Raw genomic sequence first — 72,089 nt, 5'->3', positions numbered from 1 at the left:
GTTAATATCATTTTGTGATACTTCCTCTAAATAACGAGCTAATTTGCCCTACGTATTTTTAAATCCAATTAACCCTGCCAGACTGTTATGGTCTGTCCGCAAAATAAAAGGTCTGGGAAGTAGATAGTAGCAGTTGTGACGAGTAAATGCTACAACGGCTAGTAGCTCTCTCCATTTGACACAGTTCTGCCGTTGAGGAGACATCGAGGTCTTGCTGTTAAAACTAATGAGGACTTCCTTACCACCCTGAATTTGGGACAGTTCTGCATTCGTGACCAATATGAACATGCCACCATCTGAGGGATGTCCCAGAATTTTTTTGTCATAAACTGAATGACATTTCTTTCTCTTTATTTCAGATAAATGTTGTGTTTGTCCCTGTGAGGGTGAACAGAGGTGCTGCTACCTCATCAAAACTGATAATATACTATTCATGGTTGTTAACATACCCAAGGAATGCTTCTAGATCTTTCTTACACTAGGCTGTCGGCCATTCTGCCTTAAATTTCATACCTTCAGTTGTGACACTGACTCCTTTTCCCGTAATCAAGCGACCAAGGAACGAAAACTCCTTCCAAAAGAATTTACATTTTTTTTAATTTCAGTTTGAGATAAATTCCTCTTTGATTTCTTTAATGTTCCTCAAAATTCTGGCCTAAGACTATCACATCATCTAGGTAAGCAAGACAATCTTTCCAGCTGATACCTTGTAAAACTAACTGTATCACCAGTTGAAAGGTTGCAGGGCTATTGCACATTCCAAATGCAATTGGTACAAATTCAAATAGACCATAGATGAACCTAGCGATTAATGTCAACTTGTGCCTATCATCAAGGTCAACACCTGCCTGATAGTATTCATGTGTCATGTCAATTGAGCTCTTAAATGAGTTTTTTGAAAGAGTGTTTAGACATTCCTCCATATTTGGGAGTGACAAAGCATGTTTTTTTGGTTACCAAAATTGATAAATACCGCTAAAAAACATTTATAGGCTGTTATTCTATTTATTACATTGTAAACACTCTAAATGAAATTTAAACCACATAATTATTTAATATTGGTAAGGAGCCTATTCAGACATATTTATTTATTGTAGATGATAAGGAAGAATATATGAGTAAAATGCAAACAAATAATTAGCTGTGTACTTTATTAGTTGTTAATAATCACTGATATTAAATAAACAATGCTAAGATAAAGTCTGGATTTTTTGTTATTTTTTTTATTTGCAGATAAGCAAAATAAAGTAGAAAATAATTGAATGTTAAAGGAATCAATATTTAACAAATGTTTTTCTCAATAAATGTCTTAATAATGTCACATAGGAGAAATATTGATTCTAGAAATTTCAAACAGTGTGAATCTTATATCACTAAATTCTGAGAATTGAACAGAATATAATATGAATTACGAATATTATCTAGGTTTATATGACATGATATTTAATTTGGTAATGAAAAACTAGAATATATATTTTTGCAAGTATTTAAGAAATGAAAAAAATATTTATTTTCTTGAAAACAAGATGGAAGTGATAAGGTTGTTTTCATAAAAAAACAAATAATTTCAATGTTCTTCCATAGATGTAATATAATATTATATAATATTATATAATATGTAAACATCTGAGCGAATCTTCATATCTACGTATTTTGTAGAAGTACATAGCAAGATACAGAATGTCAGATATACAACCAAACTTACACGATTGTTTTAATAATGCGACTACTCTTGATTCATAAAAAATCGTGTTGCGATTTTCTTGTTGATATACTTCTCTGCAAGTACATGGCGGTATTTCGTAGCACATTTGATGTGATATACTGTAAAAAGACTGTCTCAAACGATGTAAGCCTTCTCCTAATCATATCTTTTATTTGTTTCATGTAAACCACAAATTCTTCAATACTTGTAATTGCTGCACAAAATAAAGATATTTCTGCAAATAAGTTAACATCTAACTCCGTGCTAGATACAATATTGCTCTCGTCTACATAGGCTCCACATGATTTATCTAAAATGACATGACTGAGGTAGGGTCTTAATGTTTCACTTAATAGTAGACAAGATATCCCTTTACAATACAAATCATACAACTGATTATACAATGCGTGTTGGGCAGAACCAGTGACCTTCATTCGAAACATATTATTTTGTGGAATAAAAATGTTTGGACAATCCCCAGTACGTACCTTGTATATCAATAATCTAAAGATTACCCAGAAACAAGACAATAGGTTATCAGGTGTCCACGTCAAGGCAGTGTTATTCTGTATGACCCAAAATACAATAGTTTGTACGAAGTATGAGCATAAAATGGGGGTATTGTTCTCAAAATTAATTACTTCTTTCAAAAATATCTTGAATAGAGCATAACACAAAAACTGGCAATGGTTCAGAGAATAAACGAGTCTTTGTTCTGCTCGTGAGAATGAAATTCTCCATTCTAGTTCATTTTCAGGTACTCTGCCAATAGGAACAACATGAAATCCTCCGTTTAAAATATCTGAAAGAACAGTCTGAGTTGGCCAGCCCTGTTTGCAACATCTTTGTATCCATGGTAGTGCTTTTTTAGGCCAATGATGTGACTGTAAACAGTACGCTAAGTCTGTGTCTGTATTTCCGATTAAGGAAAACGAAGAACAAGGTCCATGGGCGAAAGCAGTAGTGATGGAAACATCACTGGTCTGCAAGCATTGTAAGTGGTTATCTCTAAATAATGTACTTGAAATATATACATTATTATTTATTTTTACACAAGAGTAACTGGTTAATACAACAATTGATGGACTAATCACATTTAATCTGGTAAATCCCGGTGGTAAATCACCACACTCCATCATAATCATAGTCATATCTGAGTGTCTGGGGATACGATAGAGACTGATCTGAGAGAGATCACATATCACCTTGTGATCTGGATTCCAAATCATGTAATCGTCATCTGAAGTACTCAGTCTGAATCCCTCACGTCTACTTCCACTATTCACCTAATCATGTCCTTTCATGATGTGCACCTTCTGATTAACCTGCTCCGTTGTGTCCATCACTTCTCTTCTTATCCTGACTTTAGTAGGACTCCCTACTTTGCGACAGAGTCCAACATACACAGCCTCTGATAGCCGAGGTATGTGATGCATCTCAATATATCGAAAGAGAATCAAAAAGCATATATATGGAAAAAAATTAGGTTGTCTTCATTTCAATGCCTTCAACATATACAGTATAAGCTATGCGGTTTTGTCATTTTAACGCGAGTTTTTTTCCCGTTTCCGCGTTACATCACAACTGTTTTTTCATTGAAGTTCAAGTCACATATCTCCGTGGCGGTGTAAAAATTATTAATGAAATTAATTCTGTTGTTATGGTGTTACTGTCAATTTTTGTAATGACTAATTTATGAAATAGTATCCAGAATATTCAATTACCTTCTTTTAAAAATTAATTTTTGTCGTAATGATTTGTGAGCTAGCTTTAGTTCTTCTGTTTATATTTTCGTATATTCATACTCACTAGTCTGCCTTCACTAAGAATTTTTTGTGATCTTGTCTGTGTGTATTAAAACTCATTAATGCATAACGACCATGTGATGAAGTTGAATTATTTTTTTTTCTCCTCAATTTTTGTATTTTTTGTTTGTGTGTAAATAGAGTAATTATATCCCGAGTTTGGTTCCGTAGTTGGGAGTGTTCGAAATAAAGCTATTTTTAGTATAACCGGTTTGGTCAGGGAGAGTCGTGGCTGTTTGACAAGAGTGCGGCCACGTTTTGATTTTGTCCATTAGTCCACGTTTCATGGCGAATTCCAGAAGTTAGTCTGGTAAACGGGTAGCCAGGAAGTTGGTTAATTTCATATGGGCATTTCTTTCTCCAGCCGGTAAGCTATTCTTATTTGTAAATATTTCGTGGGTTTTGTAGTAAAGTTATGGGTGTTATGTCTGCATGTTAATACAGTTTACGGTTTGAGCTGTGTTTGGGCTTTAGATTAAGAAATTATTATTTCAGTGCGGAGGGGTTATAAGTATAAACCCGGGGCTGAAGTGGGTTGTAGGACCTCAGGAGTGCATTTGAGGCATTGGTCGAGACGGGGGCCAAAACAAGTTGACGACGGAGGTCGTGGTGTACACGGACAGCGTGTGTGTAACTAATGGAAATGGTGACGGTAATAGCCGTATAGAGGGGAGTGAAATTTAGTGGTATCCAGTGGGAGACCGGTGAGTTCAGGACTGGAACAAGAGGGATGCAGTGTTGGTAGTATGGAGGCCCAGTGGTGTTATGGTTGATGTAACTGTTTTTCTACGAAGTTGAATAGCCAAGCTTCCAACTCAGTTTTAAAGAAATAAAACCTTGAAAAATTCATATAGTTTAACGGATTTCAGTTATTATTAAACTAAAAGTTATTTTTTTTCTGCGAAAATTCTACAGTGCTGAATTTTTGTTATTTGTTTGTTTTCTCATATAATTACATCTGATTTGCTAAAACCAGCATTTGATTTATTGGCAATTATTTTGTTTTAAGTTAAATCTTTCATTTCATTGTCAATATTATCTGGTTTTTGTTTTAAAATTATATTTTGTTTTCTTTGTGAGAGAGGGTGCGTGAGAGTGTGTTTGTTTTGATAATTTCTTATTTTGTTTTTTTTTTCTTTAAATAAATCTATTTTGTTTTGTATATTCTACAGCTTATCATTTTCTTCTCTACCTGCACAAAATCTAAAAGAACTTCATGACAGACCATTTAACCTTTTTTTTTATTCTTGTCATACGCCAAAAAATGTTTAATAAATAAAAGCCAGGTATAAGGTAAATAACGTAATCCAGATAATGTAATTAAAAAAACATTCACTACAACCAGTAAGGAGTTACACCACACATGGTATTGCATGTGAAACAATTGTTAAATACAATACACGTTACGTTACATTATCGAACTTCAACCTGCTCTGTGTTAATACGATTACTTGATAACTTTGGAATGATATTAGAATTGGACACGAAAATTGGAAAGAAATCTTTTCGGCTTTGCATTAATCAGAAATTACTTTGATCATTTTTAAGAAAAAGTTTCTAATCATCCCATTTCAGATACTAAACATTTAAAAAAAATGATTGCCTCAAAAAGTTATATATAAGAAAAATTAATCAGCCATTAATTTATACATGTAACAAAGGAGTTGATATTCGCTTGAGCAAACCGATAATAATTTTGTAAATATAATTATTTCTAATGACTAAATTTATTTAATACATTTGAACTCCAAGATAAACTTTATATTTTAAACTTCTTAAGGATATACGATCCTCAGCCAGGAAGGATAACTCTTTAATTTATAATTTAATTCAAAAAGTATTAAAATAAAGCTTGAAATTGAATTTTTTTCAAGCAACAATTTTCATTTTATGCCTCTACGTATGATTCAATGTTCTTTAAAGTTTTAACAAACGGTATTTAAAAAGTTGACATTTGTACCTCATAAAACTAAGTAAAACTTGCATATTTTAAAATAATCAAATTTCTTTGAATTTAGCCTTAGTTACTTATGTTTATAAGCATGATTTGAAGTTATAAGTGATTTACAGTGTTTTCTTTGAAAGAAAACACTTCATACTCTATGCATTATGAAACGATGGAAGAAGGAGAAAGAAAAGTACCAAATAAGAGTAAAATTCATGCAATTTTCTTTAAAAGCCTGGATACCTATGATTTTTATTCCTATAATGTATTTCTTGATCAATTATCAATTAAAAAATATGCAGTAGAAAATTTAAATCACATTTCCTGAAAAATTATTTGAGATTTACTAATTTTCCCTATATAATATGATTAAATTTAATGATGAATTAAAAGAAACACCGTGGGTTAATACATTTTAATTTAAGAATTTAGAGACATCTTTATGAACATTTTCAATTACTCAATGCCTAGTTTTCAGAACCTGAGGATCGGATAACCTTAAAAGCAATTAATACTCATGCTTGAAAAAAAATGATTTAATCAAATCGCTATGCATACTTTAACGAATTCATTATACGGATAGAACGAATTACAGATAAAGCAAAATAAATTTGCAAGTCCATAGAACTCGCATTTGTTTACAATACCGTTTTTGCTAAGAAATCTAGAGTGGGCAGCGCGGATGGGACTTGCTTCCGATTGATCCAAACCCCGGAGATGTGGTTCTCCCTTTTTATCTGAAGAAACAGCGATTTAATTCACAATGCTGTAACGTTATATCTAATATATTATAAATGAAAAACCACGTTGCCAGCACTGTATATTGTTCAGCAACAGACCATTTTTTTTATAGCTCTAAGTTTTTTAAAACTATCTCTAAGGACATAAAATCATACATTATCAATCGAGAAGATCTACTTAACACGAACGTCATTTAATTTATAAACGGTTTTATATTTCATAGAATTAAGTTTAGATTGATATAAAAAAAAGTAAATATGATGTAATACCTGAACTTTGGTTTTGATAAAGATTAAAATATGGAACAACTATTTGAGTTCTAATGTCGCAAACAAATTTCAAGCTCTTGTGAACACTTTTCCAAAAGAATTCCTATTGCTTTAACACATTTGAAGGAAAAACTTACTTTCATTCTAAATCCTCAAAAAGTCAGTATGGAAATGTATCTTTATAAGAATGTATATGTACTGAAAATCCTATTTAACAGATTTTTCATCCCACATAATATCTGCATTTCTGAAAACAGGAAATTTCAACCGTAACTTCTGTTTTGTCAGCATGCACTCTGAAGCCCCTTCACATTCGCCTATTTATACACTGTGAGCTACTTAATATATTATGCAAATTTTGCTCCTAGGTATATTTCAGCGGATGTGATCGGGGATCAGGAAGAGTTTTTTTTTCTAAAGTAGAAGTTACATCTTTCTCAAATAATTAATTATGGTTTCTTCATTACCACAGTATTACAGATGATTAAGTTACCTTTTACCACATGTGTAGGTTTGAAGCAAAATATTTTGACTGTATGCCCAAATATCAAATAATTTTTATATAATACTTTTGTTAAACCATATAAAGCATTTAAAAAAAAGATATTTTGTAAAAACAAAAAAGGATCCAGAAATATCTATCGTTATTTAATGTGATAAACACAGCACTAACCTTTTTGTTAAAACAAATGGGATATTGAGGGTCAATTTTTAACTAGAAACATGTTAATGCAAACTTAAAGTCGACAACAAATTATTCAGATCTTCTATGTATAATAAATCATACGATTATTTAAAGAATATAAGGTACATGTATAATAAGAAGTAATATTTGTCTACTGTCCACAGGTTTCTATGATTTGCCTAGCATTGTCAGATTTAATTTTTCAAAACTCTGGTACAAGAATCGTATTTGATGTCAAAACTGTTATTTTTGATATTCTAGAGAAAGATCACATGGCAATTGATTTTAATGTCCTATTAGGAAAGAAATGTTTATTTCAACAATCAAGAAAAAAATGATAAAAATATTTTAATGATATTTTAAAATATTTGAAAAATTACTATAGTTGTTTGGAAAAATGTCAGAAAATACATATATGGTCCAAGTGGAAATGTCTTTTTAAGTGTCTAATAATAACTCTTTCAGGGTTTTCCATCGTTTGAAAATTAACTGTGTCACAGAGTTTACACGAAGCACTAAAATATCGCTGTATTCTCGCAATCAAATTCGCAACTGTATTATTATTCGCGGTTTATAAAGCGTAAACTGCCCCAAGTTATGTTATATCGTATAACATAAGCTGAAAATAGCTTCATTCCTTAAGTGTTCTTAATTCAACTACCAATTAGCCGTTACATGAAAGTGTGAAACATTTTATTTATCTTTGTTCCTACATGCGTATAATAGTCTAGGAGGTAATTGATTATATAAGATGAAGTTTTAATTAAGTGCTCTCCCGTTTAAGATTGAAAGACGGTAAAATTGTTTGATTGAAGTTTCATTTAAAATTAATTTAAATGCTTGGATTTTCTGATTATCATAGATCTTACTGTGTCGGCAAAATTTTTATTAATGTCACACGCATAAAATTTGAGTTGTTACTCTGTCGGATTAATACTACTGTGTCGGGACCAACACTATAAAACAACTCATGGAGAACCTTATCTTTATGTTATTACTGACTGAATATTCATTACAAATTAAATTTATGCGTATGTATATTATATGTATATTGATGCGTGTGTATTTACATGTATCCTTCTGTGTGTTTATTATATGTTTATTCATGCGTGTTTTTTGTTTTTTTTTTTTCTTTTTCCAACAGGTATGAGTGTGGGAGAAAGAAGTATATCTTTTAAAATTGCATAAATAAACAAAAAAAATGCATCTAGACTAATGCATCAGACTAAGTGCACATTGCTTTTACACATGAGTAAGAATTTATTCCTGGTCTATTTTGTAGCCATGTTTACGCATAGCAAATTCCTATGTGGGAAAGATATATTAGAATGTTTATAAAACTTAGCATCATTAATAGAAAAAACCCTTTATAATGACATTAAATAGACCTGTAACCTTCTTTTACTAAGATAATATTTACAAAATAGTTTGCCGTCAACCTTAACTACATGTTTGCACATTTTAACAATTTTTTTAATTTATCGGGTTCCTGTGCAACAGGAACAAAAAATATTTTACCGAAATTGAGCTTTGATTTGCTAAAAAATAACTTGAAAATTGGCCATATCAGACATTTGGTACAAAATTGTACATTTTGAAACACATTTTTCTAAAAATTTTCTATGTCTGGGTCTTCTCTCCATGATTTTGAAACGTTATTTGTGTGTATTTTAATTCAAAGAAACGATTACACTCTTTTAAAAAATGGAGAGAAGACCCAGAGACCACGAAAAATGAACTTTTCCCCAAAAAATTCAAATGTGTCAATGTGGTGCGTCTTTGTCCTTTTAAAGTATTTTATACATGTGTAGCGGTGATAGCTCAGAAAGTAAGGCTACCTGTTCAGTGCACTCGAAGCGAAAAGTTTTTGGTTCGAGCCTGGCATGGGGCGTTAATTTTTTTTTATTCAGGCAAGCAACCATTTATTTTGTCAGTTTCGTTTTATGTACTGATGTATTAAAATTTTGAATTAGATAAATTTTGGTTCAGTTTGGTTCTCAAGCGAAATAAATTCTAATCTTCTATTTTATAATGTACATGTACACGTATCATGCATCTATGCATTAAATATATTTTAAGTTTTATTTTTTGTGAAATATTACTATGTTATAGTACCCCTTAGAAAAAAAATGGACTTAAATGTTACAATTTCACAATGTCTTTCAAACTAAATGAAAAAAATCATGGACGTGTTTGTAAAATCTGACCAGGTATGTTCAGCTAACCAAATCATGGACATTTAAACCATAAATGTTTCGTATAAATGATTCCTGCAGATCACCCGCCAAATGCGCCCATCTTCTTTCCGACAGAAGGTTTCTATTTAGTAAACCTTCCTTATGGTTACATGTATGTATCCCAATGAAAACTACTAAATAGTACATGTAAATTTTACATTTATGTTTTTCACTAAAAATGCCATATAGTAAATATTCCCCCATTGTTATATGTAAGTGTTCCACTGATCGATTACTATATAATAAAAGACAATGTGACAAAACGGGTCAATCTGGTCCCTTAAAGCTTCTTTGATGTAAAAATCAGGATACGGTAAAACTATGGTGGTATGTAGTTTGGAATTTTAAAAAAATGCTTGTTTTAAAACCAGCACCAATTTTGATAAACGACTTATACGGAAGCCACAGGAGGATGCAGAGTGAGTCGTGTTTTCGAATTTTCTCGAAACTGGTGAAATTTTGTCATATTTTAGAAACTTTACACTTCTGGGAACATACATGTATAACACAAGCTTGCCTTATTGAGATTTTTTATACACAAGTATCATTCGAAATACATGAATTTCTTACATACAAAGGCTTGCGCTCATTTTCTTTTGAAAACAAAACGTAACGTAAAACCGATGAAAATTTGCAAAAAAAAAAAAAAAAAAAAAAAAAAAAAAAAAAAGGGAATCAATATATTTTTAACCTTTCTGTAGCCTTTGTGAGTCCCCTTACCTAGAGCCAATACATAATTTGTTGCAGGGGTGATCAAAGGTTTTTATTTTTAAATTGTTGTAATTATTCTAAAAGACACCCAAAACCAGGGGCAAAAATGGTTTTTTTATCTATCTTGTGCTTTCCCCACATTTACATGTAAGTATCCTACTGAAGATTTCTACAGAGCTAACCTTTGCTCACATTTATACTCGATTCTCCTTAGATTGCGGTTCCATTGTATCGCGGTAAATATATATATATAAAAAAATGGATATATAGCACATATCTTTTTTGGTGATGGACTATCAGTCTGTCGTCTGAATGTTGACTCTTGTGATGTTTAAAATTTGTGGAACATCCTTTGGAATTTTTTTTATTCCAATAAAAACAAAATTTTACCGATTCCCAATGCCTTTTCAAATATATTTAGACCAGTTATTTTATAATTTAGTAAAATTCATAATAAAGTTCCTGTTGAAAGTCTTTAATTTGTATAATTGTTTAATTTTTTATGAAGAATTACATCGTAAAATTAAAAATAAGAATAGAAGTCCATGTTAACCAAAAGTTTCCATGTTTTCCCATACCGCGAGACTATGAGACTCTCCAATTTAGGAGGTGAGTAAGACTTCCTGTATTAAAAAAAGCTTTGGAAATATTTTTATACTAAAAAGTTAGGCCATTGTTCGGTTTATAAATATCAATTGAGGAAAGGTAAATTTGAAAAAAAATCGAATTACAACTTTTATGCAAAAGTTCAAAGTACCGCGATATAATGAGACACCAGTATACATTTAAGTACCCCACTAAAGATTATTATATAGTAAATCTATTGTATAAAGATTACAATAAATATAAACTTTCCCCACATTTACATGTAACTATCCCGCTGAAGTTCACTATACAGTACCCCCTCCTATTGTTTAATGTTAGTATCCTACTGAAGATTACTGTATAGTAAACCTTAACCCACATTTACATTTAAGTATTACACTACATATTATTATAAATTAAACCTTCCGCCACATGTACATGCAAAGGTGCAACTGAAGATTACAATATAAATATTTCTCCATATTTACACGAAAGTATCCCACTGAAGATTACTATATAGTAAACCTTCCCCATTGCTACATGAAAATATCCCTCTGAAGATTACTGCAAAGTAAAACTTCCATGTAGTTGTCCCATAAATTATAACTATATAGTTAACCTTCACCAGTTCGTGGATATTATCACAGATTGACAACATAATAATTCCTTGCTTTTTTTAGTACATTTGGGGAAAAAAAAACTTTTATGTGTGTTTAAAGAGAAAGGACTAGACCTTATAATCCCTAATGATATCATATAACACTTTTTGTTCATTGTGTTCTTTAAGTTTATTATTCAGGATATAGAAAATAAATGAAAATAATTTGTTAGTTGAGAAAACTGACTTTCCCCTGCAAGATAAATCTGCCTGTTTTGTGACTTTCACTCGCTAATATTTCTCGTTGCGAACTATTCATTGAATATGTATTTATGTAGAATATATTCCCTGCCGCAATCATTAACTATTTCTGGATAGGTAAATTGTGAAAAAACCCATTATCATCACTTATGTAAAGTTGATTTTTTTTATCTGATCTTTAAAGATCTTATATATGTAATCTGTATTTACTATAATATACTTTATGTTGTACAAGATTTGAAAGATAAAGCACATTTGAATGAAAAATGTGATCAAAAGACTATCTAAACATTGTGTTTTAGTTGCTGGAAGAAAATAAGCAAAATAAAAATTGAAATTGAATTGGGTAAATTTGAATTGGGTATATTTCTGACTAATATTTAATGAAAAAAAAAGTTTCATATATCTCATAAAACACTAAAATAAACGGAAGAAAATTTATCAAAAAATCTTCTTACTCATTAAAACAAAGTCCTTAAAATATATATATAATGCAAGGATATATTTAAAAAAGAACAAAAAAAAAAATACATTTCAAAGGAAGTGTGTCTATTCTTCACAGTGTCGCTTCCTGTATACAAGGAAGTTGCATTAGTTGTAAGTGTAACGAATTTAAGTACGAATATACGGATCCTAAATATTGTTCTCAAGTTTTCTTGGCAGTAACAAATATTTGCCATAAAAATATTTCTGATTTTAGTTGGTACATAAATTCCGTCCTCATTGAAAAGCAAGGTCTGTTTATCACATATACATTTAGATTGTTGTTTCTAGACAGTCTCACCAAGTCTATGATGACTTAAAACATGTATAACAACACTTGAAGTTAGAGAGATAATAAAGGTTTTATTGTCTTCTTGCTAAATTCCTGCTCTATTTCTAGCTCATCGATATCTGTTATTGTTAATGGTAGAAACTCCCTAAAATTACAACTCGCAAATAACTGCGAGTTTCAAAATAATTAAAACGCGCAATTTAAAAGACACCTCGCAATTTTAAAATGAAATCTCTTTAGAAAGAAATAGCTGTCTATCCATTTTTTTAAAAAATAAAAAATTTGTACGAGGTTTAAAAAAAAATATGTTTGTTTCCTGTTACATTCCCAAAAAATCATCGTTTGGTGGGTCAGGATTTTTTTTAAATGATTAATAAAGTCACACATACCTGGAATTAATAAATCAGGTGTTGTATTTACAGAGGATTCCTAACATGGCACGCAACATGGAATCCAGGCTGCAAAAAAATGAATCTTCAAAAAGAAGTTAAGGGGAGAAATTGTTCTTGCGATAATGAGTACTCTTTACATAGGGCTGTTCAATAAATAATTTCCCTGGTGCTCAGAAAGAAGCAAACGACGCTTTTCAATGATTTAGTCTTCATGATTTTACTTATTAATCTCTTTTAATTCAAACACATGTCCGTAACATTTTTTATCCAATTTCTGATTGTTTTTAGAACTTATTTTTGGGTATGACCCTAAGTATACTTGAAAATGGCAGATCCATTGATTTCCTGGACTTGTTTTTTTTTTCTTCTGAAAGGTGTTTTTTTTTTTCATGTTTGGAAATAGAAACATGTCAAAAGGTCAAAGATCTGGCAAATATTGTTAATGTGAAAAAATATTAACTTTCTGTTTATCCTGAAAACCCCTTTACTCTTCAGGGCGCTGTCATGAAGAAATTCAATGTAGTGGATTCCTGATTGTGGGTCCTTCCTCTAATGAACCTTTCGATTTTTTTGACAAAAAAAAATCCTTTCTAGTCTCCTCCGGATATTAATCTGTCTCCCCGAATACGAACTTGAACAACAATGCCACTAATATTTTTAAAAAAAATTGCACATAAATCTGTCTTCGTGCTCTTGCATAACTTTGCTTTTGTCTGACCTTCGCCGTTTTTATCAAGTACATCTTATGTTTAATTTTGTTTAAATGATTTAAAGCAACAGATTCATGTTCCAATATCTGTTTGTATATAAAACAAACGTGGATAAATTCAATAACTGATATTTTAAAATAATTGTTAAAACTTTCGTACACACTATCGTTTTCACACATTTTTCAAAATAAAGGTGACCTTTGGGTACTAAGCTTTTTTACTGTCAAACGTTTTTTAAAAAACTGTGTTAATTACTCCCGATATGATGTCTATCAAATTTGCTATGTGTCTATAAGTCAATCATACATCATCAAATTTTATTTGTTGAAATTTGGTAAACAGTACATAAGTTGTTGTAATATGTTTTGGCAAGGAGGGTACCAATTTTTGATGCCCGTTATATATTTCTTTATTTTTGAAATCCACCTGCTTATTTGTCTATAAAACAAGCATTTGTTGCTATAAATGACACATATTTCAGTGAATATTTCTTTGGTATTTTTAACAAGTTTTACAGCAGCTTTAATGTAGCCCTTTATTTTCACTCTAGTTTACTTTTTCTTTACATTTCGTTTATAATGCAGTGTCTCGAAAAGCCCTTGTTTTCTTGCTTCTCTTGATGAAACTATGTCATGAAAAGTGGTCACATAAACTGTTTGAAATTCAGTAAAGATTCAATAATGAGAGAAAGTCACGTTTAATGTCATCTGATATCTGTATTGTATGCCATACAGTTCAGGACATTATTTATTGAACAGTCCTCGTACATGTATTTAAGGTAAATGTTAACAAGGCTGACATATTCTAAGCCACAAGTTAAGCTACAGTTAATATTTTTATTAAATAAATAAAATCAGCTTTATGATTAAATAACGACGCAGATTTGGCAGAAAAAATCCATCCGCGAACGTAATTTGAAAGGTTTGGTCGTTTTTTTAGTCCTGATCGTCGGACTTGGGTTTAAAAAAATTGGAGATTTCAGCTACATTTTTCCTGGGTTAAATTTACAATGAAAAATATCAATTGGCAATTTTTTTTTAAACTCGCATTTTTGATATTCTAATACGCATTTAGCGAGTTTTTAAGTTATAAAAACACTGTTCTGAATTTCGAACCCTGTAGGAAACAAAAGGATGTCACCCTTGGAGCTTTCCATATCTAAGTTCCTATTTTATTCCTTTACATGCAATGAAGCACTCATTGAGTTACTATATTAACATATTTAAATCATAATAAATGTGAACGTTCTGGCGGATACACGTACTTTATTATCTTTATATCTACCTTAACACAATAGCCTTAAAACAAATATCGTAATGATGTTTTGGGATACGGTATCACCGTATACCTCTCTCGTCTGTACAAACCACAAAAAACTGAAGTTTTTAATAAAGAAAAAATAATCCCAACCCTCAACTTAAAAAAAAAAAAAAACAGGAAGGCAATGTGTTTTGAGGAAACACACCTAAACAAATAGATCTGGGTTTGGCTAGAAAAAAATGCCGATTAATTCAGATTTAGATGCATGGATGAGATGTAAAGTTGGAAAAAAAGGCAGAAACGTCCTGTAGTCGTCAAACAGATTTGATTTCATAACTTAAATAAATATACAAACACTCCGGATACTGAAGTAGTTGCGAGATTTTTTTTGGCCAAGCCCAGGTCTGTTTGTTTAGGTGGGTCTCCCCACCTATGCTATACTTTGCTTTCTATTGTTTTTTATTAAGTAAAGGGTGGGAGTTTTTTCCGGAATTTTTTTTTCTTTCTTTTCCTTTTTTTGGATTGAGGATAAAAACTTCAGAGTCCTGTGGTACAAACATTCAATTGTCTAATTCTCAATGTATATAATGGCGTCACTGAGGTAAGTCCGATTGTTTTGATTTTTTTGTTAACATAATATTGCCTTACAATTTATACAAATTCTGCAACCGACTGAACGGTGAATTTTTCAGAGAACCACTGACGTTTACTCAAAACATATTTTGTAGAGTAAGGAAAAAATGGACATTCCCGAGCATGCACCATGTTTATGATAAATTTAAGGCTTTTCGGAAAAAAAAAATAGATTGGGATATCAGGTGTCCAAGCCAAGGATATGTTATTCCGTATAAACCTCAATAAAGCAATTGTTTTTCTTAATATGAGAACCGAATTGGTGAATAACTACATCTATAAAAACGCAGGAGTAATAAGGAAGCATACAGAATATTCTACCTTAACTTAATCAGTGCTTTATTATGACGTCATAGAAGGCAAGATGAAGTGACTTTTAGAACACAGGTTTTCGTCATATTGGTATTTAGAGATGTAATTTAACTAAAGAAAATGAAAAGAGACGTGTAAACATCAACAAAATTAAAATGTTTTTATTTCATTATGATGTATCTGTCATTTTCTTTAAAATCTACCACCGATGACATCATATGTGTACATCTAGTAGTTTAAAAGGAAATATCGTGGATATTATGTGAATGTCATTAAGGAGTTCACTTAATTCAACGGGTATGCTAATTTATTTTTATCGATTATATTTTATGTCAGATATACATGTATCCCAGTCGGCCTTTTCTCTGTCATTCGTGACAAAAATAATGCAGCAGAACAACAATAAGCTGGATATTTCAAAACTTAAGATTTTTACAGATGGGAAGGTTGCTTTTTTACTTGGAAAGTGCTGCGAGAATCCCGAGGTAAGCATGGTTTTACGAAAAATCTCGGTTCGTATGTATAAAATTCAAAACATTTGGCTAGGTTTTGTGCGAATGTGTAGAATAATTATTTTACTGACAGGATATTTGAATTCAAGCAGCACTTTTAGGCAAAATAGATTTTTTTCCACTTTATTATTTACTCAAAGAAATTTTTCAACTCCGGGGTATTGTTGGTCTGCTAGCTTTTTTATTAAGGAAAATTTCGCTATTTATAGAAGTCACGTGATGCAATGGCGGCGATGCACGTCTTTGAGATAGAGACTATTGTATATGTATGCAATCGTTAACAACAGTTTAGGTTTATCAGCGGTTTTGATAATTTATCAAACTTAATTTTCTTTAAAACGTCTAAATTGCCCGAGAAATGACTTATATGCTTCCTTAACATACCTGCAAAGAGACAATGCAATAAACAAAGAAAGTAGTTCATTGAATAAACAAATAAGTTTTTGTTCTGCTTCTAGAAAATGAGATTCTCCATTCTTCTTTATTAAAGAACAAAATGGAATCCCCGACTTTATAAATTGGGTATACAATTCTGGACTGGTAATCCCTGTTTATGACACCTGTTTTTTTCTTTTTATTGTAGTCCTTTTTTAGGTCACAGATATAAAAAGAAGCAGAACTGAAGAACATTACGACCTTACCTTAGTTGAGAAGTTATTATAACTGCCTTCATTATGATAAGGTAAGTATTTTTTTATTATCGAAACATACATCATATTATTTTTGTATTGCGTGCAATATCAATTCATTAAAACTAGATACATTTAAAAATATGTTGCAAAAATGTTATTCAAGTTGAAAACGAACAATGGGCATTTATATCAAAGACTAAACGAAACTAAAGGTTGAATTTGTTTATGAATTCCGAATCACTTTTCGTCAGGGTTACAACTACACTGTACAAAAACTTTGTGGACAGATGACTTAACAAAACAATACGAGAATCTGATTAAATTAAAGAATTAACGACAGCAGAGTATTCATAAAAATTTATTGTATGAAATGTAATGAGAAATTTGTTATATTACATTAACAAAGTAGACTTTTTTCTAAATATAATTAATGGCAACGAACATTGTAATGAGATCACATTTTAAGTGTTTTTATTCAGTGTATAAACTTTGCGAGTGTATAATTTCATCCATGTCTTATAGAGACTCTAGGGAAGGCTCTGACTCTTAAGGACAAAGACAGATATGATTTTAATAATATTTCTGATGCTTAACAGCCTTTGCCTTGAATTCTTGACTTAATCTTCTTTCCTCTACTGTATCATGTACAAGATGAATTAATATTTATTGTATTATTTCTAAGGGGCGTCACCAAAATTCGTTTCATGATGAAATATTGCTGAACATTTCAAAAAACTGCTTATCAAAAGAGATGATTGTTTAATTCTGACAAAGTCACAATATATATATATATATATATATATATATATATATATATATATATATATATATATATATATATATATATATATATATATATATATATATATATATATATATATATATATATTTACACTGTAAAAAATGATGTTGAACTTGTGTTTAATTTTTAAACAGTTGTATTTTACGATTAATCATAGTGGGTTTAAATACAAAACATTAGCGTTTTATATATAAACACTGATATATAAACTAGTGTTCAATAAGTAAGGTGTTTAATCATCCGTCTTAAACATGTAATGATTATATGCATCAAATCAAAAAATATATTTGCTTTGATTTTCAGTATTTGCTGTATGAATTTGTCATTTGTACAATGTCGTAATTTATGAAGTAATTCCGCACATAATGGTCGATATTTTTCGACATAGAAAAAAATACGAATAGCATAGCAAGAAGTTGACTTTAGATCGCATCTAAAGCAATCACAATTAACATTAATTAATGGTATTTTTACGCCAAAATTTCAATTTTTTCATAAACTGTTAAAGAGGATATAGAAAAATAAATATGATATTTTCTCTAATTGTATCAATATTTTAATCACCGGTGTTTAACACAAGTGTTAATTTCTTAACCATATATATTAATAGATTAAACCCTTGTTATTTATATAGAAATTGCTACTCAAACACCAGTGTTTAATACGCTATGATAGAAAATGACGCAGATGATTATATTATTACCTGCCATGTGAACACAGAAGATGCAGAATCACGCATATGCTGACAAGAAACACACTTTTTAGCAAGGAAATAGGAGGTTTTTATATATTTACATATAAAATCTTTAATAAAAAAAGTTTTGTTTTACCACATAACTTAAAACCCATGTGTTTTACTTTCTTCTGAAATCAAGAGAAAATGAAATATTCTTCAGTTCCTTTTGAAGCTAGAGAAGTAAGAAGATTCAGAAAACAACATTTGTATCTAATTTGCACTGCTTAAGGAACATCTGTGAAAAAATCAGATTTCAGATTCGGGCGTAACCGTACTTGTGGGGCTATGATTTAAACAAATCGAAGTTTGTACTACCTAAAAGGACTTGAGTTATTGAAATTGATAATGGTTCTTTTGTTATTGAAAAGATTTAACTGTATTTATTCCAATGCAAAAAAATTATCCTATTTCGTACCAAACGCTACCAATGATGGTCGATCGATTTGAATGAACTTAATTAAATTCTACCTTTTTATATTTCATTATCATTTCTACTGTTTGAACGTAGGCACACTGTTACATTTTTTTTCTGAACAATTAAAATCACAGAAAAGTGTTTCATTTCTTAATTTCTTAACATTTTTTATTTATATGGTAGATAGTTTTTTGTGGTACTGTTACATTTAGAAATCGAAGTTTAGTCTCCATTTTTATTATTTTTTGGCAAACAACATTCAAAATTTTACCATTGTTATAAGTATGCGGTAGAGTGCTTTAATTTTGTATTTGACAATCTATGCCGAAGGAGTGTCTACTTTACGATGTTTTACAGCATATTCGATAGGCGGTTTTAAGCAGAAAAGGATACTAATAATTTCCAAGTAATTTTGAGACAATTTGAAATCACAAAATTCTACCAAAATCAATAGCATCAAAACGTATGATTTATTTTGCACTATGCACACCTGCTGATAAACTAAAGTTCAGGAATCTTCATATCTTCTTTTGTAATGAAAATAGAACTCGTACATCTTCAATGGTCATGTGCAAAATTATTTTGTTAAAAACATGCTGATTGTGCGCATACATGTCAGTACTCCAAAGTTGAAAATTAAAAGATGCCCGAGTTTTTTTTAAAAAATGTACTTATTTAAAACATTGGAGATCAAGTCTTCCATCAAACTGTCAAGTTATCACTGGTTACTTATTCGCTCCCTTCATGACTGTACCAGACCCATTTTATATTTAATGATTTTGTTCTTAAACAACTTCATAAAAAACAGGATGTGTTTGTAAAAAATTATGCCTCAATATGAAATTTTGACCAAGGTTGAAGTTTTTCAAAAGAAGGGCAAACTCCAAGGTCAAAATCGAACGTATTTAATTCCGTGATAAAGTATTATCACAATGAATATACATGTTAAGTGTAAAGTCCTACTATCAACTGTTCAAAAAGCTATGGTCAAGGTGAACGTAAATGTAAATTCTAGCAAAAATGGGTCAAACGCCAAGGTCAGAGCAAAGAGGTCAAATATTTCAGTGCCCAAAGGGAGACTTTTTCACAAGAAATATACATGTGAAATATAAAAGCCTTAGCTGTCACAAATCAAAAGTTATGGACAAACAAAAAACACATAAAAATAAAATAGACAGAGAAAATATTTGACAAATACTAACTTTCAAGAATCATATTTCATTTTAAAAGTCATAAACTTTATGAAAATTAAGAAAATTAGTCATGAATATGGGATTTTTTTTTTCCATATCACACAAACAAAATGTATCCAGATTGCCTACAGTCTTTCAGAAAACGGTAATTTGTACGTTCTTGGTCTCTTCTTTTAGATAATGTTAAATTTAATATAGGTATCCGGACTACTTTTCAGGTGAGTTCAAATTGAGTTCCAAGAAAGTACATTATTTTCTACATAATTCTATTTGAGCCGTAAAGTACGGGAAAAAGAAAGTTGAAAGTGATTATGACGTCATAATGGATCTAGCACCAAAAAGTTAGTCTAAGGACATTTACTAGATCTTGACCTTAATACAAAATATCTTTGGTAAATGCTAAATACAAGTTCATTTCATAAAGCTGCAAAAGAAATATGACATTCATGTATATTATGAATCTTCATTGTGAAAGCTTTATATACAAAGAAGTAAACAAAAGGGAGGGGTGGAGGAAGGAAAATATTTAAAAAAGGTAAAGTGGGGGAACAGTTTTCAATATTCAACCATACTGTAAATTTGAGTATAAATTCGAAGAAATAAATACACTATAACATATCAGAAATAATTTTCCACTTCTTTTCATATTCTGAAAATTTACAATTTCTTAAAAGAATAGCCTTTTCTACTAGTATTCTATCTACAATATATTTTTCTAGCATTGCAATACTTAATTTAGGCACATTTTAAAGCCATCTGGCAAAAAATAATGTTTAACAGTAAGTTTTATTATATAGTGTAATCTATACATGTTTTTATTGTTGAATTTCCCAAACAGTATATCTTTTCTATCAAAATTAATAATAACATGGAATTTTTTCTATAAACCACTCCTCTATATGACACCATATTTTTTTTTTACAAAGAAACATTCAAAAAAAATCTTCAACTGTTTCCACTTCTTGTTTACAAAATGAGCAAACAGGTGAATCAATTAGTTTAAGTTTATTAAGGTATTTATTTGTTGCAATAATCCTGTGCAGGATTTCAATTTGCATCTGCTGAAATTTTGCCTCTTTTGTAACTTTAAATGGTAGTTCAAATATTTTGTTCCATTCTAACTCGTCAAAAGATATTCCATTATTTTCCCATATTTCAAATGCTGTAATTGTTTGCTTTTTCGTCTTGATGAGTATATTCTACATATCTTTACCACCATTTGTGCTTTTATAAAAAAGTAGATTGAATTTGGGATAAAAGGTCCACTTTCTTTCTTTTTTTTAAATATCAAAACTTTTCAGTATCGTTGTAAGAGATTATTGAGATACTCGAGGCTTATATTTTCCCTCAACGTTAAACAGACCTCTTATGAAAACAAAGCCTGCATCAAAATAATTTTTCAAAATTACAGACGAATTTTCATTTTAATTCTTGGGTTAAACCATATATGTTCATGAAGAATTTGAATAGTACATGTATTTTGACTACCTCTGCAGTCAATGATTTTTACCCAATTAAGTAAAACCTCTTTCCAAAATTTGTTGCTTATTTTATTACACATCTTAAATGTAAAATCTAAACCTCCTACCTAAACAGATTCAATTTTCATTCCTAATTCTGATTCAAAAAATTTTAAACATTCTGTGTCCGAGTAGATTAGTCTTCGGATCCATGTTGATTTAAATGCACTTAAGAAATCCATATAATCAATCATTTTCAACCCCTCATTTCTATAGTCTTAGATTATAACACTCTTCTTAACCTTATGAACTTTACTTCCCCATAGAAAATGATAAAGGTCTTTCTCAAATTCATCGAGCAATTCCTTATTGGGGTTTGGAATAGTCAATATCAAATGGTTCATCTTTGGTATAATCAGGGATTTAATCACTGTTAGTCTATCAATGGGAGTCAATTTTCTTAATTGCCATTGTTTTATCTATCGTGTTATTTCATTAAGTATTCTTACTCTGGATTTCAGATTGTTATAATCTGCGTTTGCTAATTCGTTCATGAATATTTTTATTATTAAATGGAAACATAACGTGTATTTTCACACATCATTTAAAAACTTTACATCATTGTTATTGAATTACAGACATTTATGCTTGCAATTATAAAAAAAAAAACCTTCTAGAATAAATTTTCAAGGTAAATCAAAGTATCAAACGATGACAAAAATTGTCTTCAGTAAACTAGAGTTACCTAGTGTGGACTTTTGTTAAGGATTACTCGTAACAAACGATATTTGCTTTGCAGCATTGTTAGGGCTGAAAAAAGTAGGCGGGGACTAATTTGTAGGGGAAAAGTTTACTGTGACGTCACAAAAAAATACGACTTTTATGTATTCCTCATAATCCAGAAAATGAAATAAGTTGCATCATTAGAATAATGAACAATAATAAAACGTATCAATGCATTTCAAAAAGTTGCTAGTTAAATCCCATACTGCTGTTTATAAACGAATCACTGATCTCGATGAACTTGTTAATCATGACGTCATTTTGGTTCAAATGACGTATTTCATGTGCTGTGAAAGACAGATTGAGGAATTGTTTTAACAATGAAAAATGCGTTTTATTATTAAACAGAATATTATGTACAGCTTTTAAATGGGCTGTCAATACCAATATATATCCTTTGTTTAGAGCGATACTTCATTATCTATCAAGAGAATGTATTTAAATACTTTTGTCGTGTTTAATATATTCAGGCTAGGTATATTTTACATCGAGGTGCCTCATTAAATCGTTCCTCTTTCGCACGGGCATACCCTAATTAGATTTTAACCATTTTTTTTAAATATGAATAAAGGATATGGTCATTAACTTGAAAAGTGCTGCTGCTTTCTTTAAATCGAGGGCGTGACTTTATAAGTACACAAAACATATTTCAACATGGGCCTATTTACTTGAAATTTTATCTATTGAAACGCGAATTCTATGCAAAGCAACAGCAATTTCTAGAAAGTACAAAATATACAGAAACAATTAATAGCTTGAATTTTTAATTTCAAAATGGGTATGCCCTTGCAATATTGACATTTTCCAAAGACCTACATTCAGTACACGTACTATACATTCATCACGGTACTGTGCATCGATGGGACCAAACTTCATAAACTAAAGAGTAAATTATACTATGCTATTTCCATAAGCATTTGAGTTCTGTGATTATAAACAGCTGAATAAAAATAAATTCAGTATTAAAAACTATTCCCGATTTTGCATTTCTATTTTCCGTCGGTTTCCAATTGTAAGCCTTACTTGAATGAAGAATTTGACTTCAATTGAAATTAAATTTGTTTGACTTTAGGATTTATTTTTGAACGTTAAAATGATTTCTTTTCTTAAGATTCTCTCAGTTTCGTTATATAAAAATTAAAGATAACTAAACTTAAGGTGATGAATAATTGATAGATCGGCTACACATTGTAATTTATCCGAATATATATTTTGTGTGACAACATAAAAAACTATACCTTCCTACATAAAATGAAACACAGTTATATTTAGTCTGGGATTTTTGTGCTTTAAGTTTTATTTGAAAAAAGATTTTTGTGATATTCCTGATTTAATGACCCACCTACAAGAGAATTGCCGGTACTGGAAGAAAAATCGGAGGAAATTAGGCCCATGATGCCTACGCTTATAGTTCAGTTTTGACTTCCTGGCCCATAGATGTCCCTTGTCAACTTCTGAGAAAAGTTGGGTCTGAACCTTAATTATCTATATTGTGAATTAAAATTATTTTTTAAAAAAACATATTTGAATTATACAATGTTAAATCAATAAAGAAGCTGCTCTCAAACTCGAAATCAAGAAATACGGTATTTTGGGAACTATTTATTGTCATGAAAGGATATTACGAAAAAATTATCAAAATGTAAAAATCTTAACATACACCATATATATTTTTCACTCAGAGAACTTTTCACTTTGTTGTATGCTAAACATTTTGAAAGAAGGTTTCAAAATATATATTAGAAGGTATTTTACACATTTTTAGCTCTACTGGTCAGAGACAAGAAGAGCTTATGCAATAGTAAGGTGTCCGTCGTCCGTCCGTCTGTCTGTCTGTCTGTCCGTCTGTCTGTAAACAATTTTTCAAAACGCTACTCCTTCTACAGTTTTGGTCTGATTTCAATATAACTTGGCACACAAGTAGGCTACACTAAGATACATATAAAATAGTGCATCGGTTTTTGATTTTGATGAACGGTGTTGCCATGGTTACTAAAAATAGAATTTTCTGTGAAATTATTTAAAATGCTACTCCTCCTACAGTTTTGATCTGATTTCAATATTACTTGGCACACAAGTAGACTACACTAAGATACATTAGAGAGCGCATCAGTTTTTGATTTTTATGAATGGTGTTGCCATGGTTACTAAAAGTAGAATTTTCTGTGAAATTCCTTTAAAACACTACTCCTCCTACAGTTTTGATCTGATTTCTGTATAACTTGGCACACAAGTAGACTACACTAAGATACATAAAATAGTGCAACAGTTTTTGATTTTGATGAACGGTGTTGCCATGGTTACTAAAAATAGAATTTTCTTTGAAATTCCTTTAAAACGCTACTCCTCCTACAGTTTTGGTCTGATCTCAATATAACTTGGCACACAAGTAGACTACACTAAGATACATAGAATAGTGCATCAGTTTTTGATTTCGATGAACAGTGTTTCCATTGTTACTAAAAATAGAATTTTCTGTGAAATTCCTTTAAAACGCTACACCTACAATTTTGGTCTGATTTCAATATAACTTGGCACAAAATGTTTTTGATTTCGATGAACAGTGTTTCCATTGTTACTAAAAATAGAAATGTCTGTGAAATTCCTTTAAAATGCTACTCCTTCTACAGTTTTGGTCTTATGGCAATGGCTTCTTTTCTCATACTATGTTATAAGTACAAACCAGTAGAGCTACAGTCTCGACAGAGACTTCTGGTTTCTCCATATTTTGCAAAGGATGACATGTACATGAAAACAATCTGCTTTAAATTAACTGTCCTTAAGCATTAATACCTCAAGTTGACATATTTCTCAAAATTTCTCTTACTGACCTTTGTTTTCTTTAATCTCGCGAATATCTTCAGGTTTAAGAATTCAACACAACAACAGCAATCGTTCGTGAAAAAGTTGTAGCCCTTAAGCTGCAGATCTGTAGCTCGCTGGACTGAAAATAATTTGGATAGACGACCAGAGAGCTACAGTGTCCCCTTACAATGACCATTGTATAACGTATGTTTTATTCTGTGTTGGCACATAGGTTCAATTAAGATTATAAAGGAAATCAAAGAGGGTCACGCTGTTGGTGTGAATATGAAGCTGTGTCCACTTTTCATAATCATAAACTTCTGTGATAGCACCTGTACATAAACTAAGTGGAGGTTTGATAATTACACAATTATTGTCCTTTCACTCTTCAAGCCCTATCATGGCATTGATACGTGATTTTTATTCAGTAAATTAAAGGTTTTGTACCATCTCACGTTAACATAAAAAATATTAGGTAAATTTACTTTATCATTTTATTTATAATTTTTTTTATTTAGGGTTTGAAAGGGTTTGCTTATAATACACGAAGACAATCATTTAATCATAAGAGGTTTCTGTGTAATATATTAAATAGCTTTTAGTCTAATCATTTGTTAAATGTTTTTAGGCATACAAGGGCCTTTCAGGTATAAACAAATTAATTCTATAGAGTAACGTGTCTTATAAGAAGAAACTTTAATATATAATTATTCAACTTAAACTTCCTGACCTCTTAACAATTTCACTCAAGGAACTTAGCATCCCGAAGCTAATAAATCACAGGGCTCTTAATTTTTTTTAACTATTGAACTGTAAATATACTTGAATTGCTGTGGTTGATGTTGATATATGCGATGTCGACTTTGAAAATGATATCATATACAGAGTAAACCTAAGCAAAAATATGTAATAAATTTGCAGATAATTTATATTGAAATGTTTGTATAGCTCGATTGAGGTCAATCCAGCTTGCCACTTTTCCCGTCAACGAGGCACAACTTGATTATTTATTTATCCTGGGGATATTATGAACCTAAAAGGTTTAGAACTGACATTTTATTTGAACATTTTAAAATTTGACTACCTGTATATTCATATCATAATCATTTCAGTTATTAATAGTGATCTCAATAAAGATAGTAAAAAAAAAAAATTAATTCAGCAAGGATTAACATTATAGTATATTAGTATACCACATACAGTGACTTTATAACTGGAATTTTTTAAATAATTTTGTACGGGAATTAATTAGGATAGACGAATCAGGTCCACCAATGCTAAGTAATGAAATTTGAACGGAAATGCAAAGTTACTATGAACAAGATTCTTGACCAAGAGTAATAAATCTCGGAACTTTGAAGCAAATAATTAAAAGAGCTTAGGGCTAGAACTCCTGTGATGTGGGGATTGGAACTGAGTCCTTAGATATTATTTAAGTAAGTTTACCTGAATTAGAGGATGGTATCACGTTGGGGTTCAAAGGTCAACGAACAGACCTACGGACAAAACATATTAGACATGGTTAATGAAAAGACAGACAATGAAATTTACTTTTGTATATCCGGGACCATGATTACCCTTTAGGCACAAAATACCATTTTTGTCTTTAATCTTCTTCTGTCCTAACCTTTTTCCTTGGACTTATCCCTTGGAGTCTTGTTTTTCGGACTTTAAGTTGTATGGTCTCTTGAAATAATTTAGACAAATCTTTAATAAATCAATTTAGTGCATTAGTCTAAACTGATTACAATTCTTTTGTCAATTAGAATAAACTATACGATCACAGTGAATTTGATTTAATAAACTCTGAAACAAACAAAAGTTCTGTCATTGGCTTACACTAAGCAATGTTGTCGGCTGTCCAATTGTTGTGTAGACCTACGAAGATTTACCTGCGAGGTCGAATAAAACATTTAAATTAAATGAGTATTTGTTTTAATATATATAAAGTCTTTGATAAAACTGTTCATTGTGGTAATACATAATACTACACGATTTTTAGCAAATACTTTTTTTGGACAAAACATTACAGCATGTCGTATTTAATTTTTAAAATAGAACTTGATGTATTTCAAATATTCGGGGTTGAGATTTTCTTTTAAAAACGAAACAAGTCTTCCGTCTTCTAAAACTTCTAAAACAAGTTCGAAATAATGATGAATACATAAACAAATATATAGGATCATACACACCTCTTCCCTCTCAATGTATTCTAGGTCGGCGACTAGAGCGGCGTCTTCTACTGCTCGACTTCTATCGTGGCATTCTTTGCATATACGGTACTTTTGATCGAATGCTTCGGAATTTGTCAAGCCATCCATTTGATAAGACAAATATTCCCATGCCTGTTTGTTGAAAGGCTGCAGTGTACAGTGCCTATGGTCCATTAACATCCTTAAACCCTTCGAATTGTTGGTACTATCATCCTCTTTTACAAACCGCACATGGTTTTCACCCTTTCTAATGCAGGAAATTCGCCGAATTTTGTAAAGGTTCGCAAAGTAAATATTTATGTCAACCTGCCGGAATTTTCCAAGGAAAACACGAAGAGCATAGGCACATTCTTCGCATGGACTATTGTTAATGTAAACGACCACATGCATTGGTATCTCTATCTTCTTTACGTATCGTTCTGTCAGCTGTTCAATCAATGTTATCTCTGCATGTTTCCGATAAAAGTTTTGTATTCTTGTAAATTTGCCTTCGTTAGTAATGTAGATTAAGTATGTTGCTGAAGCATTTTTCCAAAAGCCTTCGTGGTTCAGTTCTGTTGAAAATATGTGCTCGAACACCTCCCGCCTTTCTACGGGAAAAAGACATTTCATTTTATAACAATTGCTTTAAAAATATATCTATTTCCTGTTAAGGTCTTTATTTCTACCTACTATATATACAAAATATAATAATGACAGATAAAAGAGGAAAAAAACCTAAATAAATAAAAAACAAAAAAGATAAATAAAAACAATTTCATTGGATTTAACCAAAAAAAAAAATTCAATTTCTTATCTGTTAATTTTTTGCGTGTTTTTTTTTTTTTTCTTTTTAAAAACATGGACTGCCTTATTGAGGTCTGCATCTTTTCAAGAATAAGAAACTTAAGAACTACATTTATTGTTAGTTGCATTCATCAAAGAAACATTTTGATCAAGAAAACATCTTGATCAATATGTTGTCTTTTAATAACTTTCCCCAAGACCTCTGTGTCATCTATTAGAAGACCTATAACTACATTATCAATCATTGACATATGATACACTGTAGTGCCTTTCAAACACTTTAAATATTAAGGGTACTTTCTAAATAAATATGATGATTATGAATTACAATAATAAACTAAATAGATGTTAGGAAAAAAATGATTATCTCCACAGGCATGATAAAGTACCCCTAGAATATCTGTGAACTGCTTAATTTGACGTCAAAATGAAAAAAAAAAATAATGCTTAGTATTTAATATAAAACAAGACACAGTAATTTTGAACTGACTGGAAGAATTTCATCAACTTACAATCTTATGTAAAACAGTTTGTATAATTTGAAACGCTATTAAAAAGATTGATTGATTGATTGCATATTATTCTACGTCCCATTTGATAATTTTTCACTCATGATGAGACGTCAGTCACGTCGCCATATACCGGTAAAGGGCTTCAAATTTTGACATTTACTCAGCACTCAGGGCCATTGAGCAGTAAGGGTTCTTTATTGTGCCAACGCCTGCCGTGACACTGGACCTCTGTTTTTAAGGTCATGTACAAAAGATCCATGACTTTCACTTCTAGTGCCGCGCTCTTGGCGAAGGAACACTACATATGTTTCCGTCTTAGGTATGACGCGGCGCCGCGAACGAGAATCGAACCCAAAACCTTCCGATCACGACGCGAATGCTCTACCATTAGGCTACCGTGCTTCTTGATTTAAATAAGAAAAAAAACCACTGGTAAACGTCATAATTAATTGTTCGTAGTTTAGCACAACGTAAGGTTATCAAACTTATATGTATCCATGCCTCACTGCACACAAGGTGGAGTACAGGAACTTCAACAACTGAAAGCTTTTGCTTAAAAAATGCTAAAAAGCAGCAAAAGTTAAAACTATCTTTTACAGGTTTCTAAAAGTCTGCAGTACATATATTAGAAAAAATATTTGCTTGCAAAATTCTTTGTCTATTCTAGTTAAATCCAATTTGTAAAAACCTGCATAGAAATGGCTTCAGAGTTTTCTTTTAAACGGTGTATCTACAAATTTTGAAGCGATAATATGCACTTAATGTCTCATGTAAAACAACACCATACTTCAAATGGAAATACGTCAATATACAGGTATCCCATACTACCTTTAACTTATAACATCTATGACTACCAAAGTGACGTAGTATCTTTTTTTAAAGTGGGGGTGGGGACAGTCCGAGAAAAAAAATCTACTTTCCTGAACAGAAATAAAGTGCACCGCCAAAGCATTATACGCCCGTCAAATATTGTTCAATAATCATAAACTGGTTAGAGTGCAGAAAAATCAGGTTACCTTTAGAAAAGATTGACACAGATTCCATTGATCTAATTTTTATTTCTTATCAGGTTTAAAACATTGTATATACATTTCTAGGAGACTTACAGTGGCTTAATTGGCTGTGTTAGAGCTTAACAAATGTCCATGCAGCTTTAATTTGTTTACTGCATAGTTTATGAAATAATGGAAATACTACAGTCTAAAAAAATCAAAAATAAATTATTCTTTAGACAATAAAATTCTAAGATAGACAAGACTGTCTCATTGAGATGTATTTTTTTTAATGAACACATCTATAATTAGTTTTAATTACATTATACAGTACTATTTTAGTTTTAATTATACACTGAAACATCAATTTGTTTTAATTACGTTACACCAATTGAAGGATCCTTATCTGGACTATTGCCATCAAAAACTCTTAATCAACACAAGCAACTATGAGGCCATTTCTTTTTGCCCAACTCCCAAGAAATAAATTAAGATTACAGGTGCATAATCAGAGATCCACTACCAGTTAGCCCCTGACAATAAACTCATTTAACTTCTCTCTAATTTGACATGCAAATTTCTGCTATCAAAATTCTTCTTGACAAGTGCTTGAGGATTATGCCCATGGGTCAAACTGAATTCCTCTCATAAAATCAACATTTGTTTCTATGATGAAAAAATAACTCTTTACTTAAAGCTGACATGAACTCTTAAAAAGCCATCATTTTTCATCTTTGTACGACTTACTACTGAAACGGAAAGCTGTTCCCTATATTTTTATTATAGCGAAAGTTACCGCCCTTGTCGTTATTAATTACTTATTATGAGCGTTAAAAATGAATACTTAATTAGTGTTGAATTTGAAATAAGTTGTCAATTAAAATCATGGTATGTTACTTAGTTGGGTTACTAAAGATTTGTTTATTGGAAACTTGATAAGTGTTTTAATTAGTTTGTAAATAAATAATTACTATGTAATATAGATGGTACTTGAGATATAAAGGATTTTACTGGCAATGATTAGGAGGTCGGTTCTAGAGGTCAAACTCGAAAAACTGTGAAGGTACGTACATTGTATAAGAGAGACTTCCCTGCTTATATCGTACAGTTCTAAGTAGTAAGTGTGTGGTCATCCCTGCTTATTGCTTGACAGAGTGTGTGGTCATCCCTGCTCTGTAATTGGCATCTCTTAGCAGCAAATGTGCGGACACCCCTGCTTGTTGCTGCGCAAGATCAGGTGTGTGGACATCCCTGCCTGCATCTTGTGGTAGAGCATTTGTGTGCGGACATCCCTGACAGTGTCTATAGGCTAGAACCGTATTAGTGTCAAGTGTGTGGTCATCCCTGCTTGTCACTGCGCAGGGGCAAGTGTGCGGTCATCCCTGCTTGTCTCTTGTGGAAGTGCGCTGGTGTGTGTGGACTTCCCTGCCAGTGTCACTTGTTTGCTACCAGTAAAGACCTTATATAACGCAGTACCAGGTGATTAAGACTGCGCATTGTACATATTTGCAGCATCTCAAGGCTTTCCGTTTTTATCACGGGTACGAGCCTGCGAGTGTTCACAGGCAGTGGCCTCCCTTGCACGTTACACAACATTCCTGTACGCCTTTGTTAGCCATATTTCTTCGATTCAGCCATATTTAATTGAAAATTTTTGGTCACCTGTACCTGCTATATATAGCCTTGTACGATTGCTTCACTTGAATGATTTTCTTGCCTGACTGTCGACATGTACACATCTCCGATAACAAAGTTTTTAGAAGTCCATAAAGTGACCAAATACATGTTTGAAAAGTAAAAATTCAACAAAAAATAGAACTATACCGAGAATTAAATTATTTTTGAATGCATTTGATGCAATATAGAAAATAAAGTAACACGGAATACACACATATACACCAAACACCCATACAGGTCGAGAAAACGCGTCAAATGCAGTGATAAAAACATTTACCTGACTACTGCTATCGTTACAGGGATGTGCACATGTCGAAAGAATTATCCTATTTTACTTTTATTGAAAAATGCATCTCAGAAGTCATGTAATCCAATGCTAACTCAACAGTAAAAGATGCTTGGACACACATGGCCCATGCCGATCATTTTATTTGGTCAGGGAAAATAACAAAGGTCGAAAGCTCAGTGCATGGGGTTGATTGAAAAAAAAATGCAAGTATTTTTTCAAAAATAAACATTATTCTTGTCAGAACATGTTGTAAATAAAATTTACGATTAAGTACATGGTTTAACTTCATCAAATTCATAAAAAAAGCAGGCATTATTACGAATCATTCACCTTTTGAAGATATTTTCCCTTGATATGGGGTGGGGGGGGGGGTGTAATAAAACATGCATAACACTCACATAAAAAAATGTAAGAGAAACATCTGAAACAGACTGGATTTCTTTATGATGAATTATTATCAAATAAATACTGTGTATTGCCTTTATTAGACCTAATATAATTTGATTTAAAGTTATTTATAATTTTGCGCACTATGAAAGAAAAAGTGAGCACTTTCACATACCCCACGCTCCCCTAAAAGTCGAAGTGCTGAAATTCCCAGAAAAAAATAAAGGAATCGTAATTTCCTTGTAATATGCACATCTATACACATTGTGTCCTAAATATCTGCAAAGTTTAACGAAATTGTGTGCAGCGGTTTCTGAGGAGTTGCGCTGACAAACTGCTCACCTCTTTATTCAAGATATGGCCAAAATCTAAATGTTAAATTGCGAAAATTCCCGAAAAATAAAGAATTCGGAATTCCCTGGAGATGAGGTGAACTCTGTACATTGGTTTATGAGAAGTTGCGCTGACCAAAAAAAACAAAAAAAAAAAAAACCCTGACTGACAGGTCAAAAACATTATACATCACGCGTGGGGTATAATAAACGAGTTTGATTCTTTGGTATGATATTGAAAATAGAATTTAATGTGAATTAAATTTCTAGACATAAATAATTAATGATTATTAGAAAAAGCCTATAGGAAGAGAGAGTAAACTCCTCGTGAGAATTCCACATTCTACCTAAAACTAGCTTTTTAAAACTTCTCTTGTCTGTTGTCCAAGTTCGACACATAGGTATGAGAATTAAGTTATTCGAGAAAGTTCCCCATGTTCACATTCCTGTGATGTATATTTCACGTTTATTATATCCCCCGCCTGAGAAGTGGGAGGTTATATTATAGTAATCGTTATGTCTGTCTGTTACGCTTTGGGGAACCCATCTCTTATCCGCAAATCCTCTTATACCACTTAGAGAAATTTAATGAAACTTTCAAAGAATCTTAAGTTTATTACATATTACCATTATGCGCCTCCTTTTTTACTTTTTGATCTGACACGTATGGGTTTAGGGAAATATGGACTTTGTCAATGTAACCATATGGGAGGCGGGGTATGAGCTCATTGCTCATAATACATGTACGTCTAGTTTCTATTTCAATTTGGGCGTTTGGATTAATTTTCTGTCCAAAGTAAAATAATATAATTTATTATTCAATTTATGAAGTTTCGACATCCCACTTGAAAAAATCCTTGATCTGTCCTAAGGCATAATAAATTGTACAGCACAAAGTGCGTAGGATTTTATACCTATCATTGCCACAACGGGTGGTTACAGACAGAAAGAGTGAGTGTGAGAGAGAGAGAGTTCAATATACAAAAGAATAAATAATAATTATCCGTATTCAAACAGTGTCTAGTATCCCTACCCTAGATTTTAAAATTATCTCCCAAAATCACCTACAGAAATTATTTATGTATATATAAAAAATTCCTACACTATCAGGCAGGGATACTGAAATCTCGAAATACTTTCTGTTACAACATAATTATAAAACAGTTACATTCCTCAAAATGCACATACTTTGTGGTCGGAGTGACACATCTTTATAAAATCTCAAAACTGAATTCGGCAGAAATGTCTATCTTCCAACATGTCAATTATTTTTGTATGCCCCCCCCGTCCAAAAAAAAAAAATGCCTAAATGTCAATCTAAACAGGTTTTATTTGCCCCCCCCCCCCCCGTCCAAAAAATCAAATGCCTAAATGTCAATCTAAACAGGGGATGGCCTTTCTCCGCGTGTGTATGTGTTAAAAAAATGTATAGATTTACACATAAAAATTTGTATTCTGGTTAATTGCTTTTAAGATTTGAAGTAAATTATTGTCGTACATCAAATTACTTGGTTTAGATTTGAGATTAGTACTAAAATAATAAGTTATAATTGACAAATAAATTTTGCGACGCAAACCAACTGCAGACTATATACATGACTTTATATAGAATGTACATTAGAACTACATGTAGATAAACAATTCACAATTATAGCTTATGAACATCAGTTATAATCCCCCCCCCCTTTAGCCGTGCAAATACCATATAACATCTCTTTCCACTTTTGATATTTTCCCTGACCAAAATCTGATCAGCACGGACTAAGTGTATCGTCGTGCTAGTGTGTACGGAGTAATAATTATGACAGTGTGTTTACTAATGAGCTTTTATGGAGTTTATTTCTTTTTTGTGTTGCATATTTCAATAAATGGAAATCATGGTGTATGTCACTTGACTTTTGCACATCTTCGAACCGATGCAGTAACCTTATTACCAGGTATGGGTACGTTTAGAGCGTTAGAGGCGTTTTCTCGATATGCATCAATTGCACAGGACCTGCAAATCAAAGACGTTGGTTGTTTTGCTTCATTCAAATGATATAATTTCAAAATGTGTTTGCAAATTTTACTGCTTTTTATTTCAAGTTTATTCTGCATGAATTGGCGCATTGTAAAAATACGTACTCATACATCTAAATTTCTCTTCCAAACTTGCATTTTTTCTTTTGATTCAAATCAATAATCATTCAAAAATATGATTATTATGTTGTTTATTTTGTTTTTGAAATGTCTTGATCACCTCATGTGTTCTCAAATGCTTTACCATCGGAGATGTGCACAAGTCGATACTCAATCCAAAAAATTATTCAAGTGTAACGAGCGTATTGGGGTATACATCGTTACAATGAGACAAGGTATCTGAAAGAGATATGGCGGAATACGGCTATAGTTGGTATGAAACAAGTCGTACATAGATGAAAACGGTGCGTTTTTAAGAATTCATGTCAGCTTTAAGGTAGGATTTTTCTCTCGTTTGAAACATTCAAAGTATATTTGCTTGGATGTATTTTATACAGGTCGTTCAAAAATTACTCGGACTGTGTTATTATTTACTCTTACAGACGTCATATAGTTATGAAATTTCACAGAATATGTATCTTGAAGATTCCAATAAATTTTGGGCAAAATGTATGTATTTTAAAAAACATTTTACGAAAATTATTGCTATTTTGATATCTCTGATTAAGAGGTACGGAGCAGGACAAAAACTTGAAGCAAAAGCATGCGGAATCCAAAATTAAACTCATCATTTTTCGATAATTTGCGATATTTTTCGACAATTTTCTCGAATGTTTCTTTAATATGTGCTATAATTATTATGTACTAGCAAAAAATAGTGATTTTTCTCTTATGCGAATGCCGTGAAAATGACTGTGAAAATGATGTCTCCTGAATTAACGGCGCACCACACTTTTGTTAAATTGCGTGTGATGCTCGAGATATCGCAAACATAGATCCAAAATATGCAACAATTCCGCGTAATTTTTGAACGGCCCTCGTATTTAGGTATAAGGGAGTTAAATCAATCTTTAAATTTTGAAATAGACACATGATTAGCACCATATTTTTTATTCTTAATGTCAAGGATATAGATAATGACCTTGACTTGACCTTGCCTCTAATAAAACATTCAAATTTAATCTCACTGCTACTATCACTTACTGGTATTGTCCTCTTGATTCTTTGAAAATTTCATTAATTTTTAAATACAAGTAATATGAGAAGAGTCCTACCTTAATTTAACATTTTTTTTAAAATAAGGATACAACTATATTTTTACATTTCTTAGGAATAATTTAATTAAAAATTTAAAAGTCTTAGTATTAAAAAAATCTCTAAAACTAAAGGTCACAGTGACCTTGAAATAGGCTGCGACACGCCTTCTACCGTAGATATATACTTTTGCTAAGTTTAAAAACTCTACATCTAATAGTTTTCTAGTAAACATTAGGAGCCGGAGAGGAGTTTTCCATATTTGGCCATAGCATTAAAGGTCAGAGTGACCTACATTTTGTGCGCAACACACCGTCTACCCAAGAAGAAGCAGTTTGAAAAGTTTGATAATCAAAGGCCTAATAGTATTCAAGTTATGAACCAGACACGAATTTTAACAGCTAGTCAGACGGACAGCTATCAAGACGGACGGACGGACATGCATCCTATAACATAATACGTCCCGTATTAAGACGGGCGTATAAAAAGGGATATTGTTAAAACTCAAAAATTCTTTTCCCATCTTCTTTCAGTACCAAAATTTTCCCTCCGTATATTACCCTTATTTGACAACACTCCAACTAGAGGTTGGTGGGGGTAGGGGGTAACCAGACTTTCAATGAAAATTTATATAGTTAAAACTTATGTCTGGAAAAATGCTTCGGGGAAGCACCACCTGCCCCCCACACCCAAATGCTACATCCCTGTGTCTTAAACATGACTTATCTCAAAGAAATAAACAGTATTTACTGTATTATCACAAAGAAATTTATTTTCAATTTGACATATATGTAATAAATACCCTTGGTACTCATGTGTTCAACTAGTCGTACATGCGTTCCATCTGTAAAAATAAAGAAAAAGTAATCATGAAAATTGTCTTTTTATAAGCTGAAAGGAACACATTTGTTCAACAATAAAAGCTCATCAAAATAAAGAAGTTTTAATATATATTTTATATTAAATTTCATTCAGTCAAAAAAAATTGTTATTGGAATGGAAGGAGAAAGGAAACTGTGAAGGAGCTAAAAAAAAAGACTGAACAAAATCATTTAATGATCAGGGGGCCACGGAGCCCAGAAAATTTCTGTGGTCAAGTAACGTTGACCCTAGTTACATGTACTCCAGTTTACTACAATGTAGAGGTTCATGCCGAGATACTTTTGACTTAGCGCCGAAAAATTCTCGCCGCTGAAACCTCAATTGGAAATAAATTGTTTAATCAAAATTTCAGGCTTTCAACATTATCGAACCATATATACGGAACAATAAAATGCTCATCATTTGCGATACGACTTACGCATAAAACAAAAAATGTTATCTTTCGTATAAGCGATAAATTTCAACGTTTTCAAAATCGAAACAGGAAACAAATATGTCGTTCAACTTAACATTTAGTAATTGAATACAAAAAATCTGACGAAACAAAACTAGTTTTCCACTTTGAAATTAAATAAATTTTCTGTTTTGACTAGCAATCCGCAGAATTAACGTGAAGTAAAATCGAAAGTACTTCTGGTGACAAATCGAAATAATTACGATTTCGATTAATGAACAATGATGTATACTGAATTACGTACATTTTATGAGTATAAGTTTTTTTTTTACTTGTCATTGGTATGCAGGGTTGTCTTTTTTTATTGAATCTAATATAATTTAGAACTAGACAACAAAATATTGCGAAAATGTATTATATGAGATACATATCATTGTTTTCCTTCATTTATTTCCCATAAATAGTCCATGAGGGTAGAAAGCATATGGGATTGTGAATTTGTCAGTATAACAAAAGCATATTCTACAATTATATTTCCATCCCACTGATTCCAGCCAAACCCCGTACAGGTTATGATAAATAGTATATAAGAGAATCCGACTCTGTCTTTTACTGCGGTCAATTCATGAATTAACGCTTTAACTTTAAATTGTCAAGTAAACATTATTCTGGCGGACTCTTTCTTTGTGGCGGCTGATTTTGAGAAATATATAAATAATCTTTATATTTCACATAAGCCAGTATGCTACTGTTACACAAGACTTATACTCATAAAGGGATCATTTAAACTTGTAAAAAAAAAATCAGTGTGTGTCTGTAACCTATCAGGGCAATTGGTCAACTTTCCAAAGGCAGTAAGATAAAGACTTTAAACGTACCATACTTTTTATACAGGAAAAGAAAAAACAGAAAGTTTGATTTATGAAAGGAAACCTTTTTTGTACTATATGGACGAATACCGAAATTCATAGTCCCTATATAATTAAGGAGCATTTGTAGGTGAGTTTGTATCCATTACTGATCATGATACAAATGTATTTGAATCATATTTCATTAGAGTGAAATTATATTAAACAAAATTTTCAAAAGAATGACTGAAAAAAATATACAGGAATAAATTTGTTAAAGTTTATTTATATTATATTTTTTCAAATAAACGTGACTTGATTTCTTACTGATTTTTAGCTGTCTGAAAGACTCTTCGAAGGCGTCATCTAAAATAAAATGTAAAAATACATGATAATGTTCAATTTAGCAATGGAATGAATATATTGATTTTTGTAATTTTGAGTAAAATCAATATTTAGAAAAGAATGTCTTAATTGTTACATGTATATCTAAAAAGACGTCGAATAAAACATGCAGCTCATTAATAACCACACTTCAAATGTCACATTAAATCATTCACATCAATACAGCATTTTACCCAGTTACCCTAAGACAGTAAGATGTTTGAACCTCAATTAATTATTATTCTTTATTTAGTTCCTAAATTATGACAGGAATTCGGGATAAAATATCCCAGGATATTTCCGGCTAGTGCTCACATATTGTGCAAGGAGCCCATTGAATTGGATAGATTGAATAGTACACACACACACACACCCTCTCTCTCACCTTCACACACACACCCTCACCCTCACACCCTCCCTCACCCTCACACCCTCCCTCACCCTCACACACACACCCTCACCCACTCACACACAAACCCTCACACACACACACACACAGATATATATATATATATATATATATATATATATATATATATATATATATATATACATATATACTGAGCAAAATAAGTTTAGCAATTAAAGGTATTTAATATATCAAGTAGAAAAAAGTAGACCAATAATTTATAATGCATTTGAAATGTTAAATTTTCTTCGTATAACAAAGAAAAGGTAATATTTTTTGTTGAATCCAAGACGATTTGTGTTTGCCCCTGCGATGCGTGATTGTTGATGACGTTGAGTAAGTGATACTGCTTTGAGAGGTCTTTGAGCTCGAAAGTGGCTGAACGTAGCCTGTTTCCTACAAATTGTCTGCATAACCTCACTCCAGTAAAACGGCATAGCTCTTCTGCAACTTAAGGGGCAGCCATAAAACTGTAACGTCTCGACGTTGTAACAGTTAAACGATCATTGCTAACCGTCGTTTTTCGTGGACGTTCTAAGCGCTGGCGATTGATTACGTGTTCAGTCGTTCGGAATCAGTTCGATAGTCGACATTTGGTGGACTGATGCAAGCAAAAGTGTTCAGCGACATCTTTTTATAAGCAACTAATTGTAAGCATCCCTATAGTCCTTTAACGTTCATTTTCGGAAAGTCCTGGTTTTTTTTTCATTAGACGTTTTTGCAGTTTTTCACCGGTTTTCTTTTCCAAGCATGTTCAGAATGTTTTTCTACTAAAAAAATGTTCCCGGGCCATGTGCGTTCGAGCGTAACCTTTTGTTTTATTGAATTGTCACAACGTTAGATGAAGCGGTTTCTGCGTACCAAATTAAAAAAAGAACTCTGTCTTTTGTTATCTTTATCTCTATTGTTTTTAAGAAAAAGCATAATAAAACAATTAAGAAAAATATTTCAAAATTATACAAACGGAAAAGCAATTGCTAAACTTATTTTGCTCAGTATATATATATATATATATATATATATATATATATATATATATATATATATATATATATATATATATATATATATATATATATATGATTGCGCCCATGACAAAAGGGCCTTATGGCATTTTTGCTAAAACAGAGAAATAACGTCACAAAGATGTGACGTTGCAGACGGTGAACTTCGACGCAGATTTTATTTCAACCACGTGTTTTGACGTTTGACGCATCCAGAGTTTCTATCGCTGTTTCCAACATGTGGAATTTGTTTTCATTTATAAATTAATTTAATCAATATCTAAATCTTTTAATCCACTTATTTTAATAGATATGAATAAAAACATTTAGAACTGGTTTGAATTCTTAACAAACATATCTATTATACGTCTCTGATACCAATACAGTTTTCCGACATCATGCACCATGTACAATGTATAGAAGCTGTCGACACTTGGTGTTTATCTGATAGGATAATAAACCTATGTACTCTGGAAAAATAAATTTTATATTTACATATTCATACCAGATTTAGGATACATGTTAGACAGGGGTATATTGTTAAAATATTGCAAAGGAAAATTGCCTTCCTTTTTTGTGATCCGCTCCACCACTCTCAATATACATCGCGATCGCGTCGATCACATGTAAACATTGATTCATTGGTGCATACTGCTTAAACTTTTGCTAAATTGACGCTTCACATATCCGAACAAATTGACTGGGAACCAAAGCATCTGGATAAATGAGGCTCCACTGTATATTGATTTGTCTACTGGATGTTTCTTTTTATAAATTAATGAGGAAAAAATGGACGAACCACTTTGTTCGAAATTCTTTAAAAAAATTTGCAAATGTCATCTTTAATTTAATTCTATTAATATGCTTCTAAAACCATCCATTTCATAAAATAAAACCAGATTCTGTTATTCTAAGGTGTCATTATATACATGATAAACAAGACTGAATTTATAAGTAACTATTCGGTTCCAGGCTCATAGTGCTCATGATCGCTGTGCGATTTTGAAAATGGCAATGCTCAGAAACAAAGGTACAAATATAAAATGAAGAATATTATGCAGTATTATTTCAAACCTAAATAAAAAAGTGAAATTACATGTTGTAGGGTTAATGGTACTGGGTGTGCACCTAAAACTTTGGAAGTAACAAAAAATATTTATTTATTTTAACTGGCTCGTGTTCACAAGAATTAAAAGTTTCTGCCATTTAGAATTTTACCCCCCCCCCCTCACCAACACACACATAATCCCACCAATATAAATCCTGGGTCTATTTATTGTGTAAATGTGTGTGAATTATAATTCATTCCTTTGTTTATAAAATGTCTCATCTTTTTGATCGGCAAATATCAAAATATTTTTACTGTAAGGCTGAAACATATTTCGTGTATCCTTTATATTTTTCAAACAGCAGTGTCATTTTTAGCCCTGTGTATTGAGCCAAAAGTTTCGATACGATACGATACAATATTTTTTAAAGCGAAATGCAATATATTGGATTCCGAAACAAGTTCATCAGAAAAGGCTTCTAAATCATTTTAATGCATACATTTCATAACAATTAGGTGTTTTATTACACATTTTAAAGTTTTTGTCTCATTGTCTTTAAAAAAAACAATTCAATTAAAATTTTTTATGACAGTAAAATCAACATGTTAAAAAAAAATTCTCTTTGTATTTTGTAATATTTATAAAAAGTGTGTTATTTCCTTAGAAATTATGTAATTATTGAAGGTTTTAATTCAAAAAAAGTGAAATATAATCTTTGGTGATTGAAAATCCAATCTTTTAAACAGAATTTGAATAATGATACGTATTGGAAGTTACTTTTCGATACGATATTTTTCTTGAGTATCGATACATATCGATATATTGATACAGCCCTAGAATTAACCGAATTTCCGTTTCATTTACTGACTAATGTATATATCGTAATAACATGTTACCACGCTTCACTTTTTTTTGTCTTTATATGAAATTTAGAAAAAAAAATAACAATCTAATAAATTTTCACTTCATTTAGGTAGCGTTTTGTTGCTCTAGATATATTTTTTAAAAGTTAATTTTTCACATATATTGTAATTTAAGACAAATCGTTTTATGCTCTTCCTATCGAGAACAATGCTTTAAATTAAAATAATTTTCTAATGAATTCTACAGTCAGGCTTCTCAAATGACTCTTGCATGGATTACTAGATGTAAATATTTTGTTTGAGAAAATAATTGTTTAAAAAAAACTGAATGGATGTCGCCCGCTGTTCAGGTCTTCCCCTGGTGTCATAGAAAAGTGAAATGTAAAACACTCACTCATAATACTATACACCACTAATGAATCGGTAATATATATATATAGCTATTGAATAATTATTAATTATTAAAAGAGACAATTAGATAAAGATAATGTGAATGGGTAAAAATAAATATTACACAACTGTGAATTACCAAAGTAAAATTACAGAAGAAAATCATTTTACGTTCACTCTGAAAACATTTGACGTTGTTGAAAAACATGACGTCATTATGAACCTCTTAAAGTATCTTTGATAAAAATGAAGAAAAAACCTACTTACAGTAGAGATAGGACCATAAAATTTCATATTTGACAACTTCAAACTTTACTCTATCAAAATCCGTGAAAAAGTCAAAATGCATAAAAATTGCCATAAGGGCCCTTTTCCCATGGGCGCAATCATATATATATATATATATATATATATATATATATATATATATATATATACATATATATATATACACACACACACACGAGGGGTGATAAAAAAGTTCGCAAACTATCTCTATATCCTTCGACTTCTGACTTCTACAATTTAAACAGAGGCAAATTCCAATTACTAAATTGGTGAAGTCAGCTGTCGAATGTAAAAGTAAGTCTCTTCATTAAACTACAATATACACAAGTTCTATAAATAGTATATGCTGAACATGCTCCTTGTTTGTGACGTCACAATGTGAAAATGGCGTCACTATGCAGGTCACTTGTGACGAAAAATGGGTGTCTCAGTCGTACTCGTTCAACGAAGGACTGTAAAATTTATGGTATATCTTAGAAAGTAGGGTATAATTATTTGTACACAGTTTATTATGACAAATGACTTCCTATAAACTTAATCAATGATTGGATTGATCATTTTAGAGAAGGAAGGCAGATGGTTAAAAATAATTCTTGTTTTGTTGTCCGGTTAAAGCAAAATTGAAAAGAGACGTATTTTGAATTCAGTAATTTGCTATCAAAGACGTCCATTTTACACTCTGAAAAATAGTTGAACATTTTAACAATAATATGATTATCAAATACCTAAGATATTATTCACTTTAGATTTTAAACATATTAGATATGATAAAAAGGAGGAAGACATTCTCTATCCACCTTGAATTAACATCTCTCCCAAACAAGAATATTTAGGTTTTGATAGTCGCCATGCTTATTTTTGAAAAGGATATTCTTATCCACCCATTCTGTTGCCGAGATTTGACTATTTATGACAAATAAAATGTTCTTGTTACAGAAATTAACTTACATGGAGAGAAATATAAAACTCAGAAAAATCTTGCAGCTTTTGTGACAGAACGCTACGGAAGGGGGTCACGTGACCGCCTATCCCACGTGATTCGCGCATGGGCAGAACGGTGGCAGACGTACATGAGAATCGGAGAGGACTAGTTTAAAATATAATAAACACTGAAGCCAAATATTGTTTCTTTTATGGAAGTTATTCAATAAGTTCGAGAACTTTTTGATCACCCCTCATAGTTGACACAGCATACCGTAAGACACCGAAAGCGGGGGGCCACTATTCTTGTTTGTTTGTTTATTTTTTGTTTCTAGTTTCGACTCTTTGCAACTTATTGTAACAAATAATAGAAAATTCTATTATATACTAGCCACTTTTAAAATCAAACTGAAAACATTATTTTCATTGCTTGTCAAGGAATTCTAGACTAATGGTTTCAATAACTGAATTAATAGGGAGCGGAGTAGACAAACAAGTTTTGCCTGTTGACATGTAAAAATTGTACATTAGTTTTAGAGATATATGGTTGAACCATTACCTAGTTTTAAAAGATTGTTTTCTCAAACAATTCTATTATCGAGATATGTACTTAAGAAACCTAGAAGATTCTGTTCTGAACTAGATACCATTATAAATTAGGCTTTTCACATCAAATAAAAATTAGATCAGAGCCCAACTCATCCTATAAAAAAATGTTTGCTTTGCCCTATGCCGACTGAAAGGCTGAAAAGGTCCGCCTCAAATCAATCTATTTTTAACCTCCAGGAAACAATAATTGTTTTAAACATACCAGAAAAAAAAATAAAACAAAATTTAGCATAAATGTTGAAATTTTCCGAGTAAAAACCGTTTCCACCTACTTATCAAACCAAATATTTTCCTCCTGAATCGAGAGAGGACAAACAGACGTTATTTTAGAACTGACAACTTACAATTTATCAGTATACTCTAACATCATCATGCTTACAAATCTCTTGCAGATAAATGTAATCCAAATCTTCCAGAAGAAGTAAATCTTCTTTTTCTCGGCTTCTATCTTTGCCCGCTTTCATCAATGTGTAGTCTACGTTAAGTTCAAATTCTGGATCTTGAACACCAAAGATGTCATACAACTCCGTCCATGCGGGTAGATTGAATGGCAGCAATTTGCAGCGTTTGTGATCCATCAGCCTTCTTAAACCTTCAGAATTTTGGTCATCATCATTTTTCTCTACTTTCTTGACATGCTTCTCCATAGAAATGATGCAGGATTTTCTCCTAATATTATAAAGATTTGCGAAATAAACTGTTATTTGTGTTTGTCGAGATGCCTCAAGGAATTCCAAAAGTTCCAAAGCACAATCTCTGCATGGACTATTGTTCATGTAAACGTCCACATGCATTGGTCTATTGTGCGGATATAGGCTTGAAAGCTTTTCGATCAGCGTAAGCTCGGCATGTTTTTTATACGCATTCTTTATTTTTCCATATTTATATTTGTTTACAACGAAGATAATATAGGTATCATAAACATCTTTCACCGAATCGTCGTGGTTTAGTTTTGTGTTGTATATGCAATGAAAAATGTTCCATCCATCTACAAAAGAATGAATTTTATTAGCACCAATCCAAACTTCATAGGTCATTGATGTTATTTTGAGGTAGCACAAAACAGGCCTATTTTTCTTCAAATTTAAATGGTTTGAAACTTGGATTATTTTGTTGTAAGATTTGTTATCTTTTATATTTAACATGGAAGAAAATGGACTACACATTTTATCGCTTACATAACTTGAAATATAGCAATTCAGACTACTATGAGACATTCCACATTGTAATATGCATTTGAAAAAAAAACATAATTTTTTTTAACAAATGTGTTACGCTGCCTATACATTTGATCCTTTTATTTGTATGTCAATAACAAGATTTAAAAAAAAATATACAATTCAAATTTAGCTAAATATTTAGAGAATAACTGAAATAAAACAAAGATTCCAATGTTTCAAAATCACGAAAATTAAACCATGGGATTGAAATATTTTGGAAAGTTTTATTTTTTTCATGGAAATTGAGAGCCTCGGATGACATCAAAATATTTGACCTTTTATCCGTAAATATGAAAATGTCCTATACGGTACGTAGAGCATGGAGACTCCTTATAAATACATGTATTTCCAAATAGCTGGTTTCTACTACAACGAAATCAAACGCTGCAATTTGTTTGATATTAAATAAAGGGTTAAAACGCACGAAGATGACAGGAACATATTCAGAATCTATTCTTTTAAGAAAAATAAAGAAATGCATAGTAGAATTTAAGTGACACATTGAATATTAAAATTATTTATTAAAATTACGCATATTACGTACTGACAATTAAAGAAAGTGTTGTTAACAATAAATGTACGATCTGAATGTCATAATTACTATAGAATTTTGAAATTATGGACACTTCAAAGTCATTAAAGATCAATATATGGTATGCTCCCTGCAGACACAAATGAAAGCATTAAACGGCATCTATTGGAAGCAAATGTGTGTAATAAAAATGTATAAGAATGCTCTTCCACTCAAAATATAGAGCTTTGGTATGGCGATCCGATTGTCTTTGGAAAATCATGGCAATCCATTCTGTCCAATACATGCTCAGTTGGTTTTACATATTGAAATTTAGATGACCCTGACTGAAACAGGTTGCTGCTGCTTTGCAAGAATGTGATTGTCAAACGAGGCATATGTGGCTGTGTATTGTCAGATTGAAATACGGCTCCAGGATGCTGTATTATTGGAAAGGTGTGTGCAGGTAGAACATTGTTAGCGTACCTTTTTTCAAGCCATATCCTTTAAATATGAATCAGATCAATCTTATTTTATGTAATACTGTTTTTCATATCATTACACTACTACCACCAAATCAATCAACGTCCTGGAGGCAGTTTTCTGTAAAGTGTTCATTACAAAGCTTTTGCACTCTTAAAGTAACGACGGCTATGCCATAAATATTCTTGATTAGTAGCTAAAAGAAAATGCTAAGCGGGGGTGCTCTTATCATAATCTGTTGATTTAAGTTCTTTGAAGTCGATATTTGTGGTGCTGCGCCGTCAGAACAATGGCATGAATAATTCTCTGGCAATAATTACAGCATTCCGTTATTGAATGCAAACGGTCATGTTAAATGTTCTGTGGAGTGCAGGGAAAGATAATCCTGAAGATATTGTCATTGTTAAACATTCATGAAGAATGCGTAATCCACTGAAGCGATCCTGGGCTGCTGATTTCAGGCGTGGTCTGCAATATTTTTGGAGAACATTGGGCGTTCCATGCTTATGGTTAGTGTTTTGTAGAATATATATGGTGCTGTGTGTAGCATATCAATATCTTGCAATTGTAGTCTGTGGCACACCTTTTTATTCGCCCAATTTCCCTTTTTGTGATATGCAACATTCAGATTCAGTATTTTTAAGTAGCGTTTATTCTCAAATAGATAAAACCAGAATAAAAATATCGAGAACCTAGGCTTTTGATAGCACTTTTGTGCATAGAGAAATTACGTCAGAAATCAACAAATGAAAACTTATCATTTTTCAGCATTTTGCAAAATCAAGTTTTCTTTGTCTTTGAGATTTGTAGAAAACCTGTACTGTGAACAATTGCATTAAAAGATAACGCATTTTACTCGAATGAAACATATTCATCTAAAAAAAAAAATGTATGACAAAACTATCTTACATTTTTAGGTGTTGTTCCTATTATGCATTTTTAAAGAGTACATTAATAGGTTAGAGATTGTTCAATATGTAAGTTGTCCCATGTATTCAAACTCTCTTCCCCGCAGTCAGCCAGTCATATACCATTTTTTTTAATTTTGACGCAAAATTGTTTCCCCGCAATAACGCATTTTTCACGCACTTTTGAAAGTAAATTTAATCTTCAATTTAATTTGAATTCCCTTCTTTTTATACTTGCTAAAATCTTATGAAATAACACAAGTTATCATCTTATTTGAATATTATATCTTTTTTGTACGCTTAACATTAAAGAAACTTGTACTGCGCCATAAAGTGCTTGCGGGGAATAGGTAACGTCATTTTTTTTCTGACGTGAACATTAAGTGTATGTTGCGTCGCAGTTCAGTAAGTTATAAAAAGTTAAAGAACAAGGTAAATCCATTATTATCAGATAATTAATAATTAATAATTGTCAAAAGACTATCCTGTTTAAAAAGAAATGAGTTTAAATTAAGGAACTCCGATACTCAGCCATGAAGGATAACTCTTTTATTTAGAATTTAATTCAAAACGTCTCAAAATAAAGCTTAAAGATTAAATCTTTAAATGCGTGCAACAATTTTCATTTTATACCTTTCAATGAGTTCCAAGGTTCTTTGAAGTTTTGTGAAAGGTCATATAAAAATAAAAATTTTTACCCCATAAAAGAAATTAAAAATTACATATTTAAAGAAGTTGGGGTTTATTTTTATCTAACCATATATATCGATGTTTAAAGTGATAAATGGTGTTTTGCAATAATAGGGAAATCTTTATACTATATGCATTGTAAAATAATCGATGTAAATGAATGAAATCAAAGTACCTTACATGTATACAGATTGTACATTATCTTCAAAAGCCTGTATACCTGTGAATTTTACGTGTAAAATGTATTTGTTGATCAATTTTTAATTTGAAAATGCATACATATGTAGTAGGTGTTTAATTTGCATTTCCTGAAAATTAAAAATTAATTTCAGATTGACTAATTTTTTCCTATATAATATGATTAACATTTAAAATAATGTCTGGAAAATTATTGTGGACAAAACACTTCGCTTTAAGAATTCATAGACAATATTGTGAGCATTTCAATTGGTCAATGCTTGATTTTCAGGACCTAAGGATCGGAGTTTCTTAATTTCATATATGTTTTGTTTTTCCTTAACAGAATGCAAATTATTTTCTTTAAATTTTGCCATTTTAATTACGTTGACACAAAAAACATTGAAATATGAAGATTTTAACCATAAAATAGTGAGGTAAGGGATCTTCGTAGTGGTGGTCATAGGGGAAAACTAACGAATTGATTTTCACCAAAAATGTTCTAATAAAAGACACTAAAAACCAGATATTAATTAAAAAGTTCATATATCAAAGTCATAGAATTATAGGAAATTTAAGCTTTAAAAATCTTGACAAAAGTTTTAGAAATGAAATTGAAAGAAAATGAAAGTATCAAACTTTTTTTACCCAGAGTACACTATAATTTACTATAGTTAGCTATGGTAAAGTTTTGAGAGGGACTGTTCTCTACCATACGATGTTGCTGGTTTGAAGCTCGTAGAACGTAGATCGCATATAATTTTACACCAACTGACAAAACCAGCTAAATGGCATATATATGTATTTGTAATTATGTATTTTACTACCATGGGGTGTATGAATAAATAAAACCTACATTTGATACGAGGACCGTTCGGAAATTATTGAGACATTCACTTTTACTTCATAAAGGACAAAGATAAATTCAGGAAAATTCGACATTTTATAAATAACGAATAAAATAAGTCTGCAAAATGTCTCATTTATAGAATAATTAGATAAGTTCCAGTGAAATTCTAAACATGCATATGTCTATCAACCTGGAGCAGCATCGCTACGTCATTTTAACTCGCGCAAGCCAAATATGTTTTTACATCTGAATCAATCGGGAAGCGTTTACTCTTCTCTCTCTGTTATCCAAACATTTACTCTTTTCTGAAATGATTTTTACAAAAATAATTTTAAAAGAATTGCTATTTTGCTACCCAAGTGTAAAATATACACGTATCATATACAAGTTAACTTGGCATCATTCAGTACTGATTTATGCAACGGGGGTCAACGTTATTAAGTCCTTAATATTTGATGGTCTTCCGGAGCTTTTGTTTTTATATTACTGGTAATAAAATTATACAAATCACTTAAAATCAAACCCTTACACATAATTTTCTCATCTTATTGTTTTAGCAGAACGTTACGTATAAAAAAAAGAGATTTTCATAAGCTAGGCAACATTTTAGATATGCTCGCTGCTCCGCCTTGACGCGAAAATCCATTTCTTATTCGTTATCAAATTTTCTTTACCACGCTTATTTTTTTAATGATCTCCGTATTTCGGGTCGAAATTCTATCAAACTTGCACGAAATGAAGTCAAAATAAAATCGAAAAATTAAATACATAATTTTCTTTCGTTCTTAATATAGTTCCACCGGGAGTTAGAACGTTGGTGTTACATATTTTCAAGATCTGATTTCGTGACTGCGCCGGGTACCCCCTACTTTTGACGCAATGCTATATCATTGGAGAAAAAAAATAAAATATTTGTAAAATATTTCTTGCTTTTATTAGTTTTTAGTGCTTGTCATTCGCATATGCAAATTTTCACCGAAAGAAATTCATTAGAAAGAATAATACAAACAACATCTCAATAATTTTCGAACAGCTCTCGTATACCTATTGTAATATACATGATATAGTAGAAAGCGACCTTTTACTACAGAAATGAAGGCGCCGTAACATACATGTACCTGACACCGGAACATTGTTCTTTCTTTTAATGAAATAAAAGTATGCTTAATATTGTTTTAAGTAGATGAGTTTGATTACTATTAAACCATTTAATGAAAATAATAATCAAACAAATAAAAAATACTTGTATATTTTATTTTGTTATTCATTATTCAAAATGGCTTTTCTTAACTTACCATAATCCTTAGCCATCGTTCCTAACACCCTGATGACGTCATCAACTGGATAAGAATGATCAATAAGAAATCAAAGAAAAAATAGTTAAAATACTTGAAAGGTAACTTTAGCTATAATAATCGCTAGTTTCTTGAATATTTGCGAGTACAATATTTTGCATGTACTAACGAACAAAATGAAGTGCAATGTATAGTTGCCCAAATATTCATACATTACATTCCAGACAGTTTCTAGCAAATTTAAATTTCACAAAGGTAACACATTACGAAGGCCGTTCAATAAAAATGCAATATACTCTATATCATGTAAAATGTAGAAGTATTTAACTTTCTTTTTCAACAGTTGAAAAGTTAGTTTAAGGATAAATAACACAAACAAACTTTTTTTTTCAGAAATCAGCATTATTTCTCATAGATTTACATTTAAATTGGTAACCTGAGTAATGTTTACCACGTAAAGTGGGAGAATAATATGAGATTTTGTTATAAGGTTAAAAAAATGTGCAAAATTTTGTATGGAATTATATAGAAGACAAAACAAAATCTCATATCTAAGCAGCAAGGAAAACCTACGATTTCTTTTTAATTCAGGGATTTATTATTTATGTTATTTCAAATCGAAATCAGTCAAAAAATATATATCAAGCCGTGCATCCATTTTTTTAGCTTGTGGCAAGCCCTTGAAGAGCTCCTCATAACAGAAAACCACATATTTTTTTTCTATTGTCCTCGTAAATAAATTATCTTTTAAAGTAAGCAAGGTCTGTATTTTGAGCAGAAAACTGTATATAAATGATCTCTGCCCAAAAAAATGAAAATAAGGCGTATGTGAAACTGTGCTATAAAGGTATGATACTCATATGAGGAGAAAATGATCTTTATAAGCTGTATAGTTTTCAGATGGATTCAATAATTCAAAAGGAAAAAAAGAAGAGTCAAAATATAACAGTCAAAGCTATGATTGAAGGTGGGAACACCACAAAATAACGAAGCTGTGTGCTACATGATATCAGAGAATGCTAGATTTACACTGAAATACAACACAAGACGACACTAGATATTTTATCATCACAGCATTCTATGGAATTCAGACAAATAAAAAACACATTTATTAATATTTATAATAGATAGATGTTATATTTTCTTACTAATGCCTTAGAGAGAATACGCATTTAATGTGCCAAAGGTCTATTGAAAAACAAATGATTTTTACAAAAAGAAAATCTGTTTAACTTCCTATATGGATGGAAAAAAACATAGATGCATGTTTGATAGCCGAAAACTAAGATCAATAATGAAACCGTGGAATCACAGCAAATTGTGTCGATTCATTATGGTTAAGAGAAACAAGGGCTCCAAACATATTATATTGGTTTTTATGTATTTCAAGAGGTCCAGTAAAACATGTACATGCATCCAAATGAAGGACTAGCAAAACTTGCATGTTAAATTGTACTTAGGAAAGTTAAATAGAATTCCTGCAAAGGATGTCCAAACACCGGTCCTCAGGGTAATTTTCCTGTACTTGGCAATGAGCCCTTAAATAAACGTGGAGAAATAAATATGATTTTGAAGAAAAACAAGTATACATAGTTTACTCAACATCCATATCTTAGCAATTGTAAGACTTTTTACTCCCAAAAAGCATGAAAATAACCAAAGGAAGATTGCACAATATCAGATATACCCGGGGAAATTATATTCATCAGGGTCTTTAGGGCATCCCTAAAAATAAGTATGCTGAGGTATTCTGTTCATGGGTACAAAGACCTAAGATATTCGTAATGTTAACGAACATTTTGAGTTACTTTTCCTATGTATGCATCACTACATGTTTACTCCTGTGAACTCCCTTGTGTGCACCGCATAAGGACCGTCATACCTGTACGTTCATTTTTTATTTATGCTGCCACATACAATGTACTTTGAAAATAGTAAGAATGTGTATCATGTACTTTTTTATGTTTAGATAACATTTTGCATTACTTATTGAACGAACCTCATATATTGATATGCTTTTAAAAATTTCTTTATATAGAGATAAAGAAAAAAGTTAATATGCTGTAATTCTAGTATGATAAAATAAATTATTTTTTGATAAAATATATATGAGGAGTTATCAAAAACTTTGTGGACTGAGGCTGTAAAATTAAAACCTCTTGAGGTACATCAATGAAGTTTGAAACATTTATTTATCATTATCTTTTCTATCTATTGAAAAAGACACAATCCATAAGTTTTATTTTTAAATAAACTAGTAATTTTTTTAAATAATGGTATGTCCGGGCGGCACAACCTCGAAAACGAGGTTTTTTTTTACCTAAGTGTAACTAAGATAAACTATTTTTATATACTGGAAGGAAAAAGAAACGCAGAGTAAACTTTTGAGGTTAATTGGTTTTGTTTTTCTTAAACTATGTTGCGTTTTCAAATCTAACTTTTAAAAGCATCTTTCAAAAAGATAAAACCAAGTTCCCATTTGATTTTGCATAATGATTCATAAGTTATTGAAGCTCAAATGACTATACCCCCCAAAAGTGAAAATCGAAAACTCTCATTATCTTCAATGTCTCTACCGTGCATCTGTCAGAGCCTTATTTCCCCTTAGCATGGAATTTCATTAGAGTGTTTATCTTTCAAACCCTGGCTATATTTGCATGGGTAACCAAGCAAAAAAAAAATAAATCAATCAAATGGCATGCGCATGCGCCAGTGAGTGGAATACAACAGTTGACTGGCTCAAAAAACTAAATTGCGGTATTGTTTTCTTTCAAATTGCCTACATATATGAAAGTAATGATTATAATCGTCTTCAGAGTCTGTATAAATGGCTGTTTTTGTGGTAGTAGGGTGGCGATTGAAGAGATGGCAGGACGAATAACCTGCTCGTAACATGGCTCTGCTTCGCGTTAACGTCATTTTCACGGTTGATTGAAAACCATTCCAGACCCTCTCTGACTAGGGATGGGTATCGCCAAAAATTTCGTATCACGATATATCACGATTTTTTCCCACAATATCATGATAATATCATGATATTTTTTAAAGCAGTTTTTACAATGTTTTTATATGAAAAGTCGTTATTTTTCTAAAAAAAAATATGCTTGAAAAACAAAATTTTACGTTCTTGAAATTTTTATGTATATAAAATCAATTATGTTTGGACGGTAAGATGCCGTTCTTTTTCACTTTTTACAACATTTTTTATATTTTCTGCAAATGTAATTTGAAAGATTGAACAGATAAATGAATAATTTCTGGACTTTATAATATGTACCTAAAAACCGGTATTTAGCCTAAGGTCTCCGTATCACTAAACGTATCACGCAACAAAAAATCGCGATATACCGGTATACCGATAAAATCGCACATCCCTATCTCTGACAACTGGTAGCAAGATTTATGGGGGAAAATTACATGAAACTGCTTAGTAAAACCGTTGTTGCCCTTTTCATTAATTAGGCAATTCGAAAACTAGACCCTATTGAACTTGTGTATACGGTGCCAAGATTGCACTAAATGCAATTGAAAAACGATGTGCATACCTCAAAGGCATCAAATAATGCAACAAGATCTGTTTATAAGCTCGTCGTTATCAAATTGCAAGTATTTTGGGGTTTTTAGCGTTTTACCTACGTGACGTCATATATTTTACGGTTGAGTAATTCTGAATACTGATTTTGGTGCACAGTAACAAAATTTATCTTCCAACCAATTTTCGTAATTTTCGGTCATGTGGTCAACATTTTCCTTTCAGTATATGAACATTTGACATCCTAAAATCCCGTTAATTCAGGAATGTGTTGGGACACAATTGTCTCATAAAATATGAAATTTTTACCTAATTCTTGAAGTTCTATGAAATGTTATTGTAAATTTTACATGGGGTATCGAAACAAATATTGCATTGAAATTGACGTCAAAAGGGGGAAGGGGTTTCCTTTTCAACATTCTAAAAAGTTTTGCCCCTGGAAAAACTGGTATACACCTAGGAAATGTTTGAACTGGCTACGGAGAAATGATATACATCTATATTGCTTGTTATTAATGCCAAAGTAGATTTAGAGAGAAAAGGGATGCAAAGTTAATGTCGATTTGAGACAAGGTTTGAAAAATCTATTACGTCAAAAAATGACGTTGATCATGTGTTTTACTGTTTTAGCTACGTGTGTATAGACCTCCAAAAAAAAAATAAAATATGCTGGCACAATCAAGCAGGATCTCTACCATTGTTTAAATCCATTTGCAATAATATATGCATTGATTGATTGATTGATTGTATATTGTTTAACGTCTCTCTTGAGAATTTTTCACTCATATGGAGACGTCGCCGATGCGGTGAAGGACTTCAAATTTAGACCTATACTCGGCACTCGGGGCCATTGAGCAGTGAGGGTTCTTTATCGTGCCAACGCCTACCGTGACACGGGACCTACGTTTTTAAGGTCATATCCGAAAGACCCGTGACTTTCACTTCTAGTGCCGAGCGCTTGGCGAAGGAACAGTCACTACCTTTGTTTACGTCTTAGGTATGACGCGGCGCCGCGATCGAGAATCGAACCCGGGCCTCCCGATCACGAAGCGAACGCTCTACCTATATGCACTGAAAGCTTCTGTTCATGACATTGAAAAGTCATAAAAATAAGACGGGTTGAAGTCCTTACTCAGCTCTGGGGAATCTCATCAAAAGAAGGGCACGAGGTAGAAGAAGCGGGCATTGAACAATAATGACGTTGTCGGAAGCCATGAAACAAAGCGGCGACGACGCCGGGTCATCATATAATTTTATAATTTTAGTTTTATTTTATAATAATTTGGGAAATAATGAACGTATCAAGCTAGAATTTTCAACATTTCTTTATTTTTTGTTTTTTTATGTTCCTTATAAATTTTGTAAGCTCAGACAAATAGAACTAATTTTATAGCCTCAGTCCACGAACTTGAATATCCCCTCGTATGTATAAAATCAAAAATTTGCTTTTTATAGAAATTATACCCCTTAAAAAAGAAATAATTGCAAATGCTCTTTCAAAAATAAATCATATATCTTAAACTTACACTCTCTTCCTGCCATTTAATTGTCTTTTTAGTGTCAAAACCCGTAATAATCCAATGTCTTCTCAAAATCTCTTTTCCACTCTAGAGAATCTATAATAAATTGAGGATTATTATATTTTTAAAGTTAAATATAGCTTCTGCATTTATTGAATCAATGATGTGGAAATCAATATTTTTCAACAGAAAGCTGAATATTGAAGTTGAATTTCATTAACACGGCTTTTTTTCTTTTTTATTTTTTCTTACCATTATTGAGATAAAAGAGTTAAAAATTGCATTTATATTGATTTCATACGGAAGCCCATTTAGGACCTATCAAAAATATTTTTGAATTCGTAATAACGATTTGTAGAATTCGTTATAACGAATTTAATTTGTTATAACAGGTTTATTGAATTCGTTATAAGGAATTTAATTTGTTATAACAGATTCATTGAATTCGTTATAACGAATTTAATCTGTTATTACAGATTTATTGAATTCGTTATAACGAATTTAATCTGTTATTACAAATTTGTTGAATTCATTATAACAAATTTAATCCGTTATAACAGATTTGTTGAATTCGTATAACCAAATTCCTTGAATTGGTTATAACGAATTCAACAAATCTGTAATAACAGATTAAATTCGTTATATCTTCGTTATATTCGTTTTTCTATTTATATTCGTTATATCTGTTATAGCAAATTAAATTCGTAATAACGAATTCAATAAATCTGTTATAACAAATTAAATTCGTTATAACGAATTCTAAAAATCGTTATTACGAATTCAAAAATATTTTTTGATAGGTCCTAAATGGGCTTCCGTAATTTTACTGACACATGTCTAAATATTTAAAGTAATATATGATAGGGAGGTTTAACGAGGAATATTGGTACGGGATGAAAATTGACATGGGTATCATTTTTCAGCCTTGAATAATGGAACAAAGGTGCTTTTTTTCTCCATTTTAAGTTGGGATAAAAAAAATATCGTGAAATTTAAACCGGATTTGTCAACTACGGAAGCTTATTGCGGAGCAAAAACTATTTTTTGGGAATTCGATAAAATAAATCGTCGAATTTTTAATAACAAATTCCATTAGTTTTATAAAACTCATATATATTTTCCTAATTGCCCTGATTGTTGAACTTGATAAATAATTGAATTTAAATGGTATAAGCAAATCTAAGTGTTTATTAACAGGAATTTTTAATTTGTAATATCAATTTAAAGATGTTATTGAAAATTGCTGAATTCATTAAAAAGGATATCATAAAGAACTTTTTTCGGTAATAACCACTATTTGCCTCCCAAATCAAACTTTGATGGAGGTATATTTAATTAAGTTATTAAACAGGGGAGTATATGCTGACTTCAAAGCACTGAACATTTTCATAAGTAATGACGCCTTTTGTACGTAATGACGTCACAAACATGACGTAAATTTCAGTTTTTTATTAATTTTACAGAAAAATGTACATATTTCGTCGATATTTTGAGTAAAAGTCGCCGAGCGCATGTATGTTCAGGATCAATATTTTGATATATTGTGTAGAATGATAATATCAATGAAATATTTCAATATTGTTCCTGAACAAATTTGCGCTCTATAAATTTTAAAGCAAAAATTGTTGAAATTTTGTCCATTTTGTCCTTTTTCTGAAAAAGGATATAAAATCGGACTAGTTTGTGACGTCATAAAAACAAAAATTTTGAATTACACTGCGTTGACACTATAATATTTTCTGTTAATTTATATTTCTCATACAATTTATTGAATTCAGAACATTTCAGGAAGTTTTCAAATTTTAACTTTTGTGGGGGCAAATATATGCAAAGTACCGTATATAGCTCTTTGTTATACATGTAACACATTAAATATATATTATAATAACAGTAACTTGATCCGAAGGGTCGTATCACGTCGAGTTGACAGGCGCGGATCATCAGATCTAACGAGACGCGAAGCGTCGAGTTTGATCTGATGATCCGCGCCTGTCAACGAGACGTGATACGGCTCTTCGGATCAAGTTACTGTTATAATGATAAATTTATTATAAACCCCCTTATAACTAGCTAAATATAGCAGGATAAAACTTTAGAGATCAATTGTATAATATTTATCCATAAAACAAAGCATAATAACAAGGGACTTTTTAACGCGCAAGAAAAATAACGTCATGTTTCTGCGTACTACGTCATCAGTTTCAGAGAGTGGTGATATGGATTCAGAAAGCCACAGTGTGGTGATCCGGAAAATCGGATCAAACTCTGTAAAATTAACAGTAAAAAAAACAAGGAAATTGATGGGTATATAATAAAATTCGTTATCGAATTAAGAAATATTTTGATCGGGTCATAACGGTTATTATTACATGTATCCATCTGTTATTAATCCATAAATATATATATATATATATATATATATATATATATATATATATAGAAAGCACAAAGAAATTCACTTTTATATGGATACCCACTTCCGCCCCAGCCCGGGGTTGAACTCTCGACCTTCGGAATCTGTCTCCTAGCAGTGCAGGAACAGCGCGCTAGACCGCTCGGCTATCTAGGCAACTTTTTTTTTTATATTAATATTTATTCACTTAGGGCAGTTATATTAGTTTAAGAGTTGTTGTACATTGTGCTTTATAAATAATTAATTTCATTACAACATGTATTGGTAACAATCCTCTGTTAAAACTAATGTCCAGATAACTGTATCTCACTTCTATTCTCAATGACCGTGTAGTGTAGGACAGCGCCGCGAGAATTCCATCGGCATCGAAAGCAAGTTTTCTTTTTTACAACATTCCCACAGTAGTTCCTAAGAGCAGTCCCACAGCATTTCCTTAGAGCAGTCTCACAGCAGTCCAAGAGCAGTCCCAGAGCAGCCCCACAGCAGTCCCACAGCAGTCCAAGAGCAGTCCCACAGCAGTCTCACAGCAGTCCCACAGCAGTCCCAGAGCAGTCCTACAGCAGTCCAAGAGCAGTCCCACAGCAGTCCCGCAGCAGTCCCACAGCAGTCCCACGGCAGTTTCTTAGAGCAGTCCCAGAGCACTCCCACAGCAGTCCCACAGCAGTCTCACAGCAGTCCCAGAGCAGTCCCACAGCAGTCCCACAGCAGTCCCACAGCAGTCCAAGAGCAGTCCCACACCAGTCCCACAGCAGTCAAAGAGCAGTCCAAGAGCAGTCCCACAGCAGTCCCACAGCAATCCCAGAACAGTTCCAAAGCAGTCCAAGAGCAGTCCCACAGCAGTCCCACGGCAGTTCCTTAAAGCAGTCCCACAGCAGTCCCAGAGCAGTCCCACAGCAGTCCAAGAGCAGTCCCACAGCAGTCTCACAGCAGTCCCACAGCAGTCCCACAGTAGTTCCTAAGAGCAGTCCCACAGCATTTCCTTAGAGCAGTCTCACAGCAGTCCCTGAGCAGTCCCAGAGCAGCCCCACAGCCGTCCCACAGCAGTCCCATAGCAGTCCCAGAGCAGTCCCACGGCAGTTCCTTAGAGCAGTCCCAGAGTAGTTCCACAGCAGTCCCAGAGCAGTCCCAAAGCAGTCCCACAGCAGTCCCACAGCAGTCCAAGAGCAGCGCAAAAGCAGTCCCACAGCAGTCTCACAGCAGTCCCACAGTAGTTCCTAAAAGCAGTCCCACAGCATTTTCTTAGAGCAGTCTCACAGCAGTCTTAGAGCAGTCCCAGATCAGCCCCACAGCCGTCCGACAGCAGTCCGACAGCAGTCCCACAGCAGTCCAAGAGCAGTCCCACAGTAGTCCCACAGCAGTCCAAGAGCAGTCCCAAAGCAGTACCATAGCAGTCCCACAGCAGTCCCACAGCATTCCAAGAGCAGTCCCACAGCAGTCCAAGAGCAGTCCAAGAGCAGTCCCACAGCAGTCTCACAGCAGTCCCACAGCAGGCCCACAGCATTTCCTGAGAGCAGTCTCACGGCAGTTCCAGAGCATTCACAGCGCAGCCTCACAGCCGTCCCACAGCAGTCCCATGGCAGTCCCAGGGCAGTTCCACGGCAGTTCCTTATAACAGTCTCACAGCAGTCCCGCAACAGCCCCACAGCAGTCCCACAGCAGTTCCTTAGAGCAGTCTCACTGGAGTCGAAGAGCAGTTCCAGAGCAGTCCCACAGCAGTCTCACAGAAGTCCCACAGCAGTCCCAAAGCAGTTCTTTAGAGCAGTCTCACAGCAGTCCCACAGCAGTCCCAGAGCAGTCCAAGAGCAGTCCCACAGCAGTCCAAAAGCAGTCAGAGCAGTCCCAGCAGTCCCAGCGCCTCAGAGAGCAGTCGCAAAAATCCCATAAAGCTGTCCCAATGGGCGGGGTTTATTAATTTAATTGGCGGCGCTAACTGAGAAATGAGTGTTCCAATAAACAATGGATGCAAAGTTCATTGATGAATAGTACACGCATAGAAACAATTTGAAAGAATATTTTTTGAATGAAGAAGGCTACACCTAGGTACATGTAAATTATACGAATTGCTCATTACACTAAACATGAATATTTAATCACAATTGTCTGGTATATTCAAAATTCAATTTCTTTTTTTTTTCTGTGATTAATACTAGTTCCCATATTTATTTTTATACAGAAAATTAAAAATTTGAATTGATTAATTTTCAAAATTAATTAATCCTTAAAGAAATTTATACACATTTCATTTTTCTTTTTTCTTAATTATATAGATTGAAATGGTCATTGTTGACCAGCATGTTCAATGATGTGTAACATTGATACATGTACGTGTACCCAATTAACATGCATTATTGATTTTCTGCGTGTGGTGTTGATGCCATGTTTTATACACATTAACCGGCCAGGTAAACACAAGCAAAACAAAAAAAAAAAAGAGAAATAAATCATAATTCTTGGTATTTTCAACTGTTTATTTTTAAAATAAATGTACATGTACTCTTTTGAAAACTTGTTTATAAATTAAAAACTAATTCTTCAATAAATTCCCCAATAATTATTTACATTGTATACTCGATTCTCATTATATCGCGGGTTCCATTATATCGCGGTATTTCCAAAAAATCAGATTCCTAGCTCATATCCTTTTTGTTGAAATATATATCTTATATCTGTAGTCTGAATGTTGTTTTTTGTGATGATTAATAGTATATTACATGCGTCGGAAGTTTTTAAATTCAAATAAAACGTTATTTTAAAGATTTTCATTTCCCGTTTTTATTAAATTTAGACCTCTAAATTTAAAATCTAGTAAAAATCTATAAGGAAGTTCATGTTTTGAAAGTCTTTAGTTTGTTCATTTTATGTAGAATTACATCGTGAATTTAAAAATAAGAATTAAAGTTCATGTCAACCACAATTTTCCATGTTTTCCCATACCGCGATACTACGAGACTTTCCAACTTAGGAGGTAAATAAGACTCCCGGTTTTAAAAATAGATTACAAATTAAACGATGCATGTTTGGGAAATAATTTGACTCTATAAAGTTTGGTCTTAGTTTGGTGTATGGTTCTCTTGATGAAAGTTAAAGTAAAAACTTGGAATTACACTTTTTTATACAAAAGTTTTACGTTCCGCGATATAATGAGACACCAGTATATATGTTACGGAAGAATGGTAGCATATTAATTTTATTTCATGGTCATTTAATAAATTGTTAGGTTTTATTTGAGGGTTGCGTTGAATATTTTTTTAAGCATGGTGCTTGTAAAATGTGTAGCCCTTTTAATTAAGAAATCTTATATCTAACTGTTATGATTGTTTTAAATAGTGCCAATGCATATTTGGAGTACAGAAATTTACATTGAATAATAAAATAGGCCTACATGTAGATATTTTTTCTCATAAACCTGTAATTCATTTTTTGACTTCCTTATTTGATAACTAATAAAATTTCTAAACTAATTTATTGTTTACGAATTTTACATGTCTGTAAAAAGACCTGTAATTATACAAACAGTACAAATATATAGCCTCCAGGGAGTGAGCTTAATGGCAATTAGCATTACTTTTACATATACGATGTTGAAAATTTACAAGAGCCGTTTTATAAACTAGAGCAAAGCTCGTTGCAAAGCAACGAGTAGGTCTTCCGTCCTGTTTTGACCGGAAGTGACGTCAAATTCCCCTATATAGCACCATTTTGAATCGAGAAATCGATAAACAAAAATCGCTATGCACACCTTCAATCCTTCTTTTGTGAAAAATCAGTAAAATTTCTGCTCCAGTTTTTGCCATTTTCGAGCCTTTGTCTGGAAATGAAAGCCTATAAATTTTCGTTTAAAGGGAAATAACTCAAAACTGGAAGTGAATTTTCGGAACGCTAGACAAAATTCTGATAGAATATAGTAACGTCTATAAACTCTGAAAATTTGAGCAAAATCCATTGAGAAATGAGTGAAATATGAGGCCTCAAAGTTGGCGTCTAGGAAAAGGGAAAAAAAAAGAATAATAAGAACTAGATGCGATCTCGTTGCGAGCAACGAGTAGGTCTTCCGTCCGATTTTTCGACAAGTTGAGATATGATTATGATGATGATCTTTGTTAGATCATAATGATATCAAGACTTTTCTCTTTTGATTAAATTCTTTACTTTTTATTAAATCATTAAATACATGTAGTTATGGATGAAAGTCTTTTGGCCCCTAAGAACCCCTTATTGAGAGATCAGACCCATTCTTCCTATCCAATGATAAGGTTTTTAATTTTAAAGATTTTTTTGCTCAACAGCTATCAAGATATTTCTTTTCTTTTTCGAGCTATGTAGGATAGAAAAATTTAGGGGCCTGCCCTTTACATCCTTAATGGGACGTTTTTGCATATATAGAATGGTTGTAAAATGTTTAAAAGACGATTCTGAGCATCTTTTATTCAATACTGCTTATCAAAATATCTCCCTTTTTGGAGATATAAAGATTCCAAGATTGAGTATTTTGTCCCCTAATGGCCCCTAATTACATAACATATTATCAAAATTTTACAATGCATTGATGCAGATTGTTATTATATACATTTTTGCTTCAGTTATTCTTAACAAAAAATTGGTAAATGAAGAATTATAGATGAAAGACTTTTGGCCCCTCTTTGCCCTTTATTTGAGGGGTCATACCTCTTTTCTTCATATCAAATGAAAGAAAATCTAATTCTGCACAACTTTTATCAAATATTTTATAAGAAATTATCGACAGGTAAGTAGATATCAGAGAACACGTGTTAAATTTTGCGAGATATTTCCGAGCCTATTTTTCGATCCCAGGTGAGCTTCATATCCTTTTGCGCTGGAAAGATATAGACTCAAAAAAGCAATTCAGCAATCCTTCCTCTACCTTCACTGAAAATCTCAAGTCAATATCTTCATTCGTTTTTGAGTAATTGCCCGGACAAGGTGACCCTCTAAAAATCAGTTAATCGTGCATATCTCACGACCGGAAGTGACGACGTACTTATAAAAAATTTCCAATAAGGTTCAGATCAATATCTATCAGATCTGAAAGTTTCGTGAAAATCGACCAAGCCGTTTCCGAGAACTTGCGTGCACAAAATCGGTAAGAAAAAAAAAGAATAATAATAACAGGGAAAAAGAAACCGAACGAAAACAATAAGGTCTTTCGTTGGAAACGGAAGACCTTAATAATCTTAATATTCAGAATCAGTAGAAGGTCTTCCGTTGGAAACGAAAGACCTTAATTATGTGAAATTTTACGCGTTTAAATTTTACGGATTTATGAAACTCGTAAAAATTAGCAGCACGTAAAAAATACCCATTATACGGTATGTACATGTACTTACCTTAAGTACACGATCCTTTGTTTATTCGATAATGATCGCCTCTCAATAAATATTATAGAATAAGTCCAAAGATCTCTTATAGGTGTCTAAGTTCAAGTATCTCTGATAGGGGGCTTATCCATCTAAAGAGAATGTATTTATACGACTATCCATCAATTTGCTATGTAAGCATCGCATCACGTGCCTATCATTTTGATATCAAGTTATATTCAAAACCAGGGGGTAATCAACAAGAAGTACCTTGCCTGATGCAATAAATCGATACAATGGAGGCTGTGCATACTGAATTTATAGTTATCGTAAAAAAAAATGATTTTAAAAAAGGGGGATGTCAACGAATATTCGAATATTCATTCGATGAGTTGATATTCGAATATAAATTTATGATTCGAATATTCGTTTTTAAGTATACAAGTATTAAAAAGAGAGAACAACCTGGCAAGTTTTATTAGAAATTGAATCAACTTTGTACAAAATTAAAAAAAAACACTCCTCTAGGATTACCTTATAGGTTTGAAGAGTGTATCTATTAGAGTAATTTATTTATTTATTCACTTAGTTAGTGGTATACAATAGTTTCCAATACTTACAATCAGATTGTATTGTTGAAAGGGCACAGTTTAACAGTAAAGAGACTCCTTGTTTATGTAAATATCATTTTTAAAAAACAATCATTACATTTTGGACGTATACTATTCAATAACTTTTAAGAAAAAAAATAATTGCAGTGTATATACCGAACTCTACATGAGTTTTTATTTCAAAATAAGGGCATAAATCCTGTACTGCTTCACAGAAGAGTAAAAATATATATTTTATAATGCAAAATGTATTTATTTCATTGAATATTCGAATATATTCAAATACTCCTATCGAATATTCGAATATCAATAATTGACAGTTTTGACATCCCTAAAAAAAGGAAAATATTTCATAGTTTGATACGGTGATAATTTGTCATATTATTCTGAAACGTGAAATTCAAAAAATAAGATACTAGAGAGTCACCCAGAGCTGTAACTGTTGAGTTAATGGTCTAACCAACATCATTATTCCTAAATGTAAACTGTTGAGATTTCTTGGAGTTTAATAATGACTGAAAAGTGTCTTATTTTTATGACTTTAGGAACATAACAAAAACAACAGATTTCATGCATAACATTGTAAAAGGATTTTTTTTTAAATAGCAGAGATTATTAAGCATGAACAACTCGCTTGTCGGAGTTAAATTCTTACTGCACTCGAGCAATTCACTTTTCGACGCACTGTAATTGACTTCGGACATTCGATCTACGAATAAAATTAAACATTTCAAATATGGATCTTTGCTCTCTCTCTCTCTCTCTCTCTCTCTCTCTCTCTCTCTCTCTCTCTCTCTCTCTCTCTCAGGTATTTTACGGCATTTAAGACAGGTAATCTGGATTATTTCATTGCTCTCTGGACTTTTAAAAATTTCCTAGGAGGAAAATGTCATTTATATTGTAAACTACATGAAAGGGATACTTCCCTTAGTTATGTCAAATGTTAAAGTTTGGTAAATTTTTGCAAAGCGAGTCAATCTTCAGGGTTAAAAGGTCAAATATGTGCCCAATTCGCAAAGTTTATACAGGTTTGCTCATTAATGTTATGATATTCAAAATTAAATTATAAACTTTTTCAATCTTTTGGTCTATGGTGACAAGTGTTTTACTTTATTCAAATCATTTACCCAAAAAATCAAAGACAGTATTAATTCTACATTGTCCTTTGTCTGCTATTTTCCAGATTCTTATTTATTACTTTACCACCGATAACAATCTATGCATCTTTGGGATAACTGCAAGAAATGAGGCCAAGTGGGTAAAAAAATACATCCGAAATCTTAGACGATCACTTTTCGACGGTAAAAAGAAAAAAAATATATTTGGAGTGAGATTCAGTATGGGAGTGGGGGGTGGGGGGTGGGGTGCGAGTATATCCACAATAAAATTGGATAAATTTCATGCTTTTGACCTAATGACCATGTGTAACTGATATCAATGCTGGATTGCTCTACATGCTCAGTTAGTAAGCAATCCATATGACAAGTGAGGCATGGCAGAGTGAGGCATACAAAATCAAATGAGGGTAGGGGAGCAATAGCACTAAATCTCTTCTCTAACCTTTATTATGGTTTTGAAATTTTATCTCCTCACTTGATAGAATGTGGTTTGAATATCAACCTGTAAATATCCTTTATTAAAACACATAATGAACACGTGTGTTACTTTTACTCAGTGATATCTGAAGATAATGGACAGTTATTAAGCTCATATTTACTTTGAAAAAAATACAAATTAAGGCAGAACAAATGGTGACCTCTTAAAACATCAAAGGTGGAATCAGATGCATTAAAAGTGTAAACATCCCCTGTCGTTCGATCAAACCCGCCGTGTGTTACTTGTCATGATTGGGTGGACAGAAAAAAAATGTAGACAATTCAGTGTATTAAAAAAAGGCCTGACAATTTGCATGAAAACTGTTAGTCAACATTCGACTTAATGATATATTGTATTTGTTGACAAGATCATTGTATCGACAACAGAATTTCAGAAATATTGGCTCTAAACGAGAGTATAAATTTGTTGTTTCATCAACCTTTTTATCCAAAGCCTGTCTCGTATTAGAAGTTGTTTGTACTTAGAGCATGCTATTACATCTTGAATCGACTGAAAGAATCAAGCATATCAAAACGGATTTGTATTGTCTGAAGTTTTTAAGAAATCGGTTCGTTATCTTCACCCTGTTTCTTAAAATCTTCGGTTTAAAGCGTTCAAAATTCTAGTAGCTGAATGCTGTTTTACTTTGTGTATTTGAACATATTTGTCCTAATTACATTCACGTCGTATATTATTTGACCTGAAATGGAAGAATTGACCGTAAAATCACTTTTAACTATGAGTACAATTTCATTGTTTATTACTTAAATCACTTATTCACGGATTTCATATGGAGACATTGGTATTGCGTTAAATGATTTTTTTCCGCCGATGAAATTAATTCCATATTAAAGTTTAGGAATCCACAATAAAGATCTTCCCCTCAATATATTGAATTGATTCTACAGGAGCTTACAATGATGTTCTTTAGTACATTCTTTGTTTTATGTTATTTGATTTATTAATTATACTTTATTTAATTTGATACGTACACTTTTAAAACTTTGATTTTAGATGTTTGTTTTGACTTCTACAGTGACATTTGGTCCGCGGTGCAATTTTGCTATAAATCTGTTTTGGTCTATTAATTAAAATGATACATCTCAAATTCTGTATTATAGACGATGCATTGAGGAAAAATACATACACAGACAAGGTTTTGTACAGGACTGGTTGCATTTACAGATTTAAAAGAAAAACTCACGAATAGAAATCTTAATGAATAAGAAACAAACAAAGCAATTTGATTCTATCAACAATATGCACATTGATTCACTATTAGGAAACACTTTTATTTTAACTTGTATTCATAACATAATGTCCTTTTTTTATCACCTATCAAATAATAAAAGATTATACAAAACTTGACATACGCTTTGTGGTGTTTAACTATAGCTTTTAAATAAAGGTCAATCAGATAATATATGTTATGAAGAACTAGGTAATACACTGAAACTAATGATTTAATCAATAATGATAAATATTTGTACAGATTGAACTTTTTCGCAATAGTAATACTCGAGTACAGTAGTTATATGTACATAATATGAGTGCAATTTTTTGTCATGCATTTGAGATATGGTTGCTATTATGTATTTATAAATTAAATGACATTTAGCTCCAAACTGATAATGTGACTATCATTAAATTATTAAGATTATTATTTGCGTTTTCATTTTTTTAAATAAATGATCCTTTCAATTCCAAACTTGCGTTTTCATTTATTTGTGTCAAACAGACCACTGCCTTATCAGGCTTCCATAAAGCCCTTTTTTTGATATAGTTTTTCTTTTCATCTTCATAGATGCATTGCAGATCTTTTATTCTCTCATCTTCTCTTTTCCTACTTCTATCATAACCATAAAATATTTTCCTGTAATCCTGAGGAAAGTCTTCGTCCTCAATTTCTAAATTATACATTAACTCTTCCCATGCATCTTCATCAAAAGCATTTATTTCGCAACGTCTGTGGTCCATAAGTTCTCTTAGACCACTAGAGTTTCTGGTGCCTGTTTCCTCCGAGGCATTCTCGTGGTGAGGTCCTTTTTGCAGGAGTTTCGCCTGATTCCATACAAATTTGCTACAAATATAGTTACCTCAGCTAACCTTTTTTTTTCTTTGAGAAACTTGAGCAACCATTTCGCGTTATTCAGATAAGAAAATCAACTGGCGTAAAGGTTTACAATCATCGCCTTCCATCGTATGTCTTCTCCAGTTTTTGCATGAAGTCTTTCCCAATCTGTGTTGTATAGTCATCATCTTAGCCTGGTTTTTATTCACGCAGTAAACCAGATGTGAGATGTTATAAGACACCTGAGACGAGGGAACATCGTCATCCAAGCCCACATGAAATATGAATTTAAAGACATCTGCGAAAAGAAAAGATAATTTCTTATTTAAAAAGTTGGGATAAAATAATTATAATAAATGACATTAAAGTATATGAGAAGATTTGTATATTTAATAGATAATGATAACTCTCTAATATTTCGTGACACCTCCATTTCAGGAATTATTGTTATTGCTTTAAGGACAGATGATACAAACAATTTTTTTCTTTGAAAAAAATTTAATATCATGTCACGAGTTTACAAATCTGGATGGTTCTTATAATTTTTTCTCCTAAGAACTGGAATATGAAAAAGACTTGGAAAATATTAGTAATATTTCAATGAAAAAACAAATATACACAAATCACATTCAGTAAAGATTTACAGGTGAAAACAGATTTCAGAATATGTTACCATGGTGCTAAAAGTGTAATATAAACTTAAGAAAAATATACCAAGCCAGGTGACTTTTGTGAGGAAAAACAAAATGACAAAAAATTACAAATATCACATAGGCTGATTTTTACCATTTAGCTTTTCCTAATAAAATTCACACATATTTTCCAAGTCTTTTTCATTTTCCAGTTCTTAGGAGAAAGAATTGTAAGAGCCATCCACTTTTCTAAACTTGTGACATGATATTAAATCTTTTTCAAAGAAAAAATTGTTTCTATCATCTGTCCTTAAATAATGCTAGGGAATACTACTATACGCGAGAATAAATTTTACTGTCTCTCGGCAATACAGTGCGACAATAAAGTTCTAGCGACTAAAAATTGAGTTACAATAATCCAAAGCAACTGTATAAGTGAGAAAATATTTATCTAACAATTAGACATTATTATGTTTCCTGTGGTTTTCTCTATAAAATTTATATACTAGCGTAAGCATACTTTACCAAAATAGTAAATGGCTTCATTTTCTGGGGAAACCCTGATATTACCCACGCCGGGGATCGAAGCCACAACCCTGAGATTGTCAGTCAGACAGGCTACCGATTTAACCACAGTCGCCGATTTTTACAACACTGTATTCTGAAATATAAAAACTTAGAAAATATTTGACACGAAGAAAAAAAATTTTCTAAAATAAACAGTTTTTTGCAACTTTTTTCCCTTCATCCAAGTAAAATTATTTGAAACTATCTGTACATTATATCTTATTGCATGAAACTCTCAAAATAAAAAAAAAGATTATGACGTATAAGTAGCACAACGTGACGTCATAATAGGTGTATACTAACATGTTCGTAGGAGGTGATGAAACATTGCAAAAGAAGGGAATATTTGTTGATTTATATACAAGAGTCAGCATGATAATATCACCTCCGAATCGTGCACCATGTCTCAAACCCTGACTACTATTTAGGGATAGTGCGTTCAAAGCACAACAATATTATACAAATGCGATAGACTGGTTTAAACAAGAAACAAATTCTCTTTTTTTAATTTTATTCAGTATTTAAAATCTATGCAATGTTAACAGATAGATTAAATTTTTTAATCAAACATTGTGGCCATGTTATGTTCCGTAACAATGATGTTCTCGCCAGTATAAGAAAAACGATGTTGATAGAAGTGTTACTTTTTAAAGATTCTAAAATGCATATTGACATGATGATTCTGAAAATGATAAAAAATCTTAATTATGTTTCTAAAACAATACCATAAACTTCACAATAGCTTATACTTGTACTATACATTGTACGACTTTTGTTTTTGAAAAAAAAAATTCAGAGTGTGTACTACATGATTGTATAATGATTGGTAAGATAAAGCGACGCCAAAAAAAGATTTACTTTATAATAAACCATTCAAGATATTTTAGGTCACCTGAGTACACTTATGTGACCTATTGTTATCTGTTTAACCCGTCGTCTTGTGGTTGTGCGTCGTGTGTCATGTGTTAACATTTGAACATTGTCAGCTTCGTTGCAACCGCTCAACTAATTTCAAACTATGTTGACATAAACTATCCATTGGTATATTTCATAGCCCCTGCAACCCCCCCCCCCCCCCCCCCGAGGCCTAAGGGGTAGGTTCAAAACCACTAATTAGAATGAAATTTTACAAATCTTCTTCCTACACATCATGCAGTCAAAGTGTTGGTATGATTGTGATTGCAATTGTATATTGTTTAACGTCCCTCTCGAGAATTTTTCACTCATATGGAGACGCTACCACTTGCCGGTGGAAAGCTACAAATTTTGTCCTATGCTCGGCACTCAGGGCCATTGAGCAGGAAGGGATCTTTTTCGTGCCAGCACCTACTGCGACACGGGAATCTCATCCGAAGGACCGGTCTTCACGTCCCACAGTGGGATTTGAACCTAGCTGCGACGTAAGGACTGACTTCTTACTTTGCGACTCTAGAGCAGACGCTCTAACCACTGCGCCACGCGGGCGAATGGCTTGATTGTAATCAGCATTGAGTTTTCTACCCAAATTTAGAAATTCATGGTCCCTGGATCAAGGGTTCTAGTGCTAGGACGGTGCTTATACATTATATATTAGTGAAAATGCATTATTTCTTTGAAAAACCCCTTCTTTACTCCTTGCGAATTGGCATTAGATAAGCTAACCAAGTACATAGTTGCATTGAATAAGACTACCTGTTCCGAAATGTGAATTTCATACCCCCTGGGTCATTGGTTCTAGTACTAGGGCGGGGCTTTAAAGATATTACAATGAAAATGCATAATTTCCTTGAAAATCTTCTTCTCTACATCTGGGTATTAAAGATTTTACGTCGTGATTTTAAATGTAACGTGAGGTGGATTTATACGTTTTTGACGCAATTCATTGTGACATAGTATAGCAGCCTAATTTATACTTAAATCAACCAAATACCGCGTTACAGAATTAAACTATTTATTTTGTATATATTTTTTAGAGGTAAGTCAGATAAAAGGGCTTTTTAAAAGAATTTTTCACATGTTTACACAAATATTTAATCAGCAACAATAAATATATGCACATATTAAAATTTATCATGAAGGTACATTTTATATGAAATAATACTGATTATTAAATCATCCGAAAACCCCTTCCAAAATATGAAAGCAATTTCGTTTCAACACTGAAGGACTCACGATGTACAACAGGTCGACAAGGGATGCTTACTTCTCCCGTGCACCTGATCCCAAGTCTAAAATTTCTACAGGTGTTTTCCATGCTCAAGATTTGTATTGTTTGAAGTTTTTTTTTTTTTAAATCCATCACTGTTTGTTATCTTCGACCGTTCACGGTAGCTCTGTCAGTAGAGCGCTCGCTCCATGATCGAGAGATCGTGAGTTTGAATCTCGGCCGCGAATGACTTAAGTCGATAGAAAATGGGTAGCAACTGTTCCTTCGCTATGCGCTCGGCACCTTGAAGTGAAAGTTGCGGGTTATTTTGATGAGACCTTAAAAACCGTGGCCCCGTGTAAGCAGCAGGCGTTGCACGATAAATATCACTCACTGCTCAAGGACCCTGAGTGCCGAGTAAAGGTCAAAATTTGAAGCCCTTTATCGGCATACGGTGACGTCTCCATATGAATGAAAAATTCTTCAGAGGAGCGTTAAACAACATACAATTAATCATTAAATCAGTCGACTTATTTCCCTAAACACTTTAGAATAAGATAAGGTTTAAACGTTTTTAATTGTAGCTGTGGTGTATTTGAACATAATTATCTTTACTACATTCACGTTTTTGACCTAACCTAGCATGGAAGAACTATAACGTGGAGTCATTTGTACAATTGTAACTATACGTACAATTTTTAAATTGCTTTTTGCTTAACGCCTCTATTTACGAATTTCATGAAGGAGATATCGTTAACCCTCTTACTGCCAGGGGGGTCATATATGGGCTCTACCCACTGGCTGCCACACGGGTCATATATGACCCATCAGAACTATTTTATATTAACTTTTGATCTATTCAAGATTTAAGTTCAATTATTACGTATTTATTCTTAATCATTTATTTGCTTGAAATTATAAAAAGTGCAACTTGTCCGTCAGCATAATATACTGAAGTAGGCTTTTTATTGAAAAATAATTTCGGAGATGAAAGAATGTTTGCAGTAAAATTTAAGCAATCCGCTATCAATTATGAAATTGATTTCACAATAGCTAACAAATATATTGTTGAGAACATTATTTTTTTCTAAAATTTGTTCTTTGATTTATTATATACACTTTATTTGATACTTTCACTTCAAAACTTTGATTTCAGAAGTTTGCATCTATGACTTCTGTCGTCTGTGGTGCAATTGTACTCTGAATCATTTTGGGCTTTTACATAAAATGATATTACTGACATCCTGTATTACAGATTATGACGTTTGAAAGACGTACACAAGGTTATGTTCAAGACAAGTTACATTTATTTAAAAAAGAACATCTTAGAAGTAGAAATCCTAATTAATAAGAAACAAGCGTAACTTTGTAAATCTACATGAATTCACTATTAGACAACAGTTTAATTTAAACTTGTTTCGATAACATAATACGTCCTAATTCCTCACTTATCAAATGATAAAATATCATACGATACTTGAAATAGACTTTCTTTTGTTTGTCATTAACTAAAATGTGTTATATAGGGCTAGATAGTGAACTGAGAGTAATGACTTAATCAGCAATAACAAATATTTGTACAGATTTAACTTTATCACAATGGTAACAACCGAGTACAGCAGTCACAATGTCATATTTACATACACTTATAATTTATAATAATATATAATTTGTGAAAAAATGTCAAATAAGCCTCAGGGTTGAGTATCGGGGGGAAGGGGCCCTGTCCTCAAGTACCTGTGGTAACACCCGAGAGTATGTATATATAGTCACAATGTAATATTTACATACGCTTTTGCCATACATTTGATAAATGTTTGTTTTGATGTTTTTTTAAGATTAAATTACATTTTAGATTTACGCTGACTCATAATGTAAGGATTATTATAATTATGAAATACAGTGTCTATCAGACAAATAAAAGTATTTTTTTTTTTGACAAAGGAATCAATACATATAATAAATAGTAGAAAGGGGCAGTTTACGACTCTGCATTAATGGTTTATTACCCAAAACTTAATTTTTTTTATACAAAATACTCGGATTTTTTTAGAGGGTGGACTAATTTTTAAAAGTTATTTTTATCATAAATAACATTGTATTTGGTATTATAAAAGTTCATATGGATTGAAAAATATAAGCATCTTAGTCATGTATATTTAAAAATAA

At 32.0% G+C, this 72,089-nt stretch overlaps 1 protein-coding gene across 1 annotated transcript; it reads right to left on the bottom strand.

The window, feature by feature from the left end:
• Nucleotides 1-43,702: 43,702 nt before the first annotated feature.
• LOC134246714 (uncharacterized) lies at nucleotides 43,703-49,579 on the bottom strand. The gene is made up of 2 exons (XM_062729076.1): nucleotides 49,539-49,579; nucleotides 43,703-44,392 (listed from the first exon to the last, which is right to left on the bottom strand). Exons 1-2 carry the CDS (start codon nucleotides 49,552-49,554, stop codon nucleotides 43,755-43,757), a joined length of 654 nt encoding a protein of 217 aa, XP_062585060.1. The 5' UTR covers nucleotides 49,555-49,579; the 3' UTR covers nucleotides 43,703-43,754.
• Nucleotides 49,580-72,089: the final 22,510 nt, after the last annotated feature.

Source organism: Saccostrea cucullata, unplaced genomic scaffold, assembly GCF_032062105.1.
Source record: "Saccostrea cucullata isolate Sc308-1 unplaced genomic scaffold, CSIRO_AGI_Scuc_v1 ctg2221, whole genome shotgun sequence".
NCBI classification, from domain to species: domain Eukaryota; kingdom Metazoa; phylum Mollusca; class Bivalvia; order Ostreida; family Ostreidae; genus Saccostrea; species Saccostrea cuccullata.
The sequence above is the reverse complement of the archived record's forward strand: the minus strand, read 5'-3'. Positions and strand labels throughout refer to the sequence as shown.